At 44.5% G+C, this 70,770-nt stretch overlaps 4 protein-coding genes across 4 annotated transcripts; all 4 read right to left on the bottom strand.

Annotated features, from left to right (window-relative positions):
• Nucleotides 1-22,907: 22,907 nt before the first annotated feature.
• G6PC (glucose-6-phosphatase catalytic subunit) lies at nt 22,908-32,440 on the bottom strand. Its single transcript, XM_029212596.1, has 5 exons — nt 31,955-32,440; nt 29,625-29,734; nt 26,925-27,030; nt 26,176-26,291; nt 22,908-24,574 (listed from the first exon to the last, which is right to left on the bottom strand). The coding sequence occupies exons 1-5, from the start codon at nt 32,182-32,184 to the stop codon at nt 24,063-24,065; spliced, it is 1,074 nt and encodes a 357-aa protein (XP_029068429.1). The 5' UTR covers nt 32,185-32,440; the 3' UTR covers nt 22,908-24,062.
• Nucleotides 32,441-50,402: 17,962 nt separating this feature from the next.
• On the bottom strand, nt 50,403-53,773 carry LOC114889395 (membrane primary amine oxidase-like). The gene is given in 5 exon segments (XM_029212645.1): nt 50,403-51,182; nt 51,428-51,478; nt 51,480-51,558; nt 52,297-52,582; nt 52,873-53,773. Coding segments are annotated over 4 exon segments (690 nt in total). The 5' UTR covers nt 52,581-52,582; nt 52,873-53,773; the 3' UTR covers nt 50,403-50,906.
• A 2,947-nt stretch (nt 53,774-56,720) lies between these two features.
• LOC114889387 (retina-specific copper amine oxidase-like) lies at nt 56,721-57,456 on the bottom strand. Its single transcript, XM_029212639.1, has one exon. It carries the CDS (start codon nt 57,192-57,194, stop codon nt 56,757-56,759), a length of 438 nt encoding a protein of 145 aa, XP_029068472.1. The 5' UTR covers nt 57,195-57,456; the 3' UTR covers nt 56,721-56,756.
• A 627-nt stretch (nt 57,457-58,083) lies between these two features.
• Nucleotides 58,084-65,455, bottom strand: PSME3 (proteasome activator subunit 3). Its single transcript, XM_029212619.1, has 11 exons — nt 65,170-65,455; nt 64,455-64,487; nt 64,269-64,331; nt 63,968-64,072; nt 62,519-62,567; nt 61,853-61,965; nt 61,571-61,639; nt 61,368-61,435; nt 61,214-61,268; nt 61,002-61,088; nt 58,084-60,429 (listed from the first exon to the last, which is right to left on the bottom strand). The coding sequence occupies exons 1-11, from the start codon at nt 65,209-65,211 to the stop codon at nt 60,349-60,351; spliced, it is 765 nt and encodes a 254-aa protein (XP_029068452.1). The 5' UTR covers nt 65,212-65,455; the 3' UTR covers nt 58,084-60,348.
• Between the last annotated feature and the right edge of the window lie 5,315 nt (nt 65,456-70,770).

Genomic DNA, 70,770 nt, shown 5'->3' with positions numbered 1-70,770 from the left:
TAGTTTATTCTAAGACAACTGCTGGTTTCCCTTCCAACAAGACGGTCATTGCTGAGTCCCTTCTTTATAGAAATTCTGGACTGCGAATTGTCCTCAGCCCCAGAAGGTAACAGGGTCTTAAAAAGGCTGATGGAGTGAGTCATATATTTTGGGCACCTTTTACTTGGCTGTTACAAGGAGGCAAAGAATAAGACAGACATGAAGTTTGTGTTGCTCTTCACCCAAATGAACCTCTCCCACCAATTTTAGGCCATTTCTTCTGGTCCCCAGAGGCCCACCTCCCTCCGCATTAACAGAAGGTAAATCCTGTGTTACACCCCAGCAAAAAGAGGGTGACAAGAACATAGTCTGAAAAAGACCTCACAAAGGCAAAGAAGTTACACTTGATAAAACCCTCTACTAATTGCAGTTCCAAATAGTGAAAAGCAGACTTCAGTGCCACTGCCTAATTTTTATTTTATTATTGTTTGGTATTTCTTAATTATTGGTTGGTGTTAAACGTATATAGTTCTGCCAGGCGTTGTTCTAAGCACTTTATAAATATCAACTTATTTAATTCTCAGAACAACCCCATGAGATGGATTCCATTGTCATCCCCATTTTACAGATGAGGATACTGAGGCACAGAGAGATAAGGAGATTGCTGGGGTCACACGGCTAGTTAATGACAGGGCACAACTTTGAACTAGCAATCTGGCTCCCGAGCCCATCTGCCTAACCACCATGTTGTGTGGCCTCTGAGTAACATAGCTAGTATATTTAAGTAGTTATGTAAGTATTCGTAATATACTTTAAAAGAGCACACAAATTATATATATATGTGTGTATATTATACATATATAATGTATATATATTTTTGTATAATATTTTATATTATATGTAATATATATAAATATATTATATTTGTATAATACATATATATATATATAACCAACATCTTTTCTTTTATAAACTAGCATCTCTCTCATGGTTAAATAAGTGATTTCAGGACGGGGGCATTTAAGGATCTTAAGGCTGTCTGGTGCTTTTGGCAAGGAAAAAGGATCAAATAAGCAAGCTATAAGGAGAAGTGAAAACCTCCCATTACACTGTTGCCATGTAGCTTCTAATTTTACCTCTGTTAGGGCAGGTACATACCTTATCATGCTGAAAGCCAAAGGGCCCAGAAGAGAATCCCCTAATTCCCTACATTTAATTTGAAGCCTGTCTGTCTCCCCTTTTCTGTTACTCTGGGCTCTATTTCTATGAAGACAATATTCAATGTGTTTTACAAATGGTGCTCGAAAAAGTGTACTTGGCCTGTTTTGGATCCTTGGTGTGGGTGAGTCAGGGATTTCCATCCAGCTTTGGAAAAGGCTGAAAAGCTGTCTTGCTGGAAAAGTTCCACTGTCCTCCCGTTTTCCTTGGCTGTGTCTTTGCTGCCTGTTACCAGCAAGATTAACTCGTCCTGAAGTTTTGCATGAAAACTAATTTTGAGTTTCTTTTGCTCTTGTCATTTGCTTCTTGCCCCAGACCAGAATTCTCTCGTGGTCTCAGTCCCAACACCAAGACTGTAATTTAACAGCAGGGGGTGCTGTGAGCCTGTGGTTGCCCAGGCCTCCGCCAGAAAAAAAGAAGATAAAAGAGCCCCCGCTGATTCAGCCAGCCTGAAAGAGGGCTTCTCATTGTCTTGGCCCCTTGTGGCTACTGAAGATCTTGCCTGGGGGACGTGGAGTAGTGAGACGTTTCTCGAAAGGCCAGCAGGGAATGAAGAGACAAGGTGTGGCCTTCTGGAAATGATTTGTCATTTGTGTTTTTGAGAGTTTTAACCCTTCTCTGGTCAAATTGATGCTTGATATTTTATGCCCTTACCTCCATGAAGACCAGAGATTCTGAATAGTGCTTAATCCTAACCTAATTCAGAAAACAGCATCCGGTTTCTGGGCTCAGCCTTAGTTTGCAACGACAAGGCTAAATGCACTAAGGTCAGAATCATGGGTACATGGGACCCGTTTTGATGCCTCCCTCAGGAGAATGGTGAAGAAAATCGAAGTCCGCCAGCATGCCAAGTACACTTGTTCTTTCTGAGATGAAACCAAAATGAAGAGTTGAGTTGTGGGGATCAGGCACTGGAGTTCCTGCATGAAAATTGTAGCTGGTGGTGCCAGCACCTCCCAGCCCACTTCTGCAGTCACAGTAACGTCTGCCCTCAGAAGACTGAAGACATGCAAAGGCCAGTAAAAGCTCCACCATTTGAAACATTGCTAGCCAATAATAAATAGCTTGATTTATGTAACAAACACACAAAACAGAAAACAGCATTCATTATTCCCATTTTCCAGCGCCCCCTGGAAACCCCCGCTGAATTCCTCTATACTGATGCTATCAATGGCTGCAGTAAGACAACAGGGAACATTTCTTTCTTTGTTTCATCTTTTTGTAAGCTGAGGCTTGACTGCTACCTCCGGGTTATCTCTGTTTTTCTCAGTCTTCCTGAAATTCTGCATCTTTAACTCTTTTTTTTTTTTTCCAGCTTCTTGACTTCCTACAACGTTTTTCATGTCTTGATTATTATTATTATTTTTTTACATCTTTATTGGAGTATAATTGCTTTACAATGGTGTGTTAGTTTCTGCTTTATAACAAAGTGAATCAGTTATACATATACATATGTTCCCATATCTCTTCCCTGTTGCATCTCCCTCCCTCCCACCCTCCCTATCCCACCCCTCCAGGCGGTCACAAAGCACCGAGCTGATCTCCCTGTGCTATGCGGCTGCTTCCCACTAGCTATCTACTCTACATTTGGTAGTGTATATATGTCCATGCCACTCTCTCACTTTGTCACAGCTTACCCTTCCCTCTCCCCATATCCTCAAGTCCATTCTCAAGTAGGTCTGTGTCTTTATTCCTGTCTTACCCCTAGGTTCTTCATGACATTTTTTTTTCTTAAATTCCACATATATGTGTTAGCATACGGTATTTGTCTTTCTCTTTCTGACTTACTTCACTCTGTATGACAGACTCTAGGTCTATCCACCTCGTTACAAATAGCTCAATTTCGTTTCTTTTTATGGCTGAGTAATATTCCATTGTATATATGTGCCACATCTTCGTTATCCATTCATCCGATGATGGACACTTAGGTTGTTTCCATCTCCGGGCTATTGTAAATAGAGCTGCAATGAACATTGTGGTACATGACTCTTTTTGAATTATGATTTTCTCAGGGTATATGCCCAGTAGTGGGATTGCTGGGTCATATGGTAGTTCTATTTGTAGTTTTTTAAGGAACCTCCATACTGTTCTCCATAGTAGCTGTATCAATTTACATTCCCACCAACAGTGTACGAGGGTTCCCTTTCCTCCACACCCTCTCCAGCATTTATTGTTTCTAGATTTTTTGATGATGGCCATTCTGTCATGTCTTGATTATTGACAGAAAGCAATAGCAACGTTTTGTATTTCTGGCTATTTCAGTTACCTTAGCTCTAAGCAAATTTGCTTTATAAGATATATTTTTATAAAACCCTTCACACCAGGCTTTCGTGGCAAGATAGGCTGATAAGTTCATAAAATAACCTGATGGACACACTCAATTTGCTATTTCTGACAAGTGTAGAATATATCTATCACGGAGAGCTGGCTTCAACTGTTTCTATGCGATTTCACAACCACAGTGAGAGAAGGGGCTATGGGGATGCAGAGGGAACTTGAGCAATGTGTGAGAAAAGTTGTGGTGGCAGACTGGCCTCTGATGGCATCAGCAATCACCTGGAATATAAACTTGTCAAGATTCTAGACCTGAACAAAGCAAAGATACTGCTAGACAGACAAGGACTCAGAAAGGTTATTGCCTGTTCTCCCTTTCCGGACAAACAATATTTGATTTGATGTGTTGGATAAACTCCAGCCAAACAAGAGAAGAATTCAACAAAGAGGAAAACATAGGATTTAAGAAACTGAAACTGAGAACTGCAGGGAATGAAAAGCTGCTTTACGGGGCAACGAACATTGAAGAGCTGATTAGAAACATCTAAACAATCACAAAGGCACACTGTTCAAGAAAGTCACGATCTGAAAATAAAGCTAACTATAGTTTTTAAATGACTCTGAGAACTGAAGAAGCAGAAAGAGCAACATTTTCCAGACTACGAAGGCCGTGCCTCCTTTAGCTAGGTAATTTGGGGTGGGAGTGGGGAGTGGGGAGTGGGATGGACGGATGCTCTAATTTTGTGAACCATCATTTTGGATTTATAATAGTTGCTAACCACAATTGTTTCCCCATGATGCACTTTGTTGTTTCTTTTAACTTTGACTGCCTTTTATAGAATAGTTTTATAGGATCTTTTCAGGTGATGTATTCAAATCATTTACCAATTGCTATGGCATGAGTCCTGACCAATTTCAACAAATATTTATTGAGTGCCTCCATGTGCCAGACATTATTCTAGGTGCTTGGAATACATCAGTGAACAAAACAATTTCTGCCCAAGTAGAGCTTACCTTATAGTGATGCAGACACATCAGAAACAATAAATCAGTAAGAGAGGACAAAAGAAAGGGAGCAGGAAAGAGAAGCAGGATTGGGAACGCAGAGGGTAGGAACAGGGAGAGGAAAGTAGTAGCGTGGATGGAACTTTTAAATCGGGTGGTCATGGAAGGCTTCATTGAGAAGATGAGACTCAAGCAAAGGCTTGACAGAGATGAGGGCATCAGGCAAGCAGGTATCTGAGGGCAGTGCGTGGGGGCAGAGGAGAGCTGGTGCCAAGCCCTCAGGCTGGAGTGTGCCTAGTCTGCGGCAGGGACTGCAAGGAGCCACGGTGGCTGGAGTGGGGGCTGCAGTGGAAGGAGAGGAGCGAGATAAGTGTCCTTGTCCCTCCATCCCTCCACCAACCCGAGAGGAGTGCAGCTCTTACTCTGAATGACATCCCACCCACTGAAGCATCTTAAGCACAAAGGCCAGGGTCTGACTTTCATTTAAAAATGATCACGATGGTTGTTCTGATGAAAAAAGACTGTAGGAGGCATGGGAGGAAGCAGGGGGTCCGTCAGGAGGCTGATGCTGCCATCCAGGTGAGAGAAGATGGCACCTTGGATCCAGATGGGCAGTGGCGGGTTCTGGATATACTTGAAAGTTAGAGCCGTTGGGATTTCCTGACCAACTGGATGTGGGAGTGAGGGAGGGAGAGGGGTGAAGGACCACTCCTGGGCTTGGAGGATGGTGCCGATCCAGGAGGGGCTGGAGCAGGACCCTGGGAGCCTCTTGCTGGCCCTTCAATGCTGTGGCGGTGTTAGGGGAGTCCCCTGGGGCGCGGGAGGCGCCAGGACAGCAGGGACACTTGGGGAGTTCTGTGCATGTCTGTTTCCGTGCTTGCCCGCCATTGGCAGCCCTGGATGTTGTGCTTCCGGCTCAGCTTTTCCTCATTCGTTTCTCTTGGAGAATGAACCTAAAAGTAGGCTTAGATCTTAAACTTATTTTAAATTAAAAAATAGGTTTTTGATTCTCCAGTTAGATATCAGAGAGGTCTTCTGATTTTTAGGGGACAGCTGACTAAGTTTAACTACCTGAAAACAAATGTTACTCATTAAGAGACATTAGTTAATTAAAAAAAAATACCGAGGGCTTCCCTGGTGGCGCAGTGGTTGAGAGTCCGCCTGCCGATGCAGGGGACACGGGTTCGTGCCCCGGTCCGGGAAGATCCCACATGCCGCGGAGCGGCTGGGCCCGTGAGCCATGGCCGCTGGGCCTGTGCGTCCGGAGCCTGTGCTCCGCAACGGGAGAGGCCACAACAGTGAGAGGCCCTCGTACAGGAAAAAAAAAAAAAAAGTACCGAAAGTATACTAAACAGAAAAGAAAAAAATTAGGGAAAGCCTGAAACCTTTGGACACCACAGTTTTTACCCTGACATTTTGATTGGAAGGGTGTTGTAACTCAGGAGACATTTTCTCATAAAAGTACATACATTGGGACTTCCCTGGTGGCGCAGTTGTTAAGAATCCGCCTGCCAATGCAGTGGACACGGGTTCGAGCCCTGGCCCAGGAAGATCCCACGTGCCGCGGAGCAGCTAAGCCCATGCGCCACAACTACTGAGCCTGCACTCTAGAGCCCTCGAGCCACAACTACTGAGCCCTCGTGCCACAACTACTGAAGCCCGTGAGCCTAGAGCCTGTGCTCCGCAACAAAGAGTAGCCCCTGCTCACCACAACTAGAGAAAGCCTGCATGCAGCAATGAAGACCCAACACAGCCAAAAATAAATAAATAAATAAATAATGAAAAAGAAAAGGATGGCTGGCTTCAGGAGGCTGCCTCCAACAACAATTCTGGCCCTGGCCAGTGAATGTACATGCTCACGTGCGCGCGTGTGTGCATGTGTGTGCATTGGGAGGTTGTGTTTCCTGCTGTTAACAGAAAGAGGACGGGTTGATCAACTAGAACAAAGGGACCAACCCAGTGCACATCATTGTCAACAAAGAGACAGCATGATGGTAGTTGCCAAGGAATATGAGGAATAAAAAGAAGAAGGAAGTACGATTATATTGTGGGTGAAGGAATAAAACTTTAAGCAGAAATATTGTAGGTAAAATAAAATAGATAAAAGATTTTATATTAGAAAAAATGTAATTTTAATTGGGAAAATCATTGTGAACTCATGACCTTTAACAGAAATATGTTTTTCTGACTGCAGCCCATTAATATCAGCACTTCTGCCAGCCCCTGACTCTCACTGAAAGGAATTGAGACTTCTTGAAGGAGGATTCTGCATCTTGGAGCAAGGAAAATTTAGGATGGGCTTAGAAAACAAGGGTTTCAGACAGGTAATGGTGGAAGGATAAGGAAGCCATGGACCAAAATGCAACAATTTTGACACCAAAAAAGAAAAACCAATTATGATTAACTAAAATGAGTTGAGTGTGTGAAAAACCTCAAGATAAAGAAGTTGATGTATGATTTCTTAAAAAGATAAATACACCCAAATATGTTACCTTTAATCAATAGAGTGTCAATAAATCTGGACTTTTAAGATTAAATTAGTAGCCTCATGCATTTTTTACTGTGTAATCAGGAAAGTGTGACTACAAGAAATTAATGTGAGACAGATAGTTCTGCAAAAAGGTAGAAATTGTACCAAGAACAGGAAAGACTGATCAAGACTAGTGGTCACACATAATAAACAGAAAGTATATGTGTGGGGGTCTCACAGTGGAGCAACTCCAAAGTTTTCCAAGATGAAGAATTACCCAAATATTCTAAAGGGGAGAGGGGAAACTTCCGGAGCTCCCTGTTAATCATAATGAGATATGACAAAGCACACATACATTTTAAATATAATTGCAACAGACCCGGTCAGTACTGCGTATCATCCAAATGATGAGACAGTGGGATCTGGCTAAGCAAGATTGTAGAACGCACTATTTTGGTGAGAGACACCAGGTTCCAAGGGATGAATTAGTACAATCTATTGATGTAGCAAGTCAAGTTTAAGTAGAAAACGGGATCTTGAGTTGGAAAGTACGAGCAGATCCATATCCTGGTCCAGAAGGTTTAGAACGTGGAAACCTAATCTTGGCTGGTCAGAGATAGTATTTTTTTTCTGTCTTGGTTCTGAAGATTACTGTAACCCTACGAAGACAAAGGAAAAATAAAATTGCTGTGAACCTACGAGAGTGTCAAATAATCCTAGAAATGGAACCCAAGAGAGTAAGAATAATATATACAGCAATGATGAAGGTGAACATTGACACCCACAGTATTATGACTTATGTAACCACTTAAGTGTAACTGCCTAATAATGAGTTCTGCTATTGCTGTGGCGTTCTGTGGATGTTTTCTCTGCTTTTATGATGTTCAAAGCATCACAAAGGGGACAGGGAACTGGAGTGTCACAGGGGCTGAGGCAATGTGGTGACTGCTGGTTAAGACACCAAGAGATCTGTGACCTTCAGTGAAAAGATAAAGTCCCACCCTGAAAGCCCTGGGGTTGAAGCAGGATTCAGTTCACACTTTCTGCCTAGAACCTTCGGGAGTCAATCTATCTTGAAAAATAAAGGCAAGACTTACTCATGACTTCCTCATCGTCAGCTGCTTCAGGAGTTTGTTCCCTGCCTACTGGGGAGTAAACCTCTCCTGGGAACCCAGAGGCCAGAGTTTCTCCATAACCTACCCTGTCCTTTGGGTTTTCAACCTCTTTCTAATTTTCAGTTGGGAGCCTAAGAATGTCTTTTTATTGAGTCATTTATGGAACTCGAATTTATAATTTGTTAGCTGGTTTTTCCAACTATTTTCCAGGAAATAGCTGTCTATTTTTCATGTATCAGTCAACAGAGAATTTTGGAGGCCACCTCTGTGTTAGGCCCTGAGGCATGGTGGTGATCAGAGCAGGCACGAGCTGCCCTCACGGGGCTTGTAAGGGTCTAGTGGGGAAGACAGACGTGGCTCAATAAATCACACACCTGACACTTGCTAGAGAGGAAGGGTAAACGGGGAGCTATGCATGGGCTTATCAGGGGCTCTTGATCTAGCCTGGGGGTGTGGGGTGGTTTCCTTGAGAAACTGCTATGGAATGGGAAGGAATTTTCTTGTGAAGTGGGGGAAGAGTGTTCTGAGAAGAGGGCTGTGCAAAAGCCCCGAGGAACCAGGCTGGAGTACACAGACAGAGGCGAAGGTGGCAAGGCACCACCCAAGGTGCAGATCAAGCTGACTCCTCGAGGCCACATAAAGACTTTTTTCTTTTTTTGTGGTAAGAGATTTATTGAGATCATTCACATACCATAGAATTTATTTATCTAACGTGTACAGTTCATTGGTTTTTAGTAGATCCACAAAGTTAAATAATCACTACAACCAATTTTAAAACATTTTCATCACCTCCCCCCACCCCCAAGGAAACTTTATACCCTTTGGCAGTAATCTCCATTCTCCCCATTTGGGTTCTGGACCCAATTTCAATGTGTGTATGTGGGTGTTTCCCCAAACATCCAACAAGCAATTATGGGGACACAGCCTGGGTGTCCTACAATTCAACTCAATTCTGACACCGTCTACCTGGACATTGAGGTTAAGGGTTCAGCTCTCCAAGACTGCCCTCCCCTCCAACCCTCCATTCAGAGGCCAGTCTTTTTTTTTTTTTTTGGCGGCACATCATGCGGGATCTTCCCTGACCAGGGCTCGAACCCCTGTCCCCTGCACTGGCGGGCAGATTCTTAGGTTCCATCGACCCCCTCCTTGGGTTCGACTAACTTGCTAAGTGGCTCAGAGAACTCAGAGAAACATTTTACTTAACTAAATTACCGATTTATTATAAGAGGATATAAACTCAGAAACAGCCAGACAGAAGAGATGCCTAGGGCAATGTATGGCGAAAAGCCCTGGAGCTTCTATGCTGTCTCCACACACCCTGCTCTGCCCAAATCTCTTTGTGTTCACCAACCCGGAAGCTCTCCAAACCCCACCCTTCTGGGTTTTAGGGAGACTTCATTACATAGGCATGACGGATTACATCATTGGCCATTAGCAGTTGGTTCAACCTCCAGTCCCTCTCCCCTCCCCGGAGGAGGTCAGGAGGGTGGGACTGAAAGTTCTAACCTTCTCGTCACGTGGTTGGTTCCCCTAGCAACCAGCCCCCATCCTTAGGTGCACTTCATTAACATAAACTCGGGTGTGGTTGAAAGAAATTTATGAATATCGACACCTTTATTGCTCTTATCAATTAGAAACTCCAAGGGTTTTAGGAGCTCTGTGCCGAAAACCAGGGACAAACATCACGTATATTTTTTATTACATCATATACCTGGCTGGTATGTTTTGAGTTTGAGGCACTGTGAGAAATTCAGGTTAAATGGGTAGTTGAATGAACACCTCTAGAAAGCAGTGGAGACTGGTCTGGAAGGAGATAATTTGACAGTCACTGGGAGACAAGCAGAGGCCCTGCAGGAAACAGATGTATGCTCCAACGGCTTGCTTTGAGGAGAGTTTAAGAAAGGGGCTGTTGTAGGGTTGAAGGAAATCAATTAAAAAAGAGAGCAGGTACTTCCCTGGTGGTGCAGTGGTTAAGAATCCTTCTGCCAATGCAGCGGACATGGGTTCGAGCCCTGGTCCGGGAAGATCTCACATGCCGCGGAGCAACTAAGCTTGTGTGCCACAACTACTGGAGCCCGTGCGCCTAGAGCCACCGCAATAAAAAGCCCGAGCACCGCATCGAAGAGTAGCTCCCACTCGCTGCAGTGAAGACCCAATGCAGCCAAAAATAAACAAATAAAAAATAAATAAATTTAAATGTGGCATGTTTAAAAAAAAATGTACATAACTGGAGGGGTTATATTTGCAGAACAGAAAGTAAATATTTTTTTTAAAAAAGAGAGAATGTCCTTATTCTTAGGAGCTATGTGAAGTACTTAGAAGTGAAGGAGTCCTGATGTCTGAAAATTACTCTTAAATGAATGACCAAAAAATAAGAATAGGTATATATATCTAGTGAGAGAGAGTGATAAGGCAAATAAGACAAAATGTGACTAGTTGGTGATTTAGACGAAGGGCATATAAAAGTTCATTGCACTTTATTTTTTATTTAAAAAATTTTCCAAAATAAAAAGTAGGGAAAAAACTAACACCTGCTTAGTATAGAACAATTGAGAAAAAACAGAAACACGGAAAGAAGAAAATACCTGTGATTCCACCACCTAAAGATAGTCAATGTTGACATTTTGGTGTATTTCCTTTCATTTTTCTTAGGCACTTAAAAACTGTATTTGATGTTACTATATATACACACAGACCCACTGATAGTTTAATTTTTTTTTTTTTTTTTTCCCGGTACGCGGGCCTCTCCCGTTGCGGAGCACAGGCTCCGGCCGCGCCATGGCTCACGGGCCCAGCTGCTCCGCAGCATGTGGGATCTTCCCAGACTGGGACACAAACCCACGTCCCCTGCATCCGCAGGCAGACTCTCAACCACTGCACCACCAGGAAAGCCCTGGTAGTTTAAATTTAAATGACATATTTGAATAACACATTGTTTCAACTTAGATGAGTAGAAGGCAACAGAAATAATTCTAAACATTCAGAAGTTTTTAAAAGAACCTAAAATTGGGGACTTCCCTGGTGGTCCACAGGTTGAGACTCCACACTCCCAATGCAGGGGGCCCGGGTTCGATCCCTGGTCAGGGAACTAGATCCCGCATGCAGCAGCTAAGATCCCACATGCCCCAACTAAAGACCCCCCACGCCACAGCAAAGATCCTGCATGTGGCAACTAAGATCCGACACAGCCAAGTAAATAAAATAAATAAATGAATACCAAAAAAAAAAATAAAAGGAACCTAAAAATTCGATATTCTAGTGCATCATTTAACCATGTATGAGCCATTTTTCTATTGCAGTACCTGAGGCAGTATGGTGCAGTGGTCAGAGCCCAGGCATGGTGGTCAATTGCCTGGGTTTGAATCTGGCTCAGACTAGCTCTGTGACCTTGAGGAAGTTTCTTAGCTTTATGATCCTGCTTCCTCATCTGTAAAGTGCTGATAATAATTGGTGTTGGGAGGATGAAGCAAGTTATATGTGCAAAGTCTTTAGAAAAGTGACAGCTACCTCACCGTCACTACCATCATCACCACCACCATCACCATCACCACCATCACCACCACCATCATCACCACCACCACCACCACCATCACCATCACCACCATCTTCACCACCACCATCATCACCACCACCATCACCATCATCACCACCACCATCACCATCATCATCCCTATTATTAGCTCGAGGAACCAGGTGGTAAGGATGACTCAGTAAGTTATTTTTTGTTTTGTTTTGGTTTTGATTCTTAAACCAAAGAGACCAAGGTCCTCAAGCATTCACAATCCTTAGAAGTCACCTACAGATAGCGATTAATCTGAATCTCAAAGGCACAGAATCAGCTTATTTCTCTCTCTGCTGGTGCCATCACCCCAAAAGCAGCAATGACAAGAGAGCAAGTCCTTCCTTTTTTTTAAAATTTTTTACCTCCTTTCTTTTTATTTTCCACCTCTCCCCCTATCCTCCTTACCAAGTCTTCCTGATCGCTTGTCACTTGCCAGCTTTAAATTCTCCTCAAAACTATCTCAGCCTCAGATATCGTCAGCTGACATTACTTCCCAGAACCTTGGTGTCATTTTCTATTCTGCCTGGAATACAGCTGCTTCACTCCAGCACTTGTGGGGTAGCATTCTATCAAGTTAACCTAAAAGAGCTCGTCTCTGGCTACACAAAGAGTGCTTCCATCCTTATTTTTGTTTTGTTTTGAAATTTTGTAACTGCCGCCCCTACTGAAGATTATGGAAGAATAAGAGAAGATAAAAGTTACTCTTACTGTATAGCGTGGGAAACCTGGTTAGACATTTGAAATGCCCAAATATACCACAATCTGCCTAGAGAATATTCTGGCAGTGGGTAACAACAGCTATGAAACTTTTCAAACCTTTGACCCAGTATTACCAGTTTTGGGAATATACCCGAAAGAAATAAACTAAAAGGGAAAAAATGTAACTCGTGCAAAGATGTTTGTGTGCAGCTATTTTTAAGAGTGAAGAATTGGAAATAATCCAAATGCCAAATAAGGGAATGGCTTGGCAAATTATGGTATAGTGACATAAGGAGAGAGACACCAGGGAACGATTTTCAAGGACAGGAGTATAGCCTCTGCTGGCTCTGGGGAATGTGTAGATTAAATTACTTTAAGTGACAAAGAACAACAAATGAAAAGTTTGCAGCTGTGTAAAATGTGTGTTGTGCAGAAAAGTTTGGAAGTGAATTTTGAGGAAAGGAAAATGTAGTTCAGAGTTGAGTGTGATACCTCTGCTGTAAAGCTGCGTGTGAATTACTGGAAAGTTGTGAACTGCCGTAATGTTGCAAACATCTATTGCAGTACCTTCTGGGGTCTGACCTTTTTGACAGCTGTAAGAGCATAGAAAATAGCTAATTATAATATAAATCAACCAGTGGGCTATGTTTTGCCCCCGCGGTAGAAGCACGGAGGCAACATCTTCATAGTTCTGTGCCAAGGCTTGGGAAAATATGACTCTGGCATCAGAAGTCTTTGCTCTAGAATCTGGAGACACCGAGAGCTGTAGAAAAGACATGCTGGGTATTAAAACCTGTTTGGAATCAGACCCCTGGCAGATCAGTACTCAGACCTTGCTGAGGGCTCACCAATAACCAGGCAAGTGGAGGGGACCTATTTTTTTAACAGGGAGAGAGGAGAAAATTAGATTTCAGAGGCCAGAATGTATGAGACATGCCGAAGAAATATTTACCAAAAAGTAACACAGACTCTTCAATGACTATTTACAGACTCAGGCCTACAGTAGACTCCCACTTCTTTTTTTAAAAACTAGGAATGCAAGAGTTCAGAATAGGAAACTGGACAGTCAGAGCAAGAAACTAAGAGGACATTAATCAAGGCGCTGTAAAAAACAGAAAGGTGATGGATAGATATTTGTGGCAATTTTAGGGGCGTATAGAGTATTTTTTTAATAATATATCTTGGATATGAGTTAATTTTTAACAACTAGAAAACAAGGAAACACGTTCACTGGAATGAATTGTTATTAAAGTTTACACATCATTTTTTTAAATTTTTATTTATTTATTTTTGGCTGTGTTGGGTCTTTGTTGCTGCATGCGGGCATTCTCCAGTTGTGGCAAGTGGGGGCTACTCTTCATTGCGGTGTGCAGGCTTCTCATTGCAGTGGCTTCTCTTGTGGAGCACGGGTTCTAGGCGCACGGGCTCAGTAGTTGTGGCTCGCAGGCTCTAGATCGCAGGCTCAGTAGTTGTGGCACACGGGCTTAGTTGCTCTGTGGCATGTGGGATCATCCTGGATCAGGGCTCGAACCCATGTCCCCTGCACTGGCAGGCAGATTCTTAACCACTGCACCACCAGAAAAGCCCTACACATCATTTAAAGTCATTTTTTTCTAGTGAAGTTTTACCTTATCGTCATCAGAAGTCTATTTGGTCTGGGATGGATTTTTTTCTTTCTTAGCCTTAACTTGGGCAGTAAGACACAATCAAATTTGCATTTTTTTCCCATCAGCCACTAACAGAAATTAAAACAGGAGTTTGTACCAACATTATTGGACACTGAATTTTGTAGCGATGAGACATCAAAGTATCCCATCTCTTCTATCCTCTCCAAAGAAGTCAAGTCCAAGCTCAGCAGAGTTAAGCGCCCGTGTTATGCAGTGTGTCTTAACCAAGGTCTTTGTTCATCTAAGAATGTGTTTTGTTTTACTCATTCCTCTCCCTGGTGATTTAACAACAATGTTAAGTACATCCAGAGCCTTTGGAGCCAGGGTGGGGTTTGTCTCCCAAACTCTTGCAATTGGTGGCTCCCTGCCAAGACACCGCCCCTCTTGCTGGCTGAAACTCTCAACCCATCTACACATTTTATCCTGTGTTTAATGATGGCCACATCTATGAATACCTAGAAAGACATTCAGCTTCAGGGTCAGCTACAAAAGTCCTGGAGTAAAGGGTAGTTTTACTTATAGGAACCCAGCTGCAACGACTCCTGTTACTTTCACAAGTTGACCTCGTTGGAGGGAAAGGTTTTAGAATTTAGAGTGATAAATCTCCCACCTCGAACAGAACCGAAAGAGGGGCCGCCTGGCACACCAGAATGACCCCTTGACGCAGAGGTGCTCTGACACTGAGTTGAAAAACATTCACTGGAGGGAAGTTCTTTCAAGTAAACTGTGATTGAACTGCTTCTTCTCTGGTTTGTCACAGTGTTTCTCAATCCTGGCATTATTAACATTTGGGGCGGGATGATTCTTTGTTGGGTGGGGGGAACGGGGAGCTGTGCATTGTAGGATTTTTACAGCCTGTGTGGCTTCTATGTACTAGATGCCAGTAGCACCTCATCCAATTATGACAACCAAAAATGTCTCCAGGTATCGTCAAATGTCACCTGGGAGGCAAAATCACACCCAGTGGAGAACTATTGGTTGATTAGATATTTTGTGTGGACATGATGGTATTTGGGCAATAGTGTGAGATTCTCCCCCATCTCTGAAATGAATGGAACATTCCAACTTCATCTACTCTGCCCTTGGCTTCCCAGCTGGCTCAGCCCAAAATAAAACTTGTTTTCATTCCTAACTCTTCCCCTCATCAAGCTCTTCTCGACACTTTTTTTTAAAAATTAATCTGTTTATTTATTGGCTGTGTTGGGTCTTCGTTGCCCCACGTAGTCTTTCTCTAGTTGCCGAGAGTGGGAGCTACTCTTCCGGGCAGTGCTCGGTCTTCTTTTGTGTGGAGCACAGGCTCTAGGCTTGCAGGCTCAGTAGTTGTGGCTCGCGGGCTCTAGAGCACAGGCTCAATAGTTGTGGCACACAGGCTTCATTGCTCCGCAGCATGTGGGATCCTCCTGGACCAGGCCTCAAACCCATGTCCCCTTCATTGGCAGGCGGATTCTTAAACACTGCGCCACCAGGGAAGTCCCTCCAACACTTTTTTATTCTTCCTCAAATCCATTTCCCCCAGTTAATCTTCCTCAAGGATTGAGTATTATAGGCATTCCCTCCAAAGAAAACCTGTAACTACTTGGAAACCTTGAGCTGTTTCAGGTGAGAGAGCCCAAAGTGAGCCATATCCTCCCAAGGTCTTTTGTTTTTCTTAAAATGGATTGAGTTCAGCCACCCCCCGCAACTTGAGGAATTAACTCACCAGTCTGACAGTTATTATGTTTGGGGTCACTTGCCCTTTGGAATTTCTTAGAAGCGTATCATGCAGCTGTGTGGAGCTTTGTAGGTAGGAAGCGAGAAAGGGAGATAACTGTTTGGCGGCCACTGTAAGTAGGGAGGCTGCTGACAAAGCTTGGGGAGCCAGATCAAAGCCTGGAGCTGCAGCCTCAGCCTTTCCTGAATCAGCTCTGATACCTGTCAAGAGCCTCACCTAAGGAACCTCACCTAAGGCTCCCCAGAGCAAGAGAGCCCTTTGGAGGCTCTGGTGCAGTGGCCATGGTGGTTTCACTGCAGCCTATAAGGAGACGCAATGCCATCGTCATTTCACTGCAGTCATCGTGTGGGACAAAATGGACTGGTAAGGAGGGCATTGGTAGTCTAAAGACATTGAGGCAGGCTGGGACCTGAGACCCTTTGCTGCAGTGCTACAATGCTTGCACCTGGGCAAACGTCTCTTTGAGCAACAAAATACAAGGAAACTGTAAGGGACTAAAAAGACTGAGTGCTTGTTGCAGTTGGGGCAAATTCTGGCTGGACAACGAGATATAAAAGATACAAAAAGTCCAAAAAAACTCAACTGCCACTTCTGAAGAGGTGGGAGCAACAACGGGGTGTCAGGAGCAAAAGCAGTGTACTGGGCATGACCCCTGCTCTCAATAGCACCAAAGGGGTGGGCAAACACCTAAGCCGCCCCTCTGGCCTGACCCCTGGAAACATCCCTACTCCTCACCCCACATAGGGAACCAGCTCTCCCTTCCTCCGGGAGTGAGCAAGGGAAACTGTTACTTGTTTTCACTCACCCCTGCTGCAGCAGGGGCCCCAGTAAAGCCTTGCCTGAATTTCTTGTCTCACCTCTAGTCAATTTCTATTGCTTGGGGAAGGCCAAGAGCCTTGTGGGTAACAATGTGATCAAAATAAACAAAAATAATTTATGCCACTTGGACTTTTAAGTTAGTGAAGCCAAATCACACTTGTACAAAAGCTCACTTAAGTTCATTACTAGGGTGGATCAAGTAGGGATCAGTGGCAGGGTTGCCTATGGGGTGGGGTTGAAGGAGGAGATTAGAGAGAAAGACAGAGGAGCAAAGATGGAATTTTGGTGGCAATCCTCGGCTAAAGAGTCCAAAATGGTTCACCGTGGAGGAGAAGGAATTAGATTTTCATTCTTTTTGCTCTGGAGAGAAGGACTGCAGCTGTTGAAGGCTGGAATCCCAATTCTGTGATGGCGCGGAATGAGAGAATGAGAGAAGTCTGGCCAGCCTTCAAATGTTGAAGTGCAGTTGAGCTGACCATGGAATGTGAAGATCAAAAGAAGAAAGCCAGAAGACAGCAGAAAAGAAAGCATTGAAAATTTGCTGACTGGAAAAATACCCTCATGCTAAAAAACCCCAAACCCCATAAAAACATCAAGTCGTTTCATGTTGTAGTTACACTCCTGCCCTGGAAAGATTTATGAAAGCAAAGGAAGAGAGGAGCACATAACATAATTAGGAACAGGCTACCTAGAACACAGTTATTCTAGCTGTGGCTTAATTTGGTTAACAGACTCTGGTCCTGGTTCAAATAAGCTGGCTCTGCTATTCACTTATGTCTTTCACTTCTGTTGCCTGTTGACCCCGCTGCCCAGGTAAATGCCGGAGTCAGACAAAGGGGAGATAGTTCTCTGCTAAGAATCAGGAGACCTGAGGACAGGTTACTCGTGTGACTTAGAAGGGCTGTTTTACCTCTGTAGGTCTTCATTTTTGTATCTATGAAATGAAAAAAAATTTTTTGAATAGAATTAATAATGAACAACTTAAAAAAAAATAAGGGCCAATTCAGGAAAAAGAAAAATATTAAAAACTTTTCTCTTTTTATTAAGAAGCCAGTAACCCAGAGGCAGCTTTTTTATCTTTCACTCTGAAATTAGATTTTGGACTTTGGGTTGCCCATCATTGGACTAGACTGTTGCTAGTTTCTCTTCCAGGTAAATTAGGTCCTTGGTTCCCTAATGGAAGTAACTTTTACTGACTGCTACTCATACTGTTTCTAGTCAATTCTTTCCTTGACAACATCATCAGAAGGCTCTTTGGCCAGAGTGTTCTCTGTTCTCAAGAGGCTCTTGAAAAACTCTTGGATACAAATTATATTCTGCTATTTGATTTACACATATAGGCCTTAAAGGCGTCTGTCTTAGTTTGGCAATTACTACAGAGTGAAATCAATAAATATTAAAAATTTAGCAGCTACCGTAATGATTTTCAGAAAACAGCTCAGCAAAGTTGGACAGGTTACAAACAACTGGTCAATTGTTAAGGACTGGAACTTCAACTATCCAGGTGCGTCTTCAAATGAAATGCTCTTGGAACAATAAAGCCACTGCCAACAGAAGAAGGAGGCTCCCACTGATATTTCTTCATGTAAATCTAATCACCTGATCAATCTTGCTTTGAAACTCTTCCAAAGCAAAGAATTAGACAGAATTTTGATATAGGGTCTGATCCTAGGAAACCAAAAGAGATGGCAAAACCAAAAACACTGTAAAACTTTTCCTTCCTAACCCCTTGGGGAAAGTTTGGTCGTTCCTTAAAAGTTTCTAGTAACTTTTTCTAGTTTCCGCTAGTTTCTTAAACATAGAGTTACCATTTGACCCCGCAGTTCCACAACTAGGGATATACTTAAGAGAAATGCAATCATGCGTCTACATGAAAACTTGTATGCAAGTGTTCCTAGCAGTATTGTTCATAATAGCCCCAGTGTGGGAACAATCCAGATATCCATCAACTAATGAATGGATAAACAAGATTTATCCATACACTGAAATATTGTTTGGCCATAAGAAGAAATGAAGTACTGATACATGTTACAACGTACATGAACCTTGAAAACATCATAAGTGAAAGAATCCAGACCCAAAAGGTTACATGTTGTGTGATTCCATTCATATGAAATGTCTAGAATAGGCAGCTCTATGAGTCAGAAAATAGATTAGTGGTTGCCGAGGGCTGTATGGGTTAGGGTGAAATGGAGGTGACTTCTAATGAGTATGGGGTTTCTTTACGGAGTGAGAAAGAATGTTCTAAAATCGATTTGTGGTAATGGTTGTACAATTCTCTGAATATGCTGAAAACCATTCAACTGTTCACTTTATTATTTTTTTTAAGATTTTTTTTGATGTGGACCATTTTTTTGAAAGTCATTATTGAATTTGTTACAATATTGCTCCTGTTTTATGTGTTGGTTCTTTGGCCTCGAGGCATGTGGGATCTTAGCTCCCCAACCAGGGATCGAACCCGCACCCCACCCCCGGAATTGGAAGGCAAAATCTTAACCACTCTACCGCCAGGGAAGTCCCTGGACTGTTCACTTTAAATAGCTGAATTGTACAGTATGTGAATTATATCTCAATAAAATTGTTATAAATTTTTAAAGCTATTATAAGTTTTGTTAAAAAAAACAAAAATTTTATGCCCTTGGTTTCTCTGCAGTGAAGCAGCATTGGCCCAGGCAGCAGACATTGCATTTCCTTTTCTTTTTTTAAAATAAATTTATTTATTTATTTTTGGCTGCGTTGGGTCTTCGTTGCTGCGTGGGGCTTTCTATAGCTGCGGGGAGCAGGGGCTACTCTTCGCTGTGGTGCACGGACTTCTCATTACAGTGGCTTCCCTTATTGCAGAGCATGGGCTCTAGGCGCATGGGCTTCAGTAGTTGTGGCACACGAGCTCAGTAGTTGTGGCTTGAGGGCTCTAGAGCACAGGCTCAGTAGATGTGGCACATAGGCTTAGTTGCTCCGAGGCATGTGGGATCTTCCTGGACCAGGGCTCGAACCCATGTCCCCTGCATTGGCAGGCAGATTCTTAACCACTGCGCCACCAGGGAAGTCCCAGAAGTTGCATTTTCTTAATGGGTCTGTTTTCCTAGGGCAATAATACAATTGTATAGTGTGTGTGTGTGTGTGTGTGTGTGTGTGTGTGTGTGTGTATCATCCTCAAACTTATTTCCCTAAAACGGATAGACTGCTAGACCAATCTATCAAATTGTGCTTTAATATAACATGGACCTTGGTTTAAAACGGTCATTGGTCACTTAAACTTACTTCCATCCTGAGGATTCACAAGTCATTTCTAAAGCAAACATACACCTGTAACTTGGGGAAAAGATCTGTGTTCAAAATGTGCTAGTACATTGGCTATATTACAAATTGATCATGGCCTGACACTCTGCTCGGCTTTACCCGTCACAAATTCTTAGCCCTTAGGGCTGTCCATTTCTAGACTTTGCCTGTCCCAGTGAAAGGTAGCAGTCCTGTATTTGTGGAGTCTCTGATCTAAATAATCTTCCACAGTGTCTCTTTACTTTCTACTCCTGTATATGGCTCTATACCAAAAGTTCTTTGTGGTAATTCTACCTTCTCGTGCTATCTCGATTGTAGAAATAAGTTACTTACTGTCTGACCCAGATAGGCTGAGCATGGCTTTTAAGCTCTTCCTTGAAAGAAAGAAAAGAAATAGCTAAGGTTGTTTTAGACACTGCTGTTAATCTAACATGGTCATGCCTGTTCCAATAGTTAGTTTATGAAATTAACTTTGAAATACGGTATCTTCATACTTAGAAATAAATACTAGCTCACTGGGAGGATCACTCTGTGTTTTTTTTTTTAAATTGGAGTATAATTGCTTTACAGTGTTGTGTTAGTTTCTGCTGTAGGATGAAGTGATTCCCCTCTTGGACCTCCCTCCCTCCCCTGCCCCTTTCCCACACCTCTAGGTCATCACAGAGCACCGAGCTGAGCTCCCTGTGCTATATAGTAGGTTCCCACTAGCTATCTATTTTACACATCGTAGTGTATTTATGTCAAACCTAATCTCCCAGTTCATCCCACCCTCCCCTTCCCCACTGTGTCCACATGTAAATTCTCTACGTCTGTGTTTCTATTCCTGCCCTGCAAATAGTTTCATGTGTACCATTTTTCTAGATTCCACATATATGCATTAATATACATTATTTGGGGACTTCCCTGGTGGCGCAGTGGTTAAGAATCTGCCTGCCAATGCAGGGGACACGGGTTCGATCCCTGGTCCGGGAAGATCCCACATGCCGCGGAGCAACGAAGCCCGTGTGCCACAACTACTGAGCCTGCAATCTAGAGCCCATGAGCCACAACTACCGAGCCCATGTGCCACAACTACTGAAGCCCGCACGCCTAGATCCTGTGCTCCACAACAAGAGAAGCCACCGCAATGAGAAGCATGTGCACCACAACAAAGAGTAGCCCCTGCTTGCTGCAACTAGAGAAAGCCCACGCACAGCAATGAAGACCCAACGCAGCCAAAAATTAAAAACAACAACAACAACAATGGTATTTGTCCTTTGGCCACAAGAAATCAAAATCTCTGTGGTCTGAATGAAGAGTTGTATCTGGTATTGGAAGGATGGTTTGATGCAGCCATTAGTCTTACTGGCATCTGTGGGGTAGAGGATACAGTATGAACTTGGAGTCAGACTGCCTAGCTCTTAAACTGGCTCCTCTATTCTGGGCAAGATACCTAATCCTTCTGTGCCTATTCATATGTAATGTGAACATAAATTCTAACACCCACCTCACAGAAACCTTGGAAGAATTAAGGGAGTTCACTGTATAAATAAATAAAATACTTAGAACAGAGCCTGGTGTATATTAAGCCCAAATTTCATCTTTTATTATGTGTCTTTATTAACCTTACCAACTACTGGGGGCAGGAACATTATTTACTTTCTGCCAGAATCCTACTGTAAGGAATCTGGACTTGGTCCCTGAGGGCAAATAAATCATCCAGGATGGAGGCCATGCCCAAGCAGTGGGGTTCAATTCAGACAGAACAAGACCATTTCCCTTCATCCTTGGTGAGACCGTCAGTGTCTCGGAGGGGCCCGGTGCCACCCCTGAAGAAATAAAATTCGGTAGGAGGACTCACCTTTCCCTAAAGATTCACATCCCAAAATTCTGAAGCGAATGATCAGACTCAGTCTCGGTAGATCCAGAGATACGCCGATGAGCCAAGGCTTCTGGAGGCGGGACCCTGCACCCAGGATGAAATAAATCCTGCAGAAATGCTTTCAGTAGCTCCCTTGTGCAGCCCTCGGTGCTATCACTTGCCCTGTTCATATTTTCTTTAACTATAACCCAGAACCATGCTGACACTGGGTTACTGGATTCCACAGTCTGCTCAGTTTTTTTTTTGGCCAGGACCAGGGATTGAACCTGTGCCCGTTGAGGTGGAAGCGCAGAGTCCTAACCACTGGACCGCCAGGGAATTCCCTGCTCAGTCTTGTTCTGCTGCTATGACTTACATTCCCTGATTGGTTAGTTTGGTAATGATCTTGCCTGTCTGCCCCCAAGTTGCAGTTTTGTAACAGGAGAGAGCCAATCCTGACTCCATGTTGGATCTGTTTCTTTTATTTTAACCTTTGCTTCCGGTTGCTTTTGTTCATTAAAAGGATACTGTCTATACATAGTGGCCTGCCTTAGGGAACCCTGTCCCCTCTGCTTGAATGTTAAACCAAAGTGCCTTTGTTCAGGGAAACATCCTGACCCTGTCCACCTGTGGATGGCGGCAAGAAAGAAGAAATTAACACATCCCCTCCCCAAGGCTGGCCGTTCCAAGGGACATTCGCAAACCTTATGGCCTTTTTATTTCACTTCCTCATCTCCTCCCCCTCTGTTCTATAAAAGAAACTGGCATCCAAACCCTGATAAGATGGGTTTTTTTGGAGACATTAGTCTGCCATCTTCTCTGTCTGCCAGCTTTCCGAATAAACTTGTATTCCTTGCCTCAGCACCTCGTCTCCCGATTTATTGACCTGTCGTGTAGCAAGCAGAGCGAGCTTGGACTCGGTAACAGTTTGATCCCATAGAGCAAGTTGTGCACTGTGGTCTGGTAAATAATGTTCAGCCTTGGCCAACTAGAATATGATATTGTGACTATGTTGATATGCTCGACTCTACCTGTGCCCCTGTGGACACTTTATAAGTCTCAGCAGCCCTACTGGGACTCCTGGGCAACCCAAGACAAAGCACCTTCCTTTTGCAAAAAGAAAACATAAGTATATAGAAACCAAATTATTTGTTTAGGGAAATAGAGAAAGACCTAGAAATTTAGCTAAGCCAGAATTAGAACCTTCAGATCACATTGCCTCTAAAATATAGTAATCAACAAGACTTCATTCTTAAGTAAAATGTTGTTTTAATAAAATACTGCACGTATATATTTTTCTTTGCAAAGATGTTATGACCAGGATGGTTGGTGTGAATGATACTATATGGTAAGCTATATAATTAGTAGAAAAAACAAGGACTCTCAAATAAATAGGCTTCAACATTTTTTTTAAAGGAAATATTCTGCAAATTAGTTGAGACTAGAGAATAGGCAAAGAGGAGGAGTTGGCTTTTCCTCCAAGAATGCACTCTTGATTGGCTTGGGATAGAGAAAGGAGTCATATTTACCTCCAGGAATCAAAAGTAACATTGGAGTGACCTTCTGGAGAGAGAAATCCTGGCCCTCTCCTTGCCATTTTGCCCAAGATTTCAGAGCTTAACTGAAACATACAAAAGCACCACTATAGAGTCACTTTTAGGCATCTGAGGATCCAGCAGGGTGGTTGTGGAATCAGTGGAAAATGCTGGGGAAAGCAGAGCTGGGCTAATAAGGAGAAAGATCGAATGTTATAGAGGAGAAGCTGACGTTGCCTGAGTATTCTGACCTAGTGCAATACCCAGATCACTGCAGCCATTCAGAAATCCCAGTAAATACAATGACCATGGATATATAATAGAAAAATACAAGAAGCAGAATTACTCCACTAAGGACCTATTCATTGTACTTTAAGTTGGTCCCCCACCGTTGAGAGCCCTTTACCTAAAGATTCGTATATCATCGAAGCCATTAAGATATTGTTTGACATACAATTTGCATGACATGCAAGAAATTTAAAAATCCTCCTTAATCAATCCTTCTTTCCCTATCAAATCCACTGCTCCTTTCTCCTTTTCTGGGTAAGGATGAGCATGAGTAGAAAATTCAGTGTGATCCCCAGCTTGGCGTTATGAGCTGGCCCTACCAAGAAGTCTCGCTTTTGTGTATTGGACAAAAGAGTAAGTATATCTTTGTGGAAAAAAATCCAGAATGACCCAACCTCCAATAAGGCTTTTCTCAAAGAGCCTTATTAGCTTTTCAAAAAAACATCACCCAATGCAATTAGAATTGCAAAGGGGGAAGGGGGTGTCGCCTGAGCTGACTCTATAGTACCTCTGGCCTCACAACGGGCTGGCAGAAGGCCCTAGCCACCTTCAATCCTTGGTGCAGTCATCGACTTTTAAATTCTGAAGACTCCACATCCCTTTACAAAGTCTTCTTGTTCGGCTGGCCCAGGACCTGGGCCAGGCAGTAGGGGATGAGACTGACAGACGCCAGGGGCACTGCTGCACTCTTGCAGAAGGACAGGACATAGAAGATCAGCTCGATGTGGGATGGGGGTTTCAAAGAGTCAAAGAGATGCAGGAGGACGAGGGAGGCCACAATGCAGCTGAGGCGGAACGGGAACCACTTGCTAAGCTTGCCTTTGCAGCTCTCCCTGTACATGCTGGAGTTGAGACCCAGACCCAGGCCAAAGAGTGTCCCCAGGTTCTTGAGGAGGCTGGCAAAGGGCGTAGTGTCAATGTGGACCCACTCTGGCCGCTCACACCTTCGCTTGGCTTTCTCTAGGGTCCACAGGAGGTCGACCCCCAGCCCCTTTAGCAGCAGGTAAAATCCAATGGCAAAACTGAACAGGAATAAGGTAATGAGAAAGTATTTCTTGAGATTGGCGTTGTAGATGCTCCGGATGTGGCGGAAAGTCTCAGCAACCGCAATGCCTGAGCGGAAGAAAGAATGACCGTGAGAACTGGGGAAGACGCTGGCCCTTCAGCTAGAGGTGAGTTTGGAGCAATGGGTGACATGCCATCCACCTCACCATTGTGGAGTTAAATCACAGATGCCAGATTGAGGGTCGTTTGTTTTCTTCCCATATGTGATTCCAGCCTGTCCTCAGCCACAGATTCTTTCAGATGGAAGAGTCATGTCACATACTTCCTCACTCCACATGCAAGTTTCCTGTGTGTGTGTGTGTGTGTGTGTGTGTGTGTGTGTGTGGTCCTCCTGTCTCTACTTGAATACCCTCAAGGATGAAGAGCTCACTCCCACTCAGGGAGCCCATTTCATTTTTGCATGGATTTGATCATTACACAGTTCTTCCTTGTGCTGAGCTAAATAAAACCTCTCTCCTTCTAACGATGTCTATTGGTCTCAGTTTTTTTCCGCAGGTGTTAATAAGTGGTAAATCTAGAGCCTCTGTCAGCACATTTAAAGATACTTGTTCTCAGCGGTGAGGGGTAAATTAGGAGGTTGGGATTAACATATACACACTATATAAAATAGATAACCAACAAGGACCTACTCTATAGCACAGGGAACTATACTCAATATTTTATAATAACCTATAAGGGAAAAGAATCTGAAAATAAATATATATATGTGTATGTGTATATATATAGGTAGATATACCTGTATATATATCTGAATTACTGTGCTGTACACCTGAAACTAACATGATATTGTAAATCAACTATACTTCAATTAAAAAAATAATAAACTGGGGGACAAAAAAGAAGAGACTAAGACAGATTGGGAACTCAAGAAATAAAATAAAGAAAGATAGTTATTCTCCTCTCTAACTTAAACATCCCCGGGTCTTTCATGTAACGTGAACTTGCAGTCTCTTTCTCAAACATGGAACCCTGCGCTAAATGCTGTGTTAATTCCGTGGTTGCCATGAAGCCATTATTTCCCTTGTTCTCAACATGCTTCTGTGAATGCTGCCCTGCTCTGCTTTTTCAGGTCTCCAGGGGAAAAATTCTGCACTTTCCTTAAGGTCTTATATTCTAGTCCTTTCCACAAAGTCAAGAAATTCTTGCTTACACTTAACCAAAGTCCTTTCTGCCCCTTTTTAACTGGATCCAAGAAAACAAAATATTCAAAATTCAGAGCCTATAATAAAGACCAGCTGTGGGTATCTGTTAGGTTTGCAAATGAATTTATTTAAATAAAGAGCTTTCCAAGGACATGGTGTTAATTTGTTAAATTTGGTAGCTTTTCTTAAGACTAAACTAGGGGCCACTTCCAACTGAAGACCCGTAAGACATAAAGAATGTAAATATCTTGGAGATTTCAAGCGAATTCAACTGGGTAGGTTAATTTTCTGTATTGTCATGTTTCTGGAACATACTTAGTTGTGTACATCTGGGCACTCCTATAGAAATGGGTCATTTCAAATCGCCCACCCTTGACTTTCAACCCACTGAAATGCTAATAGCATTGATTATACACAGAACATGGCAGGAATGCTGGGATTTTGTCCTGATGAGGGAGGAATGGTATAGGTGGGGAGTTGGAGGGAGGGAGCCAGAGCAGCTGGTACCTGACAAGACTCCAGCAACAACTTGATGGGGAAAATGAGCAGCAAGGTAGATTCGCGAAAGACAGACATTCAGCTGCACTGCCCAGAATCCCAACCACAAAATAATGTTCAAGCACCTGCAATGGAAGAGGCAGCCATAAGAGAACCCAGATATAGATCCTTCAGCAAAGAGACCAGCCTCAGCAGGAATGTTGGAGCCTGACAAACTTAGGTTTCATCAGTGGAATTCTTGTAAATTGAAGCCTGTACTCAAAATTCAAAGATAACCATGGCAAGTGGTGAACCCCTGTGTATGTGAATTTTAACCTCCCTATTTTATGTTTCATAATTAAGGATTTTCACAGTGTCTGCATACCCAGAATTCCCCATAGAAGGAATGTCTTCTGCTTCTTTGTTTATTTTAACCTGGACGGGGCATCTCAATTGTTGGTACAGAAATGGGTTTTTGTTTAAAGCCTGCTTCTAGCTCACTAGCTGATCTCGAGAAACCCCTCTGCTATGTTAGGCCTTTTTTACTGATCTCTAAAATTAGGTGTTGCCCATTCACAACATTCATTAAGTGGGTCCCTTCCAGCCCTAACATTTTGTGACTCTAATATTCGCTCTCAGCAGAAATGCCACAACTCTTATCAGTACCGTCCTAAGGCATGGGGTGGGCTGGGGGCACGCGAAGAAGAGTAAGTGGTGTGTCAGCTTCAGAGAGCCACCTCCTGCCCTCCACCACCCACAACCCAGAGCTGAGTTCTTACCGAAATCTGTAGGTTGGCTTTTTCTTTCCCCGAAAGATAGAGAGGGTAGATGTGACCATCACATAGTATACACCTGCCGTACCCATGGCATGGCCAGAGGGACTCCCTAAAGAATAGGAGAGAGATGAATGAATGAACCAAAGGTTAAAAGTCTCCATGTGGGAGATTGCTAGGGGGCATCATCTATCCATCCAACCATCCATCCTTCCATCTATCCATCTTTCCATACATCCATTCATCCATCTATCCATCCATCCATCTATCTTTCCATTCAGGAAATTTAATGGAAAAGCTACAAGATGTTGAAGTAGAAGGACCCTGGGCTCGCCTCCTCTCATGAGCATACCAAAATCACAACTAACTGCTGAACAACTGTTGATGGAAAAGACTGAAACCTATCTTTCCATCCATCCATCCATCCATCCAATTATCCATCCACCCATCCATCCTTTCATCCATCTACCCATCCTGCCGTCCATTCATTTATCCATGTAGTCATTTATTTAACAAATATCTATTGAGCTCCTACTACGTGCCCAGCACCATGCTAGGCTTTGGGAGTACAGTGGTGAGCAAAGTCAGAGAAGGTCATAGCTCTTGTGGTTATATACAATCTAGAGATTACACAAAGAATCAACATGCTGGGTATACAATCACAAACCTATCTGCCTTCCATTGTCTCTCTTCCACTCTCTTTGCTCAGTCTACTCCAGCCATGCTGGCCTCATGGCTCTCCTTTAAACACACTCCCACTTCAGTGTCCCTGTGATGTTGGCCTTTCTAACCAGACACTTCTTCCTTCAGAAATTTACTGGCTAATTCCCTTGCCTCTTTCAAGTTTTTGCTCAGATCTCACCTTCTCAATGAGTCCTACCCTGACCACCTTATTTAATCCTGCATTCAATTCCTAGTCCTGCTTCCTCTTCCCTGAAAGATGGAGGGTCCTGAGATGTGCCACTCAGATCCCCTTCTGGACTGAAGAGTTATTTCCCCTTTCTCTTGTTGAGAGTGTGGTTGCAGATGGCCCTCAGCTCTCAGACTTCTCTGGAAGTCTTGCCCTGGGCTGAAAAGAGCTGTCTTGATCACAGCTACCCTCTCCCTGGCGGGGGGAGCCTGCACCCAATCACTGGTCTCTATTGGGGTATAAGGGTCTGGTCTCCTTGAATCAATTCAGAGCTCCTATGGGGTTGGCTGAGACTGAATTGCAACTAGGTTTCTTCTGCCCAGGTGGCTTCTGTCCCTTTCTTCTATGAATGCTGCTCCCAAGAGCAGCCTACCTCCTGCATGCTGATCTCCATCTGAGTCTGCTTTCCAGGGAACCGCATAGGTAAAGCCTTGCCTTTCTTTCTTCCTCCTCCTCCTTCTTCTTCCTCTAATATCCTAAATATTTTACTTGTGTATTATGATTTTTTTTATAACACACACACACACACACACACACACACACATACACACACCATTCAAATTTAAGCTCCACAAGAGGGAGAACTTTTTTTTTTTTTTTGCCACGCTGCACGGCTTGCAGGATCTTAGTTCCCTGACCAGGGGTTGAACCCAGGCCACCACAGTGAAGGCACCGAGTCCTAACCACTGGACCACCAGGGAATTCCCACGGGTAGGGATCTTTGTTTTATTCACTGAGGCATTTCAAGTACCTAGAACAGTGTTTGACACAGGTGTTAGATAAATAACACTTGAATGAATGGATATGCTCTGAAGTGAGTCAAGGATTTGTGAGAACAAATAACTAAGGGCCATGCCCTAGTCTGGGGGCCAGTGATAGGGTGTTTGAGGAAGGGACACTAACACTGAGACCTACGGGTGAGCAATGGGGTTGAGTATTCCTTTCCTTACTGAAAAATGAAATCTATCATGTGGCTGAAAAACGCCCGTCTGGGTGTACCTAGTAAAATACAGACAGGGTGCGGGATTGGACAGTCAGCTCAGGAGGCCACATCTCCCGGGCCATGCGTCTGGGAAGCACAGCCAGGGGCTCAGGCCTCTACCATGTTCCCTTCCCTGGACAAAGGGCCACAGCACAGTTACTCTCCTGAGCCTTTTGCCTGTGAGGGATCCCTTGCCTTTCTGGACTAGCAATTTCGGTTCTGGAAACATTAGGCAGATTTCCAAAGTGTCAGTCATGGGCTATTTGGGAAGGCCTTGCTTAAGTGAATTCAAATGGAGTTGTACCGGACTTCCTTGGTGGTGCAGTGGTTAAGAATCCGCCTGTCAATGCAGGGAACATGGGTTCGAGCCCTGGTCCAGGAAGATCCCACATGTCGCGGGGCAACTAAGCCCGTGCGCCACAACTACTGAGCCTGCCCTCTAGAGCCTGCAAGCCACAACTACGGAGCCCGTGTGCCACAACTACTGAGCCCGCACACCTAGAGCCCGTGCTCTGCAACAAGAGAAGCCACTGCAATGAGAAGCCCACGCACCACAACGAAGAGTAGGCCCCGCTCGCCACAACTAGAGAAAGCCTGTGCACAGCAACAAAGACCCAACGCAGCCAAAAATAAATAAATAAAATAAAATAAAATAAATGGAGTTGTACCAAATCCAAGACCATGACCAAAGCTTGCAAGAGTGGCTCTGCTCATGTCCCCCTCAAAGACAGCTTCATCCAGAACATTGTTACCAGGTGTCCACTGCGAGCAAGGTCCACCCAGTTTCTGTCTGGACAAGGGCTGCGACTCTCACCTGGGCCGGTCTCACAGGTGACCGGGAACTGCTTTATCAGCGGCACAGAGGTGTTGCTGTAGTAGTCAGTGTCCAGGACCCACCAGTATGGGCGCTGTCCAAAGAGAATCCTGTGAAAAAGCAGAACCGATATCTGGAATTACTGAGGGAACACTTTGTCCCAATGCCACACCTTCAAGAAGAGAGAATAGCTCAAGGAGAAGACCCATGTGATCCTACACAGAACACTAGTATCACGGGCACCTCCAAGAAGGGGAACTGGATGGCTGGAGAGGGGCAAGGGAGGGAGACTTTTTTAAAAAAAAATATTTTATTTATTTATTTTTGGCTGTGTTGGGTCTTCATTGTGATGCACGGGCTTCTCATTGCAGTGGCTTCTCTTGTTGCAGAGCACGGGCTCTAGGTGCGTGGGCTTCAGTAGTTGTGGCACACAGGCTCAGTAGTTGTGGCTCGTGGGCTCTAGAGCACAGGCTCAGTAGTTGTGGCACATGGGCTTAGTTGCTCCGTGGCATGTGGGATCTTCCCGGACTAGGGCTTGAACCCGTGTCCCCTGCATTGGCAGGCGGATTCTTAACCACTGCGCCACCAGGGAAGTCCCAGGAGGGAGACTTTATGGTGCACCCATTATATAACTTTTGAATTTTGCACTATTTGAAGGTATTATTTATTCAAACATAAATAAATAAATCCAATATCCTCAAAGCCGTATTAACGGCAACTACGTGACTTTTTTTTTTTTTTAACCCCAAGAAGAATTTGTCCTGGCAGGATGCATAGGAACTACAGTTTGCAACTTGGACTTGCATATTCTATGGGTTCTCTTTCTGCTGGCCTCCAGAGTCTTGGGTTTCTTCCGGACACCAGAGAATGAGCCCCAGCCCCAAGGACAAGCCCCACCAAGGGGATGTGGTCTCTGTTTCCATCAGAATCGCTCTCTGTTAGGACATACATAGCTTCAGGGGCTTGTTCTGTATCCGCTCAGCTTTGAAACAGAATATCTCAGACAAACCGCTTTCCCTTTCATAGCATGTTTTTCATTGTGGAAACAGGTGTGAAGGGTTGGTCAGGATGCCTCCTTTGCCCTGCAGCGGAGGAACAGTGATTTCTCACTAAAATTACCCGCTAACTCTGACCTCTACCAACTCAGAGAAAATCCATGGTTCTTTACATGAAATTAGATGTTTGGAATAACGTTTTATCTTTTTATTTGTTAGAGTTATGCTATTGAATACCAGAAGTTACAGACAAAGTCGATTTTTCAACAGGAATTTCAGAATCCCATCAATACGCCTTGGGCTTCTGAGCCCAATAACGATGTTTTTTCCTACCCTAAAGGAGTTTTCTTGTTTATGGCCAAAGAAAATTAGAGCTAGAAGAGATCTTAAGAATCACCTACCAGTGAACAAAGATAATTTTAGGGATGGTAAAGATCTTAGAGGGCAGCTGGTCCAATCTCTTCATTTTCTAGACGAGGAAATAGAGGCCAAACCAGTAATGTGTTAGAGTCATCCGGTACTGGCTAACAAATGTAAAATATTCAGGATTTTTGCAAGCTGGACCCAACGGTAGCTTGAAAGTGGGATAATATACACAGTAGAAACTGGCAAATACTAAAACCAGGGCTTTTTACCCCCAAGAGTCAGTTTATCAACACTGGATGTAACATAGTTCGTAAGAGCGTTGCCTCTGAAACCAGCCTGCCTGGGCTTCAATCCTGCCTCCGACACCACCTGTGTTTTTCTAGTCGTTTAACTCAGTGCCTTAAAGTGCTTAGCACATGGCCTGGCACACACCACGTGTTCAATAAATGTTAATAACTATACTAATTACTAAGGTCTCAGAGATAATCTAAGTTTACAGATTATAAAACAGAAACTCAGAGAGTCGCTACGAGTTGTCCAGGACACACAGCCGGTAGGTGGCTGAACAAGAGAGTTCCCTGGATTACTTCTCATGACCCCACACAACAAGTTTTGAAATTGCCTATGTGTTTCCCTTCTTCATACCTCATTTTTCTTCCTTCGTACATCTATCTTTATGTCACCTATGCTGTTTCATAGTAATAAAACGGTGTTTCTTTGCTCATAGCCTATAATTCACAAGGTCCAGCTGGCCTTCCGTCCATACGACATAGCCTTTCCTGTATCTTCAGCTCACTGACAGGGTTTTCTCTGTCTACCCTCATTCTGCAGAGGATCCAAAGTCAGGAGGGGAGTAAGCTGTGCCTTCCTGAATAACACGGAGAAGAGGCAACTTCTGACGGACAGACATTTCCAGAGAGAATGCCAGCCTCTCCTTGCCGAGGTCCTCTTTGTCTGGCTCTTACTCACCACTTAAAGACGAGGTTGAGCCAGTCTCCAATCACAGCTACCCAGAGGAGTTTGATGCCCACAGCTTCTCGGAGATGGAACCAGATGGGGAAGAGGACATAAAAGGCATTCCTGAGGTCTGCGATCACGGACACCAAGATGAACCAATCCTGGGACTTCTGATAATTCACCTGGAGGTAGTGCGTTGACTGGACCCCAAAATCGTGCAGAGCATTCATTCCCTCCTCCATCCTCACTCAGGAAGCCTTTGGCTGTGGGCTTGCAGTTATTTCAGACTTGGTGGTGATTGCTCTGCTATCAGCCTGTGTCTTGCCTCTGTTTTATACACTCTGTATCCAGTCTGCAGGTCAACCCAGCCCTGATCTTTGGACTCAAAAACCGCTTTTGTCTAAAATCTATTGATCAAAGGTGCATCACCAGTAGGTTGATGCAAACGTGTTCAGTGTGATTTACGTAAAATAGGAAAACAGGGACACAAAAACAGCCTGATCGTCCGTGGGCTGGCACAGCCAATGATTAACTTTGGCATTGTTGCTTGACAGTGCAAGGGGCTGCCCTCCTGGTTCCGAAACCCGGCCAGAGACACAGGACAGAGTCTAAATCTGCCATGGTTCTTGCAAAGATGCCTGATTTCCTAAGTCTGCACCTGCACTTATTTTGGAACAAAGAGAAGTCTTGGTGCTCTAGCTATTCAACTTTTAATTTATTAACTTTAAAATATAGTAAGTTCTATTGTACTGGGAACTGCCATGTTGCTGGGCATTTCTTAACTGCATTAGGGTCTAGGAAATGCCTCTGATTTGCGAGAACAAACCCTCTTCACAGTATTGGCTCTGTATCTCTTAGGGCCAGAAAATAATCATCTTTGAATGCACTGATTAATTTTGTTGTTGTTGTTGTTTTGACAGTGCCACGTGGCTTGTGGGATCTTAGCTCCCCGACCAGGGATTGAACCTGTGCCCCCTGCCGTGGCAGCACAGAGCGCTAACCACTGGACAGCCAGGGAATTCGCCCTTTGGGGTTTTAACACATAAGTTTAAGCAACAGAGTGAATGCGTGTTCATGCAAAAACAATATGATGAATATGTGGTTCTAAATAAAAACACCAGCAAACTGGGGACTGGGGACTCTGAAAAGGGCTTTGTACTTTGAGCTTTCTTGCATTTGTACCTGGAGATTAGATACAGATATAGATATGATATAGATATAGATATAGATACAGATATATCAATATATACAAATAATCACCAGGAAGTAAATACAATGTTATTATAACCATGGATGTAGACAAGGAATAAAGTAACAAACACCAAGTTATGAGAAGCAATGCTGCCTGCTCACCCCTACAAACAGAAACCATCCTGCGGTAACCTAGAGACCAAAACCTCACACTCAGATGACCTAGGACTGTGAAGGGAGCAGGGGCTGACTCAGGTGACAGACAGATGCATTTTCAAGAATAAGAGCCAGTGGGAATAAAACTTGTTAAAACCCACACGAATTACCCATTAGGAAGTCCATGGTTGCTTTGTAAGGGGTAGTTTGGGGACAGGGAAAAGAAATTCAGAGCAAATGAGTTTGTAACAAAGGTTGACCACATTCCGCGCTGGAAATGATTAAAACCTCATCCAGGAGGTATGATCTGGAGTCTCATCCCCACTCCACCCCCTGGGCTCCTACCCAGCTCAAGCAGAATCCAACTGCCCTTGACCACATTGTCTCTGCTGGTCCAAGCAACCCTCCCCTGCCATGCCTTACCTGGAGAGCAGGGATGATGGTGGTGGTGGCCTGGTGGGCTGCAAATGACACATGTACTCGTAGTGTTGAGGGGGAGGGTGTTCTGCATCATCGGGACTGCCTGGCTACAGGTAATGGGCCCCGCAGGAGAGGTGACCCCTTCCCTCTATCCAGATAAGCCTTCCTAGAACGTATTGAGTAACTCTTGTGTGATCCCTGGGGACTGAAGTTTCTATGGTCTGAGGTGAGTCAAGGGCAAATAGGCCAGATGCTCTGACAAAATATTCAAAGGCCACTGTCTGGGTCTCCCCTGGGCTGCTAGGAGCCAGCGTGTCTGAGTTGGGCGGGGTGCCATCACGTGCTCAGCATATAGGGAGCCAGGGGTAAACCCTATCTTCTGGAGGAAACTCAGGGAGCATACTCATGTTGATAAGGAGTCCAGATGGAGCTGATATCCCATTCTGGGCACACTGGGCAGTGGGGGAGTCCCTCTGGTAGGCTGCCCGCCAGGCAGGGGGACTCTCTTCATCAGAGCAATTGCATACATCATGAGACTACTTGCCAGTCTCTACCTTTCTAACTTCCACCCCCTTCCTGCTGCCTCCAGCAAAATTTTATCACGTGCGGAAAGAGGTGAGGCCCCAAAGGACTTGAGCCTACTAGAAAGCTGACTGAAGAGAGAAACTGTGGAACTCTAAGTCCTCAGAGGACTTGTGGATAGTTGTGGCGAATACAGTGGAAGAAGCATTTGAGTTGCTGGAGGTTTTGTTGAGAATTCTCTCATTTAAAGAACTATCTCCAGGACTTCCCTGGTGACGCAGTGGTTAAGAATCTGCCTGCCATTGCAGGGGACATGGGTTTGAGCCCTGGTCCGGCAAGATCCCACATGCCACGGAGCAACTGAGCCTGTGCACCACAGCTACTGAAGCCTGCGCGCCTAGAGCCCGCCCGCACAGCCAAAATAAAGTTAAAAAAAAAAAAAAAAGAAGTTCCCCAGTTTAATTCAACAAACATTTATTGAGCAAATCGCCTCGCTTGGCTCTCTGAGGAATTCAAAGTTAAATCCCAGTTGTCCTTAGGGGTTTCCACACCCTCTCTAGTTGGGCAGGGAAGCCATTTACTTAACTATGTGGACTGGGGGATCCTTCGATGGAAACTGAATCCATTTATACAAATACCAGTGAGCTCCCTATTATTTTGTCCTAATTGCAGATGACTCAAGACTTCTTAATGCCCTCTGGGGAAATGACAGCTGAGTCTAGGAATCAATGAAGATGGAAAATTATATGGGTCCCTCTTCACCAGGCACATTAGCTGGGCACTCCCCAGGCACTCTCTCCACAAACAGAAATTCACAGGCTTGGAGATCTTGGTTTGGGAAGAACATGAAGGCAAGGTTCCAGAAAGTACAGTCTGGTCTGCCATTAACTAAGTGCAGCTGGTTCCAGTGTATCTGGCACCGTCTTCTTCCCAGAGCAAGGTTGACTCATTAAATCAGACAAGCTTCTTTGCTGACAGGAAAGCAAAAGGGAGGGAGCCGTAATTGACCATGCACCTCATCCAAAAATTACATTTATTACCAAAAAGAAATTGTGACTTTATCTACAGCCAAACCCTCTATTCTGACTGGGGCTCTGGGTTCTATTGAGAGAGGAGCTGCCTTTCTGCTCAGTGATGATCACGAGAATGGGTCTTGTCTGCACAAGGTAACAGGGAGGCCAAACCCAGCTTCAATCCAAGGCTTTGTCTGAGTAACAGCATAGATGTCTCTCAAGGGTGATGGGCTGAACTGCAAGACGTATACTTTTATTTTTTGAAAAATTTATTTTCAGGTGCTTTTTTTTTCCTACGAAGTGATCATTGGTGGGGTGGGGGGGTGGTGTTTAGGGGTAGACAGAAATTGGCTGGATCAGCTGCTGTCACCTTTGACGTGAGTGACCCAGATCATTTTTTACAAAAACATGTTGGTAAAAACAGGTGGAGGGAGAGGTGGATTAATCATTGTTAGCCAGTGAAAATGGCTGATTTATCTCCAGCGTGGTGGGAAAGTTCAGCTGCAGGACCTTGAACTGTGCAGCTATTGACCAGGTGGAAGGAGCGTGGTGCATGTCTCAAGATGAGCTGGACATTTTTTTTTTAATTAATTAATTAATTAATTTTTGGCTGTGTTGTGTCTTCATTGCTGCGCGCGGGCTTTCTCTAGTTGCGGCGAGCGGGTGCTACTCATCGTTGCGGTGCTCGGGTTTCTCATCGTGGTGGCTTCTCTTGTTGCGGAGCATGGGCTCTAGGCGTGCGGGCTTCAGTAGTTGCGGCACGCGGCCTCAGTAGTTGTGGCTCGCGGGATCTAGAGCACAGGCTCAGTAGTTATGGTGCACAGGCTTAGTTGCCACGGCATGTGGGATCTTCCCGGATCAGGGCTTGAACCTGTGTCCCCTGCATTGGCAGGGGGATTCTTAACCACTGCACCACCAGGGAAGCCTGAGCTGGACATTTTGTCCACAGAAAAATGCTGGAGGGCATTTGCTTCATCGTAAACCGTTAAGAATTCTTGTCTCATTACCTTACTCTTGTCACCCCAGGGTCTGCCTTCTACTGAAATCAAATGAATCATCCGAGCCATTATGGGAAGCACTGACCAACCATCTTCTTCCTCTCCTCCCTCTTCCTTAACCCCCTTCCCCAAAGAAGCTGTTTTTCCCTCCAGAGATTATCCTCTTTCCGCAGACAGTCAACCAGTTCCCTCACGACCAGAGGGCAGACATTTCTACCACTCTCCATCAGCCCTTCGGGGGTGCCAAACCACCCTAGCAGCTGGGACACATTCTTGCTGTCAAATTCGATTCTTCCTGCCAGGAGTTAAACTTTGCTGATGGTGCAGGGCAGAGGCAGAGGCAAAGGAAGGAAGCCTCCAAAAAAAGTGCTTGGGACTATTTGAAAAAAGCTCATTTTCTTCTTTGTCCTGGTCTGTACTCCAGAGACAAAGACGCACTGGCTAAGGAGAGACAGGAAGGGTGACTCAAGCTAAGGATCCAGCCTCGACTGGCTGTTCGTCCTTGCTTCAACTCATGAATTCTTTGGAAGAACTGGCACAAACTAAAGGACAGGAGGAAACTGAGGGGTCATCAGTTGCACAGCGCTAGCTCAGCCTGATGCGGGGGGGTGAAGTGAGGTGGGTATTGTTGAGTGGGAGGTGGGTGTGGGGCAGAAGGAGCATCTTGGTTTTCCTTAGAAGAGTCAGAAACATCCTCAAGCTTCCAGCAGGCAACCCGGGAGACTGTCCCTCCTGCATTGCCATCACTAGGATTAAAAGGAAAAAAAAAAAAGAAGTTAAAGATCTGTGTGACCTTGGCCAAGTCACTAGACTCCTCTGGGTTTTACTCTTGTCAACTGTAAAACTGAGACTTGGTCACCCTCACCCACCATTCAGTTTTTTGGTTTTGGGTTTTTTTTTTTTTGAATTTTATTTTTTTATACAGGAGGCTCTTATTAGTTATCTATTTTATGCACATTAGTGTATATATTTCAATCCCAATCTCCCAATTCATCCCACCACCACCCCCCCACCCCCCCGCCACTTTTCCCCCTTGGTGTCCATACGTTTGTGCTCTACATCTGTGTCTCTATTTCTTCCCTGCAAACCGGTTCATCTGTACCATTTTTCTAGGTTCCACATATATGCGTTGATATACAATATTTGTTTTTCTTTTTCTGACTTACTTCACTCTGTATGACAGTCTCTAGATCCATCCATTTGTCTCTACAAATGACCCAATTTTGTTCCTTTTTATGGCTGAGTAATATTCCATTGTATATATGTACCACATCTTCTTTATCCATTCGTCTGTCAATGGACATTTAGGTTGCTTCCATGACCTACTGTAAATAGTGATGCAATGAACATTGGGGTGCATGTGTCTTTTTTTTTTAATTTATTTATTTTATTTATTTATTTTTGGCTGCATTGGGTCTTCGTTGTTGCGCGTGGGCTTTCTCTAGTTGCATCAAACAGGGGCTACTCTTCGGTGTGGTGTGCAGGCTTCTCTTTCTGGTGGCTTCTCTTGTTGTGGAGCACAGGCTCTAGGCGCATGGGCTTCAGTAGTTGTGGCACACGAGCTCAGTAGCTGTGGCTTGCGGGCTCTAGAGTGCAGGCTCAGTAGTTGTGGCGCACGGGCTTAGTTGTTCCACAGCACGTGGGATCTTCCCAGGCCAGGGCTTGAACCAGTGTCCCCTGCATTGGTAGGCGGATTCTTAACCACTGCGCCACCAGGGAAGCCCTGCATGTGTCTTTTTGAATTATGGTTTTGAATGGGTATATGCCCAGTAGTGGGATTGCTGGGTCATACGGTAATTCTGTTTTTAGTTTTTTAAGGAACCTCCATACTGTTCTCCATAGTGGCTGTATCAATTTACATTCCCACCAATAGTGCAAGAGGGTTCCCTTTTCGCCACACCCTCTCCAGCATTTGTTGTTTGTAGATTTTCTGATGATGCCCATTCTAAGTGGTGTGAGGTGATACCTCATTGTAGTTTTGATTTGCATTTCTCTAAAAATTAGTGATGTTGAGCAGCTTTTCATGTGCTTCTTGACCATCTCTTCTTTGGAGAAATGTCTATTTAGGTTTTCTGTCCATTTTTTGAGTGGGTTGTTTGTTTTTTTAATATTGAGCTGTGTGAGCTGTTTATATATTTTGGAGATTAATCCTTTGTCCGCTGATTTGTTTGTAAATATTTTCTCCCATTCTGAGGGTTGTCTTTTCGTCTTGTTTGTAGTTTCCTTTGCTTTGCAAAAGCTTTTAAGTTTCATTAGGTCCCATTTGTTTATTTTTATTTTTATTTCCATTACTCTAGGAGGTGGATCGAAAAAGATCTTGCTGTGATTTATGTCAAAGAGTGTTCTTCCTATGTGTTCCTGTAAGAGTTTTATAGTGTCCAGTCTTACATTTAGGTCTCTAATCCATTTTTAGTTTATTTTTGTGTATGGTGTTAGGGAGTGTTCTAATTTCATTCTTTTACACGTAGCTGTCCAGTTTTCCCAGCACCACTTATTGAAGAGACTGTCTTTTCTCCATTGTATATCTTTGCCTCCTTTGTCATATATTAGCTGACCATAGGTGTGTGGGTTTATCTCTGGGCTTTCTATCCTGTTCCATTGATCTATATTTCTGTTTTTGTGCCAGTACCACATTGTCTTGATTACTGTAGCTTTGTAGTATAGTCTGAAGTCAGGGAGTCTGATTCCTCCAGCTCCGGTTTTTTCCCTCAAGACTGCTTTGGCTATTCAGGGTCTTTTGTGTCTACATACAAATTTTAAGATTTTTTGTTCTAGTTCTGTAAAAAATGCCACTGGTAATTTGATAGGGATTGCATTGAATCAGTAGATTGCTTTGGGTAGTATAGTCATTTTCACAATATTGATTCTTCCAAACCAAGAACATGGTATATCTCTCCATCTGTTTGTGTCATCTTTGATTTCTTTCATCAGTGTCTTATAGTTTTCTGAGTACAGGTGTTTTACCTCCTTAGGTAGGTTTATTCCTAGGTATTTTATTCTTTTTGTTGCAATGATGAATGGGATTGTTTCCTTAATTTCTCTTTCTGATATTTCGTTGTTAGTGTATAGGAATGCAAGAGATTTCTGTGCATAAATTTTGTATCCTGCAACTTTACCAAATTCATTGATCACCTCTAGTAGTTTTCTGGTGGCATCTTTAGGATTCTCTATGTATAATATCATGTCATCTGCAAAGAGTGACAGTTTTACATCTTATTTTCCAATTTCTATTGCTTTTATTTCTCTTTCTTCTCTGGTTGCTGTGACTAGGACTTCCAAAACTATGTTGAATAATAGTGGCAAGAGTGGACATCCTTGTCTTGTCCTGATCTTAGAGGAAATGCTTTCAGTTTTTCACCATTGAGAATGATGTTTGCTGCGGGTTTGTCCTGTATGGCCTTTATTATGTTGAGGTAGGTTCCCTCTATGCCCACTCTCTGGAGAGTTTTTATCATAAATGGGTGTTGAATTTTGTCAAAAGCTTTTTCTGTATCTATTGAGATGATCATATGGTTTTTATTCTTCAGTTTGTTAATATGGTGTATCACATTGATTGATTTGTGTATATTGAAGAATCCTTGCATCCCTGGGATAAATCCCACATGATCATTTTATATGACCCTTTTAATGTGTTGTTGGATTCTGTTTGCTAGTATTTTGTTGAGGATTTTTGCATCTATATTCATCAGTGATATTGGTCTGTAATTTTCTTTTTTTGTAGTACATTTGTCTGATTTTAGTATCAGTGTGATGGTAGCCTCATAGAATGAGTTAGGGAGAGTTCCTTCCTCTGCAATTTTTTGGAAGAGTTTGAGAAGGATGGGTGTTAGCTCTTCTCTAAATGTTTGATAGAATTCACCTGTGAAGCCATCTGGTCCTGGACTTTTGTTTGTTGGAAGATTTTTAATCACAGTTTCAATTTCATTACTTGTGATTGGTCTGTTCATATTTTTTATTTCTTCCTGGTTCAGTCTTGGAAGGTTATACCTTTCTAAGAATTTGTCCATTTCTTCCAGGTTGTCCATTTTATTGGCATAGAGCTGCTTGTAGTAGTTTCTTAGGATGCTTTGTATTTCTGCAGTGTCTGTTGTAACTTCTCCTTTTTCATTTCTAATTTTATTGATTTGAGTCCTCTCCCTCTTTTTCTTGATGAGTCTGGCTAATGGTTTATCAATTTTGTTTACCTTCTCAAAGAACCAGCTTTTAGTTTTATTGATCTTTACTATTGTTTCCTTTGTTTCTATTTCATTTATTTCTGCTCTGATCTTTATGATTTCTTTCCTTCTGCTAACTCTGGGTTTTGTTTGTTCTTCTTTCTCTAGTTCCTTTAGGTGTAAGGTTAGATTGTTTTGAGATTTTTCTTGTTTCTTGAGGTAGGCTTGTATTGCTATAAACTTCCCTCTTAAAACTGCTTTTGCTGTATGCCATAGGTTTTGGATCATCGTGTTTTTGTTGTAATTTGTCTCTAGGTATTTTTTAATTTCATCTTTGATTTCTTCAGTGATTTCTTGGTTATTTAGTAACGTATTGTTTAGTCTCCATGTGTTTGTGTTTTTTACGTTTCTTCTCCTGTAATTGATTTCTAACCTCATAGCATTGTGGTCAGAAAAAATGCTTGATATGATTTCAATTTTCTTAAATTTACTGAGGCTTGATTTGTGACCCAAGATGTGATCTATGCTGGAGAATGTCCCTTGTGCACTTGAGAAGAAAGTGTAATCTGCTGTTTTTGGATGGAATGTCCTGTAAGTATCAATTAAATCTATCTGGCCTATTGTGTCATTTAAAGCTTGTGTTTCCTTATTAATTTTCTCTTTGGATGATCTGTCCCTTGGTGTACGTGAGATGTTAAAGTCCCCCACTATTATTGTGTTACTGTCGATTTCCTCTTTTATAGCTGTTAGCAGTTGCCTTATGTAATGAGGTGCTCCTATGTTGGGTGCATATATATTTATAATTGTTGTATCTTCTTCTTGGATTGATCCCTTGATCATTATGTAGTGTCCTTCCTTGTCTCTTGTAACATTCTTTATTTTAAAGTCTGTTTTATCTGATATGAGTATTGCTACTCCAGCTTTCTTTTGATTTCCATTTGCATGGAATACCTTTTTCCATCCCCTCACTTTCAGTCTGTATGTGTCCCTACGTCTGAAGTGGGTCTCTTGTAGACAGCATATATATGGGTCTTGTTTTTGTATCCATTCAGCGAGCCTGTGTCTTTGGTTGGAGTATTTAATCCATTCACATTTAAGGTAATTATCAATTTGTATGTTCCTATTACCATTTTCTTAATTGTTAGGGTTTGTTTTTGTAGGTCCTTTTCTTCTCTTGTGTTTCCCACTTAGAGAAGTTCCTTTAGCATTTGTTGTAGAGCTGGTTGGGTGGTGCTGAATTCTCTTAGCTTTTGCTTCTCTGTAAAGCTTTTGATTTCTCTGTAAAGCTTTTGATTTCTCTGTTGAATCTGAATGAGATCCTGCTGGGTAGAGTAATCTTGGTTGTAGGTTCTTCCCTTTCATCACTTTAAGTACATCATGCCACTCCCTTCTGGATTGTAGAGTTTCTGCTGAGAAATCAGCTGTTAACCTCATGGGAGTTCCCTTGTATGTTATTTGTCGTTTTTCCCTTGTTGCTTTCAATAATTTTTCTTTGTCTTTAATTTTTGTCAATTTAATTACTATGTGTCTCGGCATGTTTCTCCTTGGGTTTATCCTGCCTGGGACTCTCTGAGCTTCCTGGACTTGGGTGGCTATTTCCTTTCCCACGTTAGGGAAGTTTTTGACTATAATCTCTTCAAATATTTTCTCGGGTCCTTTCTCTCTCTCATCTCCTTCTGGGACCCCTATAATGTGAATGTTGTGTTTAATGTTGTCCCAGAGGTCTCTTATGCTGTCTTCATTTCTTTTCATTCTTTTTTCTTTATTCTGTTCCACGGCAGTGAATTGCACCATTCTGTCCTCCAGGTCACTTATCCGTTCTTCTGCCTCAGTTATTTTGCTATTGATTCCTTCTATTGGATTTTTCATTTCAGTTATTGTGTTGTTCATCTCTGTTTGTTCTTTAATTCTTCTAGGTCTTTGTTAAACATTTCTTGCATCTTCTTGCTCTTTGCCTCCATTCTTTTTCTGAGGTCCTGGATCATCTTCACTATCATTATTCTGAATTCTTTTTCTGGAAGGTTGCCTATCTCCACTTCATTTAGTTGTTTTTCTGGGGTTTTATCTTGTTCCTTCATCTGTACAAAGTCCTCTGCCTTTTCATTTTGTCTATCTTTCTGTGAACGTGGTTTTCCTTACACAGGCTGCAGAATTGTAGTTCTTCTTGCTTCTCCTGTCTGCCTTTTCCTGCCTTTCAGTTTTAATATTGTTTAAGTTTTTGGGTGCTCCTTTTAAAGTAGCTCCAATGATGTGATGCCTGACTTTTAATGATTTAACAGAAGTAAATGATTCATTATTGCCAGAAGGAAAAAGATAAATGTGTTCATATCTTTTTTTAATTAAAAAATTTTTTTAGGGCTTCCCTGGTGGCACAGTGGTTGAGAGTCCGCCTGCCGATGCAGGGGACATGGGTTCGTGCTCCGGTCCAGGAAGATCCCACATGCCGCGGAGCAGCTGGGCCCATGAGCCATGGATGCTGAGCCTGCGCGTCCGGAGCCTGTGCTCCACAATGGGAGAGGCCACAACAGTGAGAGGCCCGCGTACCGCAAAAAAAAAAAAAAATTTACATTGAAGTATAGTTGATTTATAATGTTTCAGGTGTACAGCAAAGTGATTCAGTTAAGAATATATATTCTTTTTCAGATTCTCTTCCATTATAGGTTACTACAAGATATTGAATATAGTTCCCTGTGCTGTACAGTGGGTCCTTGTTGTTTATCTATTTTGTGTACAGTAGTGTGTATCTGCATATCTTTTTTAAAAATAAATTTATTTTATTTATTTATTTATTTTTGGCTGCATTGGGTCTTTGTTGCTGCGTGCAGACTTTCTCTAGTTGCAGCGAGCAGGGGCTACTCTTCGTTGCGGCACACGGGCTTCTCATTGCGGTGGCTTCTCTTGTTGCAGAGCACGGGCTCTAGGTGCTCAGGCTTCAGTAGTTGTGGCACGTGGGCTTCCATAGTTGTGGCTCACGGGCTTAGTTGCTCCGCGACATGTGGGATCTTCCTGGGCCAGGGCTCAAACCCGTGTCCCCTGCATTGGCAGGTGGGTTCTCAACCACTGCACTACCAGGGAAGCCCACTGCATATCTTTTTAATTAAAATATTTTCATAAGTAATGTATCCACATGGTTAAAATAAAAATTCAGAGTTTGAAAGATCATTCAGTGAAGTCAGTTCTTCCTTCCACCTCTGGGCATCTTCCAAACATGGGTGCTGCCAAGACCCAGCTGAGACCTGAGGTACACCAGGAGTCAGAGAAGCACCTCACAATTCTCAAGTGGAAGGCAGCTCCCTGCCCAGAGCCTGGCATCCAGCTGTGATCCAGATTGGGAGAGGGGGTCATCCCTTCCACTCTCTTCTGTTCCACCTACTGTTTTCCTCCCCCAGCTCTGCCCTGTAGTCCTTTAATCAACTCTTTAATTTTCAGAATTTTCATCCTAACCAAAACACCCATGTTGTATAGTCAGTTATTAGTCCTTTCCTCTTCCGGAGCCCAGTTGGGGGACATAATTAGGAAATTAGTAGTCTCGGACCCTGTTAACCTATACCTTACCCCCTCTGAGAGCTCCCAAATATGGACTGTGATGCAGAGAAAGAGGAAGAGGTGAGGCCCAGAATTGTCATGAAAACAAACAATGAGGTTTCCTCACCCTGCAAGGCTGGAGAGCGCCAAGGAACTATTCTGAGCTATGAAAACACAGCAGGGCTCTGCTAGGAAATAAACAGCTGTCTGTCCTGCCAACGCCTGTCTCTCTGGACTCGAGTCCTGACAGCGTCTGATCTCTAGCCAGCAAGTAGGAGAGACAGGGAGAAGGGCGAGGAGAGCGTAGTGTGCCTCCCTCCTTTAGGATGGAAAGGAAAGCTTGTTTTATTTTTAAGATTTTAAAGATTTTCTTCACTTTAGTAGGTTTGAAGTGGAAGGAGGGAAGTGCCAGGGTCATGTAAGTCCAGGGGATCTCTCCAACCTTGAATTCCAGAGAGCAGGATGTGAGTTGCTCCCTCCTCAGCCTTGTGCAACTTCAGCCTCCTCTGCTCTACTGGGAAGGAAACATGACCTTCTCTCTGTAAGGTCTGCTGGTTGACCTTTTCTCACCCTTCTTCTTTGTTAATTTTTGGCCACATCTGACACTTTCGACAGACGAAACACTCACACTCACCCTCACTGTTTCCAGTGTCTCTCCACCAAGCTCTACTCTCCTTTCTCCCCTTCCTCCTCCCACCATCAGCTTGATGTTAGGTGCCCCCTCGGCCACCACCTGGATGCTGTATACATTCCCCAGATCTATGAGTTCCTTCCAGACCAGTTGTTCCTCCAGACTTCCTTGCTTTGTAAATGCATCTCTTCCTCCTCTGCCATCCTACAGGCACCGAGCCTGGCAACCTTTGAGTCATCCTTGTTGCCTCCTCATCAGGTCTTGTTGATTTTCTACTCTGGTGGCCACTCGTCAATCCCTCTGCCTAGACCTGCAAGTCCCTTTGTTACCTAATGATGGCCTATGCCCCTTCTCACTCCCCTACCTGAGCCATCCTACAGACCACTGGCAGAGGCAAAGGAGCCTTCTTTTTTTAGAAAAATTTATTTTTTTATTTTTGGCTGTGTGGGGTCTTCGTTGCTGCGCGGGCTTTCTCTAGTTGCGGTGAGTGGGGGCTACTCTTCGTGGAGGTGCGCGGGCTTCTCACTGCGGTGGCTTCTCTTGTTGCAGAGCACGGGCTCTAGGCACACGGGCTTCAGTAGTTGTGGCATGTGGGCTTTGGTAGTTGTGGCTCCTGGGCTCTAGAGCACAGGCTCAGTAGTTGTGGCACACTGGCTTAGTTGCTTCGCGACATGTGGGATCTTTCCAGACCAGGGGTCGAACCCATGTCCCCTGCATTGGCAGGTAGATTCTTAATCACTACGCTACCAGGGAAGCCCCCAAAGGAGCCTTCTTACAATACAATTCTTTCCATTTATCACCCAGAAAACATCCCGTGACTCCCCACTGCCTTCAGAATGAAGTTCAAACTCAAGCTCACCCACAATCCGACCCCAGGTTATCTTTTCAGCCTTATGTCTTGCAGCTCCCCTTCATGGACCCCTCATTCCAGATACACTAATGGTCTTGGACTTCCCAAACATGCCTTGATTTGCCTAACTTGGCTCTTTCCTCCAACTGGAATATAATTCCTCCCATCTCCACATGTCCAGGTTCTAAACATACTTCAAAGCCAAGCTAATAAAGCCTTCCCAGCCCACTGACGCCCACCCCTCATCAGCTGTAAAGGATCAGTCTGACCTGAGCTCCCCTCGCCCTTAACCATTCCTGCCTTAGGTCACTCAGCATGTTCAAACCTTGCATTACAGTTGTTTGCATATTTCTTAACACTTTCCCTATTATCCTGAGCCCTGAGGGCCAAGAAATCATCCCTTCCAGCACCCAGAACAGAGTTCTGCTTGCATATCTGGGGCCAGTATGGTAGCTTGGTTAGATGCCTGCAGTGGTTCCTCCCATTGCTGATATATACCCCTTTGCACTGTGACTTTGACTCTTTTCCTGTCAAGACGTGACGTTTATGTCTCCATCCTTTGAATCTGGGGTTGATCTTGTGCCTTGGCCAATGAGACATTAGCAGATGTGATGTAAGCAGAGGCTTGAAAAGCATTCGCTCAACTAGGATTTGTTCTCTTTGAGCTACAGTTGGAACCCTGGATCACAGAGAAGTCCAGGCTGGCGTGCTGAAGACACACTGCTGTAATGTGTGGCATGTCTGACAACTGGCCCCAGCTCCAGACCTGTGAGTGAGGCCATCTTAGACCATCCAGCTCCAGTCCATCTGCCGGGTATCTGCAGCCACAAGAGTGATCCCAGGAGACTCCAGAAGAACTGCCAGATGAGCCCAGCTCAGAGGGCCGACCTACAGAATAATGAGCAAATAAAATGGTTTGTTGTTTTAAGCCACTATTTTCCAGGGTGGCTTGCTGTGCAGTAACTGAAACACCCAATAGATGCTGGTTAATAAAATATCAAATAAGGGAAAATTCCTTGGCGGTCCAGTTGCTAAGACTTTGAGCTTCCATTGCAGGGGGCCGTGTGGTATGGCCAAAATAAAATAAAATAAAATATTAAAAATATCAAATAATAACTAGCATTCAGTGAGCATTCACTATATGTCAAGAACTAGTCTTGGAAAATTACATGAACTAATTCATTTAATCCTCATAAAAATCCTGAGGTAGATTTTATTACTGTTCCCATTTTACAGGTGAGAAAAGTGAGGCACAGAGAGGTTATATAACTTGTCCAAGGTCACACCTGCCAAACCCCAGCAATCTAGCTCCAGAAACCATACTACAAAACACTACACCATGTTGCAGAATGAGGAAAACTTTAACTCATCGCTTTGCTGCCTCAGAAACACCCTTCTTTACATACATGCCAAATTCTATAGCATTTTGGGGTCCAACGTCCAGTCTATGCTTCAAACCCTCCCATACCACGTGCCCTTGGGCCTACCCCAGGCTCTGGATCCCTTCTACCTGTTTCACGGAAAACCCAGTGTGGGGAACTAATTTACAGACCTGCCAATGTCTACCTACTCAGAAACTTTTCTGTCTCATCTCCTCCCTCCTGCAACCTTGGCTGGGCTGCTGGTTCCAGCAGTGCAGGTCTCATCTGGAAAGGAAATATTCAGGCTAGTGTGTCAGCGTTGCCCTTTGGACCTGTGTCCCAGCTTAACCTGTGCAGCCAGGGTGATCATTCACTCAGGATCTTTGGGCTTCTTTAGATCTTCCTTTTTGAGGTAGTCAAAGGAGAAACTGGATATGAAATGTTTTTTTTTACAAGACAAAGAATTACCTGAATATAACAACTGTCATTATTTCAACAAAGATGTATTTAAGCACCCACAATGGGCATGACACCATTCTGGGCATCAGGCCACCAAGGCCAACAGGACATGGTTCTTGCCCCAGGGAAGCAAGGGGAGGACACATGTAGATGATGAACTAGAGTTCAGCGTGTGAACTTCCATTGCAGGGTTCTTTCCAAAGAACCAAGGGTGCAGGGAGAACAAAGCAACCAGCGGGGAAAAGGGGACGGGGATGATATTTGAGTTGGGTTTTAGAGGATGAATAAGCCTTCACCAGATGAAAAAGGGAGGAAGGGGAAAGAGGAAGGAACCAGAGGAGGGAAGGAAGGGAGCGCATGGGCAGAGGCATGAGTGGATGGGAACAGCCTGTTTGGGGAAGGTCCCATGGTTGGGGGCGTCTGGTGGGCAGGGCATCAGGATGGCAGGAGCTGCTGAACCTGGTCCGTGAATGGCCTAATATGCTCTGGAGAGAGTGGGAAGCTCTGAAGATTTATAAAGGGCAGCTGGCCAAGGAAAACTATACGAAGGGGACGGAAGGAAGGTAGGATTCCTGAGTCTGGGCTCAGGAATCTAGTTGCAGAGTCTGTGGCGAGGCTGGTGTGTGCTGTGTCAGGAGAGGCTGGCTGATGTCCCCCGGGACACCCCACGATGGTTTCCTGGTGAATTCACCACAGTCCAAGGGAGGCGCCTAAGTCAGAAACCAGATTTGTCAGCTCACCAGGGGGGATGGTCTTTCAGGGAAGATCTAAATTTACCAGAGTAACACCTGGGAATTCCCTGGCAGTCCAGTGGTTAGGACTCCGTGCTTTCACTGCCGAGGGCCCAGGTTCGAACCCTGGTCAGGGAACTAAGATCCCTCAAGCCTCACGGTGGGACCAAAAATTTTTTTTTAATAAATAAGTAAATAAATAAATTTACCAGAGTAACACCTGAAGGCTAATCTCCATTTCCAGTAACTGCTAAAGCAAAAGCGATTATCAGGATACCAATTTACAGAAGATATATATATATATCTCATATACCTATATCTATATCTATATAATCATTTACACAACAGCTATAACGGACTTGCCCATTTTCTTTCCATGACTGAGATGTGGTGGGAAGCTGGCCCACTGAGCTGCGAATCAGAGACAGCAGTTGGTCATGAGTCATGAGAGAGATTTGAGAGGGCCTGGAGCCCTCATCCACGTGGCTATTGTGCCTCCAGGGCTGGACAGTCCTGGCCTTGGGCCGGGTCCTCTGCTCCAGACACGGGTGGATTGTCACTGCTGGGGCAGGCTCTGTAATGCCCCTTTTCTGTGCCGTCTGACAGCCACCTTCTTTTTTAGATTCTTGGTCAGGCTCCTCTGGCAGGTTTGGAACTGAACTGCTATCCCAGGGTTTTCTCAACCTTGGTTTCATGTTAGAATCAGCTGGGGGAAATTTCAAAGCTGCTAATGTCTGAGCTTCACCCCCAGAGATTCTAATTTTATTGGGCTGAAATGCGGCGTGGGTGCGTGGAGTTTTACAAGCTCCTCAGTGATTTCGGTGTCCTGTCAAGGTTGAGAGCCTTTGCTTTAAGGCAACTGCAGATCTCTGTTCTGGTCCACTGAACGCTGATTTTTCCCCTAGAGGGTCACTTACCATGGATCAGGTGCCAAGTACTTCTCAAGCGTGACCTCGTTTAATTCTTTAACCCAGCTCTGCCTTCGCCCCGTCCCCATCCGAGCACTTTTCACCATATGCTGCTGCCAGTCTCGATGGGAATGTGTCTCCTACTGCGTTTAGTCTTTAGGTGAAGGTCCCTTTGCCAGAACTTAATTCCTTCCCGGCTCACCTGGTTGAGCCTGGGTCCAGGCAGTTCCTGCAGGAAATGATGGGACTTCCGTGTGGTCTGAGCTTCCGGTTTCCCTCTGGTCACAAGCTGAGTTGGACCCAAGTCTCTGTTCCCTGAACTCCCCTCTTGCCAGGGCCTGCCCACTCAGTGTCCTCCCCTAGGGCTGGGTCTGTGGCCCGGGCTTCCAGCTGGGGAAGGAACCCCCTCTCTTCCTGACCTCACAGGTCCCTCTAGAAAAGACACTGACAGGATAGGTCAAACTATAGAAGTAGACACCGCACTCCACGTGGGTTCCTTTAGCCTGGAGGCACCTGAGAAAACTCGGTCTTTGAGGTCTACCTCCTCCCCACCCTACTCGTGCTCCCACACTCCTTTCTGGAAAATGTCCCAGTTCTTATTTATAGCCATCCAAAGTCCACGTCCCAGGAGGGGCAACAGGGATGTGAGGCCCTGGAGGCTGTTGCCTGACTAGGCGGAGACTGTCCCCACTGGGACACATCTGGCTCCACAGTCCCCTGTATGCCCAAGGCTTCCCCATCCCAGGGACAGAGGGGGACACCAAAGCTGAGGGGATTTGGGGTGGGGGATTATAGGACCTGAGGCAGCAGGGACTTCCCCCCAGGACCTCAGAGGGAAATACCAGGGAGTAGAAGCTGAAGTAGCAAGAGGAGGGGAAGGACAAGGGGAAGAAAGGATAGAGAAGGAGGAAGCTAGGGTGACAGGGAATTGAGGGAAGCACCTTCCTAAGATCTCGGACACAGGCCTAGTGGGGACCCTGTCCTGGGGCTCCAGAGAACAGCTAGCCTCTAGATGCCTCACCTTCATATTCAAGACCCAGGGCAAAGGAGGAGCTGGGGAGGCCCAAGAAACTTCTGAATGTACTCAAGGTAACTGAATTGTACATTTTAAAACGGCCAAATGGTACATTTTATGTTGTAAGTATGTTGCATAAAAGTTTAAGTAAAAGTTTTATGTTATGTTATGCAAAAAAAGAAAAAAAAAGAAAAGAAAGGAAATGGTACAGTTGCTTTGAAATGGTGTCTGGCAGCTCCTCAAAACGTTAACCATAGATTACCATATGACCCAGCAATTCAGCTCCCAGGTATATACCCAAGAGAAATGAAGGCATTTGTCCACATGAAAACTTGTATACAAATGTTCATAGCAGCACTATCCGTAACAACCAAAGAGTGGAAACAAAATATGGTCTGTCCATACAATGGAATATTATTCGTCCATAAAGGAATGAAGTACTGATTCCTGCTACAACATGGATGCCCCTCAAAAACGCTACACTGAGTGAAAGAAGCCAACCTCAAAAGACCACTTATTGTATGAATATATTTATATGAAACTTCCAGAATCTAGGCAAATCTGTAGTGACAGAAAGGTTAGTGGTTGCCTAGAATTGGGAATGGGTTGGAGGGAAATAGGAAGTGACTGCTAACAGATTTTGGAGTTTCTTTCCGGGGTGATGAAATCGTTCTGGAATTAGACTGTACATGTTAAAAGGGTGAATTTTATGGTATATGAATTACATCTCATTTAAAAAATAAGATTAAAAAACTGTTAAAAAAAACAGGAGTCTTCTGGGAAAAGTATGGCCATCACTTTAGGCTCCCGGCTGGCCATTCCTCTCTACTCTGCGACAGGAACCCAGGGGGTTTGAGGTCAACAAAGCTAAGAACCCCCTGTGTCAGGCATCACAGACTCAGGATGCTCCCAGCAGGGAGGGGGAGGGAAGGGAGGATGGTGCGAGAGAGAGGACTGCCCCATCCAATGCCCATCCCCTCCCCTCCCCACGCTCCCTGGCCCTGGGGTCCCAGCCACATTCCCCATCCATCTAGTTGTGGGAGAAGCCCGCGTGGGAGAAGGCAGGGAGGTGGGGGGCACAGGCCGCAGCCTGGGGGAGGCAAGCCAGGCGGTTGACCTCACAGGCCCCAGCACCCTGGTCCTCCCGGAAGTAGACGGAGTCAGCAGAATCGATGAAGGGGTCCTGGTCAAAGAAGTTGTAGGGTCGGAGGAAGAAGCCCACGCAGTTCCCCACAGTCACTGTGTTGGGAATGTCCTCTGCATGGGGGATGTGCAGGAAACCGGTTTTCACCCAGGCCACCAAGTCCTAAGGGGGCGAAGAAAGAGGATCATGAGGTCTGGCTTTGCTAGGGGCACGTCCGCCTCCCCCAGTGGCCTTGTATGGGGAGGACCGAGAGTTCAGCAGCCCAGGAAAAATGTGACATCATAGCGCTTTCCTCCTTAGTGGGTTCTAAAGACCCCTAGAGGAATCTGGCTTGGGAGAGAGTAAGGAGGCTCATCCTTGCTCCCCCGGCCTCCCCCCTCATGCCCACCCCCTCCCCCTCAACTCACCTGCCCAGCAATGGTCTCGTTGTTGAGGAAGTCAGTGAAGTCCAGGGTGGGGGGTCCAGGGGTCCTTCAAATTATAGATGCTGATGCTTCTGGGCTCCTCCTCCTTCCACCGGGTCACAGCCAGCTGGTACCTGCAGGGGATTTGGACTAGACCCACAAGGTCATCGAGCCATCCTGCTGCCTGAAGCTGCACTGAAGAGAGGACAGAAAGGGGAAATGAGCATAAAGGTCTTATGTTGTCCAGCCTCTTTATTGTTCTCTGTCCGCTTCCCTCTCTCTCTCTCTCTCTCACACACACACACACACACACACACGAAGTTCCCGCATTTGCTCAATATCCTGTATCTCAAACATCTACCGGCCCATTGTTCAGACTTCCGGTGCGACTGTCGCTCACGCATCCATGCAGATGGGAGTCAGGGCCTGGATGCATGTGCACAGACATGGCCTGATTCCCATCTTAGGTGAATTTCAGTATCTCATGTGCCTGCATTTTAGGGAATATTCCCTCAGATCTGTGCTCCTCTCTTTGTTTTCCCCTCCAACCTTGATTGTGAACACTTTAAACATACAGAAAAGTTAAACGAATAGTCTAGTGAACACGCGTATACCCACATCCTAGATTCCACCTGGAGCATTTTGTCATATTTGATTCAGCACATATCTTTCCATTCATTCACCCACGCAGGAGGCTTCATTTTGAGCGGCCTAAGATTGTGGCTGCAGGAATGTGTGTGTGTGAATGTGTGATCGTGAGTGTGTATATGTACACACACCCATGGGAGGTGGGGGAACCTGGGTTCCCAGCAACATGGAGCCTTTTGTACAGTCTGCCTCCCTCAGTGCCTCTCTGACACCCCATCACCCACCTTGCCCAGCTCAAGGCTCTCTCCATGGAGCTGTTCTGGGGCAGGAGCTCCCCAGCAAAGCTGACTGTCTGGATGCGGTGGTCCCTCGGGTGCCCCCACTTGTTGCTGTGATTGCTGGCCAGGTACAGGTAGCGAGGGGAGGGACCTCCCAGGGGGAAGGCGGCCTGCTCCTCCATCTCCAGCAGCTTCCGGGTCACCTGCAGCCTCTGTATCTGGTGCTTGGGGCTCCAGGGTACCGCCGTAGGGACAAAAGCCATGTCCTCAGCCCAGACCCAGTTCTCCATTCCTGCAGGGGTGAAGTGGAGATGGTGGGGGGAAGGGGGGAGGGAGGGCTGGTCATGCAGCTGCTCCACCCCCTCTGGACTCTGTCCCCACATGGCTTCAGAGTGGGGGCCAAAGAGAAAGCCAGACTGAGTGTGCCCCCTCTTCCCTCCCCTCTCCCCAAGATGTCCCTGATCCAGAGGTTTGGAGAAGGTCTTTCTTCTTGATATCATCTCTGGTAATAATCCCAGATGCCTTGTGACTGGGCTTCCACTGACCTTCCCCCTCTGAGGAGCTGAAGGGAGGGGGGTTTACCTGAGGTTGGAGCAGTCTAGCAGGCAACGTGCAGGACCAGGTTCTTTCTGACCTGAGGAAAGGGTCTGCCCCTCATATCTGAAGCCCTCTGGCATCACTAGAACTGCCTTCTCGTGAAAATAATCACAGCAGTAGCTCATATTTTTTGAACTTGGAGGAGCTCTGCACAGGCAGTGTGTTGAGGGCTTTACATGGATTGATGCTTTACTTGCACAACAACCTGATGAAGGAGGAACTATAATTGTCCCCATTGTACAGATGGGACAACTGAGGCTTAGAGAATTTAAATAATGTGCCCCGGTTTGTCACCAAGGGCACGTGGTTAGTTTCATGGCAGTGCTGGGGACCCAGGTCTCAGTCTGGCTCTACACTGCCTACACATCAGTACCCAGAGGAAACCAACACAAAGGGGCTCCACCACACATGGACAGCAGACACGCAGGTCAGAGGGAAGGAGAGTCAGAGCCCAGGCCCAACACTGCTGGAGCTTAGCGGTGTTTTCTATTGCTTGGGAATTGGCAAGGAATAAGGGGCAAGGCCAAAGACATAGTCTGTTGCCTGAATAGTTGGAGTTTTGAATGATTTTATTGGAGTCCAACTAGGTTCTATATTAGGACTCAACTTAAGTGATCTGAGACCAAAGAGCAGTAAACCAAAACATGCCGGAAGCTCCCTCCATACCTTCCAAAGATCAAAGAGAGCAGAGACTGATTAAGCAAACCCTCAGTTTCCCTTTGTGAATTACTGCTCCTAGCCCACACTCCACAGTTTCTACTTGTAGACGACAAAGGCCAAGAGTTCCTTTTCCGGTACATCCACACAAGCAGGCTCAAGTGGATAATACTAACAATAATAACTAATATTTCTCTGTGTGTGTCAGGCACCGTTCCAAGTGCTTTAAGAGTTGTCATAGCTTAGATGTAGAGATAAAGAGAGATGTATGCGTCGTCCAATGAGACAGCCTAAAAGCAATGACATCCCAGTAATAATGAGAACACCTGGTACCCAGATCTTGGTTTCTACATACTATTCTCCAATAAAAGGAACCAGAGATTCTTGGAGAAGTGGTTGATTTCAGGGCTGGAGCAGGGAAAATACAAGATGTAACTGGAATATCTTGCGGTGCCAGAAAGTAAAGAAGTGCTCAAAAAAGGATGGAGGCATGTCAGCAAGACACAGGAACCAACCTGAAGGCTCTCCCAATGGCCAAAGCTGAAACAATTTAAGGAACAAAATAAATGATAGTATGGGTTTATAACCCTTAGAATAAAATATCCATGAGTCCATACAGTTATGAATAAATAATTACATACATAAATAAAGTAAAAAGGAGGGATAACACTTTCTTAATGGAGAATTCCAATTAATAAATGTATAAAGAATAAGAGAAAAAATGTAAATGAGACAGCAATAATAATTGTTGCAGGAAAAACCCACCAATAGATGCTAAAATTCGTGGGCAAGAGTTTGAGGAGAAAAGAAATAGTATATTTGCATAGCATCAAAAATTTCCCCCAAATATTTATTAACTGAAAACGGAAAAACAGTAACTTTTGCAATGGAGGAAGCTGCTAAACACCACCTTAACCAAGTGCTTGAGGCCAATATCACTGGTAATAAGACATATGGACATCACATACCCCTTGATATGATGCTCTGAGAAGGGTATAAAGTCATTTCTGTGGTTTTCTTACCAAGAAAACCTCCACAAAAATGAAACCACAAGCTCCACCCAATCATGAGAAAATATCAGAGAATCACAAATTGAAAGACATTCTACAAAATGATTGACTAGTATCTTCTAAAGTGTCAGTTCCTGAAAGACAAGGAAAACCTAAAGACCTGCCAGACTGGAGGAGACCATAAGGAGATAGGACATCTAAGTGCAAGGTGGGTTGCTGGTTTAGATCCCGGAACAGAGAAAGGAAATCAGTAAAGAACTGATGAAATTCTCATAAAGTCTGTAGTTTATAGTATTGTAATAATGTTAATTTCCTAGTTGTGATTGTCCTGTGGTTATGCAAGATGTTAACATTAGGGGGAGCTGGTGACGGGTATGTGAGAACTCTATATAATGTCTGCAACTTTTCTGTAAGTCTAAAGTTATTTCAAAAGAAAAAAATGTTTTTAAATAGTCATCATTAATTCTCACAACAGTCCTATGAGGAATGCACTGTTACACCATTTTTACACTTGAGTAAACTGAGATACAGAGAGGTTAAGCATAAAAATGTTTCAGGTGTGGAGAAAAGGGAACTGTTTTACATTGTTGGTGCGAATGTAAATGGGTGCAGCCACTGTGGAAAACAGTATGGAGGTTCCTTAAAAAACTAAAAATAGAGTTGCCATATGATCCAGAAATTCCACTCCTGGGCGTATAGCCGGACAAAACCGTAATTCAAAAAGATACATGCATCCCTGTGTTCAGAGCAGTACTATTTATAATAGCCAAAACCTGGAAATAACCTAAGTGTCCATCAACAGACGATTAGATTAAGAAGATGTGATACATATATACATATATATATGTACATATACATACACACACAATGGAATACTACTCAGCCATAAAAAAGAATGAAATAATGTCATTTACAGCAACATGGATGGACCTAGTGATTATCATACTAAGTGAAGTGAGTCAGAAAGAGAAAGGTAAATACCATACGATATCACTTACATGTGGAATCTAAAGAACGACACAAATGAACATATCTACGAAACAGAAACAGGCTTACGATATAGAGAACAGACTTGTGGTTGCCAGGGGTAGGGATGGATTGGGAGTTTGAGGTTAGCAGATGCAAACTATTATATGTAGAATGGATAAACAACAAGGTCCTACTGGATAGCACAGGGAACTATATTCAGTATCCTGTGATAAATCATAATGGGGGACTTCCCTAGTGGCGTGGTGTTTAAGAATCCACCTGCCAATGCAGGGGACACGGGTTCGAGCCCTGGTCCCACATGCTGCGGAGCAACAAAGCCCGTGCGCCACAACTACTGAGCCTGTGCTCTAGAGCCCACGTGCTACAACTACTGAAGCCCGTGTACTTAGAGTCCGTGCTCAGCAATAAGAGAAGCCACCGCAATGAGAAGCCCGGGCACCGCAACGAAGAGTAGCCCCTGCTCGCAGCAACTAGAGAAAGCCCACACACAGCAACAAAGACCCAAAGCAGCCAAAAATAAATAAATAAATTAATGAATAAAAAAATCATAATGGAAAATAATATGAAAAAGAATATATATATGTATAACTGAATCACTTTGCTGTACAGCAGAAATTAACACAACGTTGTTAAGTCAAGTAAACTTCAATTAAAAAAAAATGTCTCTCTCACATTTTCCAGGAGCCCTCCACTGTGCTCTCCACTCCTCCATTACAACCTAAGCCTACTGAGAGCAGGGATGTTGTTTCTTCTGTTACATTGTTTTAGTGCAGTGCTTGGCACAAATACGCATTCATTCGGTAAGTATTTGTTGTTTGCCTGAGTGTAATATGTTGTTATGTGAGAAATTAAAAGTGACAAAATATATGTACATTATGATTGAAATTTAGTGGTAAAATTCTAAATATGTATATCAGTATGTCATATATACATAGTATACACTGTAATATATTCTAGATTGCAGTTGCACAATTTTAAAAAAGGAAAGACTTTTTTTAAGCATGAGAGAATAACCGCCTAAGGGTGAAAATCTCTGAGGAATTTGATGACTTTCACATTTTCTTCTTATACTTTTACATTTTTAATGTTTCAATGACAATTTTTAAATCTAGGCATGGAGACGTCAGCCCCCTTTACTGGAATCCTGGCCTCCGCCAGGATGTCTTACCACCTGCGTCCAGATCCACCTTGAAGTGGTCACTGTGGGTGTGGTCAGGGGTGCGGCAGCGGCCCTACCAGCAGCTCAGTCACATTGGGCCGGGGTTGTCCGCCAAAGAAGACGATGGCCAGTGCCTCCCGGGCAGGCGGGGGGCTCCCCCTGTCCAGGTGGGCCAGGGCTGCAGCCTTGGGGGGCAGCTCCAGCTCTACCGAGAAGACGCAGTTGTCTAAGGGTTGGGCCTGAGCTGCATCCACCAGGCCTGGTCCCAGCTTCTGGGTCAGAAAGCTTATTACAGCCGTCAGCTCTTCTTGGCTCAGGTCTGCAAACAGCTGGCTCTGGCCAGGGTGTGTCCAGGGCTGGGCACTGTAGGATACAGAGGGGCAGCGGGGAGGCTGGCTGGAGCTACGTTGGCTGGTCAGCAAGACATAGGCCAGGGCAAAGATGGTAATGAGGGACAGTGCCAGGAACACGAGGACTACCTTGAGATTCATGGTGAATGCAGAGAGCTGAAATGAGAGTCCCGCCAGCTGCTCCTTCTGCTTACTGACATCAAATCAGGGTTTATATTCAGTAGGATGGATAGGAATAGTGAAAACTCCACCCTGTGGGTTGGACGGGAAATTTCTGACCTTGATTTATATAATTCTGCTCCAATTTTCTGTTCTGTGGTTTGGCTCAAGGTACTACTTCCACGTGCATAGCCTCTCCCCATCCCTGAACTCCTCCCAGCAGCACGGTCAGTACCCACTACCGATCTCCATCATTTAGACCAGATTAGAGGGCATTTGTATATACACTAGACTCTACCTTCCACCCAGAATGGGTCTGAGGAGGTATGCAAATCTCAGACGCCCAATCAAGTCCCATGTACTACATGCAGCCACTCTAACTGCCCACTTGCCTACCTCCTGGCAGGCACTCCCCTCCAGTGTTTCCAGGATCCACTGCCCAGTTCAGCAGTAAGCACTGCGTTCTGCCAGATGCCTAAGACCAAAAGCCCCTGGTCTAGTCTCAGGCCTCTTCCATCTAGTCAGTGAGAAAGGAGTGGTGCAGGCCTGGGCGCAGCAGTCAGATTTGTACACCAATCGCAGGTCCCTAAGCTGTGTGACCTGAGGGGAGTTACTTATCATAAGTCTCCGTGTCCTCACCTATAAAGAAGGGATAAAACTACCCCAGAGATTCATGGAGAGTAAATGAGATCAGGCACGTAAAGTGCTTAACGGCCTGACACGGGGTAGGCATTCAGAAATTGTCAGCTACTGGTAAGGATCTCTGAAACAGAAGAGAGCAGATGTTCCTCCATTGTTCAAGACCTTAAACCTTTTTCTGCAGAGACAACAGATACCAGATCATCGGATACCAGAATGCTACTCTGCAAGGTGGAAGTTAAGGAAACTTTATTTCAGAGGGAGCTAAGGTCCTAGATAGCCCTCCAATTCATTTGAAAACCAAAAACCAGGAGTCCCTGGCATCTCCGCAAGAAACTTAAGACATTATTCAGAAGGAACTTTTAGTATAGAGCAAAGAAAATGACGGGGTCGGGTGTGCCTTGAACCAGGTGATTCCCCACACACGGAACTAGAGCAGCCTCTACTGGCAGTTCATGGGTATCACTGGGGAGGGAGGGAGGGAAGGAAGGAAGGAAGGAAGGAAGGAGCTGGGATCTTGTGAGGGTAGAAGGCAGCTTAGGTTTGGAAAGAGCTAACTTTCATTTAATTCAGACTGAAGACAAATGAAGGACCCATCCTTGCCTCTTGGTAGGCAGAAGCCTCAGCCTTTCCATTATTCCAGAGAAAAGAGGCAGCTCAGTTGGTATAAAGACACCCAATAGGGTGGCTGGAGGTATATGCGGAGGTGGGTATCCCAATGTGCACACACGTAAGTGTGGGTATGTTCCTGGACACCAGAGCATCGCATCAGGGTCTGCAGCTTTAGAAAGAGGTCAAAGTACCTGTATTTTTAATAATTTCTTGACATGGTAAAAGAATTTTACATTACGATCCAAGGGTGGTAAGGTGAGGAGGGGGGACATGGGAACAATCCAACAAACAAAAAGGGAAACTGAGAAACACATGGTGGGAGGACGGAACATTTTAGCTGGAAGGGGTCTGAGGGTGGGTAGGGGCACTGCCCAACTAAAATGCAATTGGTTTGTTACTGAGTACTATTCATGGGAAGACAGCATCCTAACTCCTTCTCTAGAGCACACTGGGAGGAAAAATGATGCATCCAGATGGAAATATGATTGGGGGCTGCAAGACAGAGACAGGGGTAGAATAAAAGTCAGCAACAGACACAGAGAATCACCAGCAGACTCTCCAGTAGTGGTAGAATAAAAGTGGGGGTTGATGAGGGTTAACACAAAAGCTGTAACAAGTGACATCTCTGGAAGATTTGAGAGGTAAGAGGCAACTCTTCTATGGTTTTGACTTGCCCAGCAGATTTCCACATACACACAATGTGCACATGCATGTGTGTGCATGCACACACATATACACACAAGTGACCGCCTTCCCTGGAAGCACAATACTATAAATAAGAAAACGTTTTTCCCAAAGGGAAAACCCAGTAGGAGCAGCAGCATCTGGCCTCACAGCTGCAGACACCCCCACCCCAATTTACAACTGGCCTGGGAAGAGGAAACCGGGATTCAGAGGACCAGCCTTTGCAAAAATGCCCCAAAGGACCCGAATCACAGAGGAAGGGGAACCCACTACCCCTGCTTCTCATCTTTCAGTTGTCCTCCAACTCACCAGCCTCGGGCACCAAGAGGCTACAATACCAGGAGACAATGGGCCCTGGTGGATGAGAATTAAGACACCTAACACCTTCTGAACAGGGTGTGTGTGTGTATGTGTGTGTGTGTGTGTGTGTGTGTGTGAGAGAGAGTGTGAGACAGAGACAGGGTTTGGGGGGGTGGGCAGGGCTGGGGGGAGGGGGGCATCAAGTAACAGAGTAGGAAGGCATGTGTGTGCTGCATGTGTGTACATGTGTGTATATGACGCACATATGTGTATGTGAAAATCCTAGTTATAAAAACATCTGAAGCAGCTAGGGACTTGGCAGAAGGTCTAAGGTGTTTCTTTTCATGATCAGGTTCAAGATGCAATGTATATAGATGGGAAACCCGAAGTCATCACCAGGGCAACTGTGGCAGGGAGGATGCAACGTTCCACAGTGTCAAGGGACACTAACCTCCCATCAGGAAGAAAGGAGCTGGTCCCCCACACTCCGCCCCAGTTACTACAAAACACCTAGCACTCTCCTTCCAGTTCCCTCAGCTTCTAACCAACTGATCATCAAGAGGAAGAATATACAAAGCCCAAGACACAGGAGGGAGCCAGGGAGAAAAAACACAAGTATTCTTGTGCCAATATCCTGCGTACACAAACCTGGAGGTCTCCAGAAATTAGGACAGGGGGGCGTGGGGTACTAGGGAAGGAAATAGAAGAGTTCCTGAGGCCTGAAAAAAGAGGTAAACACGTCACAGAACTACATGAGAGTTTCATTAGGCTCTAACTAAAAACAGAGAGAGGGGTGATTACTACTTCCAGCCAGTTTCCCCATCACGATAGTCATGTAACAAACCAAGGCAATGTCGGTCTTGAGCCAGACTCACAGAGTCCCCTGGCCCTGGCCCTGGCCTCAGTACAGTGTCTCTGCATTGCTGCTCCGGGGCCGTTTGATCTTCTCGATATTTTTCAGGATCATGTCATGTAGAGTGACCTGGGAGAAGAGGGATCATGGACTCACATGTCTATTGTACCCCTACCTCACTAGGAAAATAAGACACCGCCACAAACTCCCAAGCAATCACTCACATAACCTGGATCTCACTCACCTGAATCTGAATTCAGCATGGCTGCCCTACTACCTCTCTTATACCCCAGGCACACCTGGGTATATCCAGGGCCCAAGAGTCTAATAAATTACATTTACTGAGCATTTAACATACCAAGAATTGCACTGTGTCCTTTAATGTGTTAACTGAAGTTTGAGGTTAAACTTGCCCAAGGCCACACATTACAGGTAGGATTGGTTCTAAACCTAAGCCTGACTCTAACACCCACATCTTCACCCCTATTCTTCATCCCATCCAGGTAGAAAGAAGGGAGATGCCCAGCTAGATACCTTCAATGACCTCATAGCTCTCAACACTTGGCTAATGGGCAGAATTTGTTCCACTCATTTTACCTCCACCCCCGCCCTCCATCTCAACCTCCAGAGAGTGGCAAGAAAATGGTCACCAGAACTAAGAGAAGCCAGAGCAACTGTGGGCAGGGACCAAGGTTACTTACATATTGATTCCTTAGCTCTGATATGATGAGCCGAAGGCTGATATATTCTTTCTCATCAATCTCTGTCACGGTGCGGCGATAGTCCTCCTGAGAGCGGGGTGGAGAAAAGGCTAGTTCCCAAAGCCTGACTGTCCCCACATGGCTCCTCCCAGGAACAGCCACTCCTCCCGGTCCTACCACTTCCACCCTCGGCCCACAAAACCCTTACTTACCACATGGGGATATTTAGCTATTTTAGAAACCAATTTGGCTCTTGTAATATAATATCTGGAAGGAGAGAGAAGAGGAGGAAGCTGCAGGAGACCCTGGACAGTGCTTACCACCTCATCAGCCCCCAATTCCTGGGCCAAGCCCAAGCAGCCCTACCTAGATATCTGGTCCAGATAAGATGCAGCTTCACTCTCAACAGTTCTTAGTTCTGCAACTGTCTCCTCCTGAAAAACAACTGAGTCAAAAGTCACTTCCATATCACCCCAAGGCAGACCAAAGAGAAAGGGAAAACAGAAAAGCAGGGGAAATGAGATTACCTCCCAAACTTTCCTCTCCAGTTTCTAATGCAAGCACATTACCTGAATGGACACCCCAAAGTTGTTCCCATCTTCTATCCTAGGAATCAGGAGTTGTACCCACATTTTGACCTGGAGAGTGAGGAGACCAAAATATACATATGAGGACCTTGGCCTTTTCTACTGAAGCCACGAAGTATACAATTCATGCTGCTGGGGCCAGATGTCAGGAGCACAGGAGCCAAAATAGACTTCCAATTCCCACATCATCTCCACGCCTCCAGCCCCATATCCATCAACTTGCATAGTTCAAGCCAGGCTATTTGGGGTCAGCCCCTGCCTCACCGTGTTGCATTTCTCAATCAGCAGCCGGATCTCAGGCTTCACTTTTTCAATAATGTCCACCAGCTGCTGGTTGCTTTTTAGCATCCCATTGGGCATCACGAACACCTTGGTTCCTGGCAGGGACATGAGGAAGGTTAAATGATTTGGATGGAAGGCAGGACATAGCACTCCACCCCTTTCTCTCTTTCCCAGACCCATGAGATGCTATGACCTCTGCCTTTTATCTGTCACAACTCTATCTATAAACCTTGACACCCCCAACAAAATCAAAAAGAGAACGCATGGATTAGCAAATGCGTGTCTAAAGTATCCCAAAACTCTGAAGAATAAAAAAATTAAAACATGCTCTATAGACTTAATGTACCAACTATTACTGAAGAGGAAAAAATGATATGGAACTGTGACTTCTGTGAAAAATCTGTGATGTGTAGCCACTTCCAACCTCTCTCCCTTGGCAGTCCACACTAAGACAAACCCTCCCTATTAACTGGAAAATTAGGTTTACAGTGCTAAATAATGACAATGCTTGGAGGACTTGGGAATGCTAACGTCTGGGAAATAAATTCAGATCCTGCTTCCTGGCCAGGAGAACACAAGATTCATCCTGCATCTCAGGGCTGCAGGCCGGGAAAGGCTGGGGTGGGGTACAGTGAAGGGAGCTCTTACCCTGGAAGGCCTCTTCACATTCATCCAATCTTCGCTTCTTGTAAGTGGGCTAAAGATACAAAAAGATGGGAATCAGCCTGCTTGACACCTACATCCCCATCATAAGCTACCCTTCGAGCAAGTTTAATCCCTTCCTCGACCCCATTATTCATTTACACACAATTTACTAAGCACATACAAGGCTTTAAGAGAAGATTCTTGGGGCCTCCCTGATGGCGCAGTGGTTAAGAATCCGCCTGCTAATACAGGGGACACGGGTTCCAGCCATGGTCCGGAAAGATCCCACATGCCAGCGAGCAACTAAGCCTGTGTGCCACAACTCCTGCACTCTAGAGCCCACGAGTCACAACTACTGAGCCCACGTGCCACAACTACTGAAGCCCACATGCCTAGAGCCTATGCTCTGCAACAAAAGAAGCCACCACAATGAGAAGCCCGTGCACCGCAAAGAAGAGTAGCCCCCGCTCGGCACAACTATAGAAAGCCTGCGTGCAGCAACGAAGGCCCAACGCAGCCATTAATTAATTAATTAAAAAGATTCTTGCCACAAAGCAACTTAAACTCTAGTTGGGAAGACCAATCTTTCAAGAAATATAACAAATTAAGCAATTAGGGGTAATTCCCTGGTGGTCCAGTGGTTAGGGCTTGGCACTTTCACTGCCAGAGGCCTGGGTTCCATCCCTGGTTGGGGAACTAAGATCCCACAAGCCGTGCGACACGGCCAAATAAGTAAATTTTTAAAAATTTAAAAATTAAGCAATTGGGCAAGGGGGATACTATAAAAAACAGGAAAAATGAAGCACTGAATGCAGTTAGGATAATTAAGGGAATAAATACAAATCCGCTGGTTCCACAAAGAAATGCAATATTCAATCAACAAACGTGTATTTAGCACCTGCTATGTACCAGGAACAATGCTAGGTGCTGGGGATACAAAGATAATTAAGACAGTTTCTGCTCTCCAGAATTGCAAGTTCTATCAATGAGACAGTAATGCAGACAAAGAACAATACAGTACAGTGTCATCAGTGTTATAATAAAATATGGATATATAGCTGATAAAGACTAGGCACTAAAGATACACAAAGACTAGGACTGCAGTTACATAGCAAGAAGGACTGTTCATTCCATAACAACACTCAAGACACTGAAATGGGTAAGAAAAGTCTTGCCTAGAGTCCTGGGGACAGACCAGATCACCTGAGGGAACCTGTAGCTATTTGTCCTATTTTTAAACTCACTCTAACAGAGTAACATTAACATATTCACTTCACGCTACAAATGAAAATCAGGATCTAAAGGGGGTGTACTTCAGTCATAACATCTGTAAGAATCCTCATTCCCAGATCCAAATCCCACTGTCCCCTCTGTATATGTTCAAACTGAGCAGGGAATAATGAACAGAGAACCTACTGCTTCCGAACACAAAGATAAATATACGACACTTACACCGTCCAGTCCATCATGGCTATTGGTGAGAAGAATGGGGTCAGGGACTGGGAGATTCATGTCTGAGTGGATCTGAGTTAGGTCATGGATGTTTAGGATTGGTTCCTGAAAGAGAGAAGCCCACCCCAAAAACATTAGTTTTTTTCAAGATGAACAAAGAAGTATTTCATTTAAAGGGCAAGAAATGAGAGCGCTTTACAGGACAAAACAAAACAGAATTAACACGTGATTTGTCCCATTTGACAGAAAGACCGGGGGCAAAAAAATGGGGGAATCTGAGAAAAAGAAAAGCGTCTCTCACCTTCAAAAAACTATCAAGTTCTAACAATTTCTTTGGGAAAAAATTTGCCACCAAGTCTTCTGCCTAAAGATGAGGGAAAATACAACCGAATTAGTAACTGTGGGAAGGTCTGTCTCTACAGGTATCTCTCCTCTGGGGAACTCCCGACTATTAACCAACATTCATTTTTCTATTTATTTCACTCACCTCACTTGTGATCCGTTCCCTGAAAGAATCAACCTAAAATTAATAAAGAAAACAATTCACTATGAGTAAGTCGGTACCTGGCAACAGAAGTATGGGCAGGATGGGGAAACCCAAATCCAACTGTCTTCCCCTCACCTTGTAATCGTAATGAGAAGCTGAGAGGCCCCCAGACTGCAAATACTTTCTTTTTCTGAGGATCCATTTCTCCATCTCAGGAGAGGGAAGCCGGGCTTGAGGGCAACACCCGCCTGTCTTCCCTCCCTCCCTCCCTGTTCTGAAGCTGTCTGACTTTAAGAGCAGACAAAAGACAGGTAGGTGGGGGAGGTGTGAGCTCACAAACGTGTCAACCACCATCCAAACCTGGCCCAGGATACGAGGCAGACCTGATGCCAAGGGCAGGGGCAGCAGCAGCGTCCGGAGGCGGGGACACTGCTGGGCTGGGGGACTTCCAGCTGTCACTGGCCTAAAGAACTTAAGTCCACCACGTGTCCGCAGAGGTCTCCCCGGGCTCTTCATTATTAGACGGGGTACAGAAGGCCATCCCATATTATCCTCTCCCCCGATGCTGTCCCGGGAGTGGGGGGCTGGGCTGAGCCGAGCGGAAGCTCAGGGCTGGTGTCCCCAGGGAGACAAAGACGCCGTGGGGAGTGGGGAGCCGGTCAGACTGCTCGGGGATCGAAGCGAGGGGTAAGGAGGCCCGGGCCGGTGCCGTTACCTTGAGCTTCACTTCCTGATCCACCTTCAGCAACGAGGCCATGGCCGGGCCGGGCCGTGTCCGCTCCGCTGGAGACCGGAGGCGCTGTGGGCTCCGGGGAGGGGGTCAGAGGGAGGCGGGAATGTCGACTGCTTTCGGGACGCGGCCGCCCTCGCTGGCTCACTCACTGCTCTCTCGCTCCCTCCCTTCGTGCCGTCCGTCCGCCCGCCCGCCCGCCTGCTGCCTGTGCCTGCTGCCTGCTCCCTCTCTCGCTCGCCCTCCCGGCTTTCGCCGCTCACGCCGGAAGTTACGTCACAGACAACCGCCGGGATTTCGGCGAGGATGCGCACAAGCCCTGCGCAGCCGCGCTGAGGTTCGGCTCTGGACATTCTTACTTCCCGGCTCCTCTGCGCTCTACGGGTGAAATAAAAGGGAGTGCGGCCGAGGGTGGTTTAGTGAGATCTGAGGCTCAAAGAGACTCGGGGATTACTTGCTTCTCTGTTATCCCGGCACTCGCCTTCTCCGAAGGGACCTTCGGAGCCGCTACCGCCTCGAGCGGGGACCCGACCGACGACGCCGTCGCGCCCCAGTGACGCCGTCGCGCCTCGACCTGAGGAAGCCGACGGTCCCCGCGCTGGGTTTGGGGCGTCTAGTCTGTGATATCTGCCGCCTCCTCCTCTTGGCCGGAGCTCTAGTGTTAGGCTGGAGCCTAACAGAAGACAAATCCTGTCGCACCAGGCTTCCCAACCTTTCTCTGCCATGTAGCCACTTAATCTCATACACTTTCACCTCAGTGATCAACTGCCTGATGGATGGGCAAATTGATGTCTGGAGGCCGGTAGTGCTTGTCCAAGGCTGCACAGTGTTTCCAGAAAATCCAAGACCAGAACTCAGATCTCCTAACTTCTAGGGCAATGCTGTATCCATTTTCCTCCTGGAAGGCAGAGTCTCTAACCCTTAATTCACCCACTCATGGTCTCTTAACATTGGTTATTTCGCTCTAAAATGGACTAGGCTCTGAGACAGCAGTGTCTCAGAGGCTAGAAATAATGTGTCACTTATGTAAGTTAAAATCCTCTAGCAGCCACATTAAAAAGTGAAACAGGTGAAATTAGTTTTAATCATATATTTAACCCAGTTTAACCAAATATTATCATTTCATCATGTAATCAATATAAAAAATATTAATGAGATCTTGTACATTCTTTTCTCATACCAAGTCTTTGAAATCCAGTATGAATTTTACACTTACTTGCACATCTCAGTTCAGAGGAACCACATTTGCAGTACTCAGTGACCATATGTGGTTAGTGGCTCCTGTATTGAACAGCACAGTTCTGGGAAATCAAAGGTAAACAAGACTCAAGTTCTCTGGTCTCCTGGGACTTAATACTTGGGAAAGATACCAGAAAGTAAACTGACAACATAATTGCAAAATCTGATAAATGTTAGGGAAAAAATGACTGACATAGAGAATGCCAGGGGTCTATTTTAGTTAAAATGGCCAAGAAAGGCCTCTCAGATGAAGTGACAGGCTAAAAGGGTGTAAAAGGGTTAGCTTGGGAAGAGTGAGGGGAAGAACCTTCAAAGGTATGGGTGCAGCACAGGGAAATGCCCTGGGGAAGGAAAGTGGTTGTCCAGTTGAAGAAATTTTTTTAAAGAGCATATTTATTTATTTATTTATTTATTTATTGGCTGCACTGCCACCAGGGATCAAACCCGTGACTCCTGCAGTGGAAGCGTGCAGTATTAACTTCTGGACCACCAGGGAAGTCTCCGTTGAAGAAATTGAAAGACTAGTTAGTTAGTTGGGGGTGGGAGTGGGCTGGGGAGGGTTGTTAGGAAACAATTTGGATTAAGTGCAAAGGCAGGTCATCTGATTTACATATTATCTTGAGCACACCTCTGTGTTAAGAGCAAGGGAGGGACTTCCCTGTGGCGCAGTGGTTGGGAATCCGCCTGCCAATGCAGGGGAGACGGGTTCAAGCCCTGGTCCAGGAAGATCCCACATGCCACGGAGCAACAAAGCCTGTGCGCCACAACTACTGAGGCTGCGCTCTAGAGCCCACGAGCCACAACTACAGAGCCCGCGTGCCTAGAGCCTATGCTCCCCAACAAAAGAAGCCACCGCAATTAGAGGCCTGCGCACCGCAAAGAGGAGTGGCCCCTGCTCTCTGCAACTGGAGGAGGCCTGTGCGCAGCAACGAAGACACAACGCAGCCAAAAATAAATAAATTTATTAAAAAAAAAAAAAGAGCAAGGGAGGTGGTGGGAATACACAGTTAAATGAAGTGTGACTGACTATGGCCTCTGGAATCAGAGAAACCTGCCTTCAAATCCCACCTCAGCTCCTTACTAACTGTGATATCTTGGGAAAATTACTGAAATGCTGAGTCTCAGTTCCCTCATCTGTAAAATGGAATTTCAATTATTATTAACAAATAGTATGCAATTTTGTAGGGTTGTTAAGAATACTGGAAATCACATATATGTAAAAGAACTAGTACAGTGCCTGGATACAAGGCAGGCACTAGATAAACAGCCATTATCAGACAAGCTACCTATTCATGCTTAGCATGAACTTACCTCATGCTTACCTTAAACTATATAATTATTATCAGCCCCATTTTCAGACTCAAAGTTCTTTTCCACTTATTCAAGACCACATACAACATAGCCCATACTACCCATCTTGTGTATTAACATCTAACGGTTTTCCCCCTTTTACCCCTGCTTTCTGTTACACTTGTCCCTAGTAACTTTTCAACTCTGATCTGGAACTTAACTTCAGGAATGCTTTCCCAAATTAACTACATCCTATTTTAAGTGTGCCATTACCCTGCATTTCTTTCAGAATTGATAACTTCAGCTTGAAAACTTAATGTGTTTCTGCTTGTTGAAATATGGCTTTGTTCTCAAATAATTGTATTTTGTCTTCTTCAAGTAGGGTTGTAAGAAGACAGATACACATTCCTTTTTTATTTCCCTTTCTCCTCCCTTATCCAAGTGTTTTATGTAATGTGCACTCATTTGTTTATTTATTCAGTGAACAATTGCTGAGGGCACCGCTACATTTAACAAACTATTCATTCCTGGGTGCTTATGAATCAAACATGATCACTGATGACTGGTCTTATTTTAAATTCATGTCCACAACATTCAAATGGGTGCTCCTGGGAGTCTCAGGTGTTCCTTGGCTTGGAGACAACCATCTTCTCCCTGTGTCTCTTCACATGTCTTCCCTCTGTTCATGTCCACCTTTGTGTCCAAATTGCCCCTTATTATAAGGACAACCAGTCATACTGGATTAATGACTTAATGACCTCATTAACTTGATCAGCTGCAAAGACCCTATTTCCAAACAAGGTCCCACTCACAGGTACTGGGGGTTAGGACTTCAACATCTCCTGGGAGAACGCAATTCAACTCACAACACCTACCATTATCTGAAATCACCTTATTCATTTGTTTACATGTTTATGGTCAAATTCTCTCCTCAAGAATATAAACTATTAGAGCAGTTCACCAGTGTATCCTCCCAGACCTAGACGAGTGACTGGCACATAGCAGGTCTTCAATAAATATTTGTCGAATTGATGACAATATGTTGATTATTCACAATCCCTCAGGCACTACACATACTGATTGTCATATATTCTCTAAGCAGCAGGGCACACGGAGAGTTTACTACGTGCCGGACATTGCTCTTTGTGCTTCATATTATTAGTTCATTTAATCATCACACTACCCTATGTGATATACACTATTATTCTTATTTTAATCTTTTCTCTTTTTTTTTCTTTTTTTGGCCGTGCCGCGCAGCATGTGGGATCTTGGTTCCCCAACCAAGGATCGAACCCATGTCTCCTGAAGTGGAAGCATGGAGTCCTAACCACTGGACCACCAGGGAATTCCCTGTTAATCTCATTTTACAAATATGAAAACAAGGTACAGAGTGGTTGAATAACTTGCTCAAGGTCAGGGTTGGTAAATGACAAAGACAGACTTCCAGACGCACAGTTGTCATCTCTATAGGCCCTACCTCTCCAGAAGCCCTTTACGTCTCCCCGCCTTTCTGAGATGGTGTTAGTGGCAGCCACACAGGAAGAAATGTAGGACTATGAATCCGCCACACGAGGCCTAGGTGAAAATTCTTTGAGGATGATTCCACCCATCTCCTCTAGAGGGGGTCTCATGCTGAAAGATCCAAGAGGAATAAGGGTTGTAAAGACCATCTCTAATTAGCAATACCAGGAGAAAATCAATCTAGTCCCACATATTACATGTGATGCTAATTATAGAAGGATCGTACACATTTAATATATTAATAGGAAAGTCACTTCTGGAAGTGGGAACAACTTTCTAAGCAATACAAGTCATCAAGAAAAAAAGCAGATTTGAATTCATAAAAACATAAAACGTCTGCACATCTGGAAAACACCTTAGTTAAACAGACCATTCATACAAATTAATGAAACGTACTGAGAAAAATACTAAGAACCTAATAGACAAACGAGCAAAGGACACAAACGAATTTCACAAAAGAGGAAAACCTTCACAAAAGGGTCAATATTTACAAGTAACCAATGATATATCAACTAAAATAACAAGGAAGTGCCATTTTTTTGCCCTCTTTCCTCAACTATATGATATCTAATACTGGCCAAGGCATCGTGAAATAGGCTCTCTCATACATTACCGGAGGTAGAATATAATTATGTGCAACCACTTTGGAAAACAATTGCTAACGTTAATCAAGAGACCTGAAATAGCCAAACTCAGTAATCCCAGTTGTGAGGTTCTATCATTAGGAAACAGTAAGCTCTTCACTGCAGCATTATTGTAATCACCAAAACTGGAAGCAATGGAAATTTCCAGCAACTAAGAAACACATTAAGGTAGCGCACTTGATGCAGTGTAATGCAGTCATGAGAATGACAATTACAAAAACTGTATAGCGACATGGGAAAATATTTATTATGTAATGTTAAAGTTTAAAAGCAGGATACAAAAACTGCATATAGATTACAAACATAAATACAACCTTGTTAAAATACATAGGGAAAAAAACATCATAATGGAAAACATAAAAATTATAGTGTGGTGAGATTATGGGTAATTTCCTGACACTATTGCCCTAACTTCCTGTATTGTTACATTTTCTTTCTGTAAAAAGTTTAATTTTGCTGTAAGTGAATTATAGGCTTATTGTTAAAAAAAATCTAACAATACAAACTTGTATGAAGTAGAAGTCTGTCCTGTTGTTCAGTGAAGGACACTGCTTGCTGTACATCATTTCATATAACATAACATTTACCGTGTCATGTTATATACCACATATGTTACGTTGTTTTCTGTACAAATGGAATCGCATCATGTTTACTGCCTATAACTTTTCTTATTTCAATTGATAATCATCTCTTGCCTCAATTCATGCAAAACCTCCCAACTGGTCTCCCTGCTTCTACCCTTGCCCTCCTTCAGACCATTCTCAAAGTAGTCAAATGAACCAAGTAAAAAGCAAGTTACTTCATTCTTTCTAATGGTTGCATAGTATTCTGCTGAATGAACAATACCATAATTTATTTAAACAATCCCTATTACTGAAGGAAATTTAGCCGT

The sequence above is a fragment of the Monodon monoceros genome, unplaced genomic scaffold (assembly GCF_005190385.1).
Source record: "Monodon monoceros isolate NGI ecotype Baffin Bay Population unplaced genomic scaffold, NGI_Narwhal_1 Super_Scaffold_9, whole genome shotgun sequence".
Taxonomy (NCBI): Eukaryota; Metazoa; Chordata; class Mammalia; order Artiodactyla; family Monodontidae; genus Monodon; species Monodon monoceros.
This window is presented reverse-complemented; position numbering and strand designations above follow the sequence as displayed.

What these genes read in the sequence shown, in the direction of transcription:
- G6PC (XM_029212596.1), bottom strand. Translation starts at nt 32,184, where the DNA reads ATGGAGGAGGGAATGAATGCTCTGCACGATTTTGGGGTCCAGTCAACG. An exon ending in CTCAACCTCGTCTTTAAGTG is followed by an intron (nt 29,735 to 31,954) that starts GTGAGTAAGAGC and finishes GCTTTTTCACAG; the next exon opens with GATTCTCTTTGGACAGCGCC. An exon ending in AAGCCAACCTACAGATTTCG is followed by an intron (nt 26,292 to 26,924) that starts GTAAGAACTCAG and finishes CTTCCATTGCAG; the next exon opens with GTGCTTGAACATTATTTTGT.
- LOC114889387 (XM_029212639.1), bottom strand. Translation starts at nt 57,194, where the DNA reads ATGAATCTCAAGGTAGTCCTCGTGTTCCTGGCACTGTCCCTCATTACC.
- PSME3 (XM_029212619.1), bottom strand. Translation starts at nt 65,211, where the DNA reads ATGGCCTCGTTGCTGAAGGTGGATCAGGAAGTGAAGCTCAAG. An exon ending in GGGAACGGATCACAAGTGAG is followed by an intron (nt 64,332 to 64,454) that starts GTGAGTGAAATA and finishes CCTCATCTTTAG; the next exon opens with GCAGAAGACTTGGTGGCAAA. An exon ending in CAGAGCTAAGGAATCAATAT is followed by an intron (nt 60,430 to 61,001) that starts GTAAGTAACCTT and finishes CTCTTCTCCCAG; the next exon opens with GTCACTCTACATGACATGAT.